This window comes from Rousettus aegyptiacus, unplaced genomic scaffold (assembly GCF_014176215.1).
Source record: "Rousettus aegyptiacus isolate mRouAeg1 unplaced genomic scaffold, mRouAeg1.p scaffold_m13_p_3, whole genome shotgun sequence".
In the NCBI taxonomy this organism is placed as follows: domain Eukaryota; kingdom Metazoa; phylum Chordata; class Mammalia; order Chiroptera; family Pteropodidae; genus Rousettus; species Rousettus aegyptiacus.
Genome location: NW_023416306.1, coordinates 135,788,581 through 135,860,669, shown reverse-complemented (window position 1 = coordinate 135,860,669; position 72,089 = coordinate 135,788,581). Strand labels below are relative to the sequence as shown.

The 72,089-nt window shown below is 42.4% G+C and overlaps 1 long non-coding RNA gene and 1 pseudogene across 5 annotated transcripts; one reads left to right on the top strand and one right to left on the bottom strand.

Annotated features, from left to right (window-relative positions):
* Window positions 1-38,147: 38,147 nt before the first annotated feature.
* On the bottom strand, window positions 38,148-71,694 carry LOC107511432. Of its 5 annotated transcripts, none has more exons than XR_004949948.1 (5): window positions 66,089-71,694; window positions 63,507-63,794; window positions 63,186-63,264; window positions 39,471-59,444; window positions 38,148-39,148 (listed from the first exon to the last, which is right to left on the bottom strand). It is a non-coding gene; the product is annotated as an uncharacterized LOC107511432 (long non-coding RNA). The 5 variants fall into 5 exon arrangements; XR_004949951.1 differs by lacking the exon at window positions 38,148-39,148 and having other exon boundaries at window positions 42,632-55,637; window positions 57,467-59,444; XR_004949949.1 differs by lacking the exon at window positions 38,148-39,148 and having other exon boundaries at window positions 42,632-59,444; window positions 66,124-67,906.
* LOC118600553 lies at window positions 56,866-56,983 on the top strand (annotated as a pseudogene).
* Window positions 71,695-72,089: the final 395 nt, after the last annotated feature.

The window sequence follows — 72,089 nt, the reverse complement described above, 5'->3', positions numbered from 1 at the left end:
GACCCCTCAAATTGTCTCAAGAAAATAGAGATTTATTGTAAGAGTCTATGTGGTGAGCACTGGACTTGAGATGGCTCTGAGGGCTGGTGAGCCTTCTCTATCTTTCTCCTAACCTCAACTTACGGAGGGCATCCATCTGCTCTGACTCTACCTCGAAGCATCTTTTCAAACTTAATGACTACCCCAAGTGGTATATTTTTTCTGTGTTTGGTAGTTATTTGGTAGTTCTTTTCATATTTGCTTGGTCTAGTTCCTAGGCCTCTGTGAGCTTCTATTCTGGCCATCCTGGGTCACTTGCCATCCCTGGATGTCCAGTCAGCTGTGGCCAAGAGTAGTGGATCACAGGACCACCTTAAGGGCTATGGGCAAACACCCAAAATTAATCTTGTAGTGAGGGCTATTGATTATAAAGTCGACTAAAGGTGATAAAAAAGAGAAATCACTCTGAACTAAAGAGAGTAGGCTTCATAAAACAATGAGATGGCTGGGGTTTCAATACATGTCATTTGAGTCATGAGAGAGAAGAGGAAAGCTGAAATACTGTGGCAGATTGTAGTAGTACTCACAATTATTGGTTTCCCCTCCCTATGGAAGGATACACCCCTACTCAGATGACCTGTGACATTTTGTCAATAAAATGTGAGTAAAAAGAATGTATGACATTCCTAGGCAAAAGCTTTTATAACTGTAGCATGGTTCAGCATGCTCTCCCTTCCCTGTGTATTGAGAACAACACTGTCTCAAATAGGGAATGCTCCGCCAGCTTGGGTCCCAGAATGAAAACAACTTGGAGCAGAGTCAGAGCCAGGCCATGATAGATATGTAACATAAGTAAGAAGTAATCCTTGGTTATGTTAAGCCACTGAGATTTCGGAGTCATTTGTTATTGCAGCCTAGCCTCTCCTGACTGTTACAAAGATCAAGTTGTGTTTGGATAAATGGGAGAGAGAGAGTTGGAGGTAAAGAGGTGATGAGAAGTAGGGGCATAAATCCAGATGTCAGAGAAAGGAGACTTGAATCAGGATAGCATGAAAATACCTAAAAATGAGGGGATTTCAAGAGCCATTTTGAAGGGAGATGTACAAGGTTTTGGTAACAGGTCAGAATAGGAAATGTAAGAGAGTAAATAACAACATAAAGAAATAAAAACTGGTTGCCTTATTTACTAGGTTACCATAGCTGGGAGTTAGTACCATTTTAAGAGGAAGGTGTCCTTTTTAAAAAATTGAATTTAAAGTAGGGTAGACATCTAGCTAGTTATTACCAGTAGGCACTTGGGATTGGGGAGAGGGTTAGAGACAGAGGTTTGAGAGTCATCGGAAGAGGGGTGAGTGTTGGATCAGTGAGTTCTTGGAAACTAGCCTTTTGATCTTTAAATGTAACAGGTTGTGAGAAATAGAACACAGACTTGGACCTGTAACACCACATTTGGAGAGAGAAAGCAATATTAGATGAACAGAATGAAGAGGGACTAAAACAAAGATCTTCCAACAATATCATTCCCCTGCCTTGGTGAGGCCCCAGGACAAACAAGTCTGCCCGCCCAAGATTTCTCATCATCTGGTAGAGCAAGGCTCTCAGGCAGGCCCAGGATGAGGTCTCACATGGTATATGGCACATGGCAAGGCCTCCTCTACTAATCCTGGGTCATTGGAGTATTAACGTGGTAGACCTGACACAATTAAATGGATCCCAGAGATTATTTTTTAGTTTCAAGCCTCATTCATATATATTGTCTCATTAACGTCTCTCTCACACACAAAATATAAAGTGTGTATTAATGCCATTGTAAAGCAGATGAAAGAGGCTGAGAGAAGCTAAGAAATTTTCTTGATGTCAGCAGCTACCAAGTGTCTGAGGCGGCACTCAAGTTGCATGTTCTTATTAGCATGCCACACTGCCTCTGTGATTCTCTACCTCAACCTTAGCTCCGAGAAGTCTCAGAATCACAAAACATACACAAGACACCCTAATTGGAGACTTCGCGGGGTTTAGCTTGAGTAAAGATCAGCGCAAGGGCAGGAAACCATGTATAGTGATAATATTTCGGCTCTAAGGGTCTCTTTCTTTCCTCTGAGTTTGGTAACAGTTTAGCTTCTGTTCCTGGAAGCTTTCCAAAAGCAAGACCAGGACTACCTTCATATTAAGGGGAAAGTATATCTTTTGCATTAAGAAAGATTTTCATTGATTTTGAGGAAACCTAAAGCACATATTTGCATTTTCTCTCACTTGGAGAAGTCACCTAAGAATTGGCCACTCCCTGAGTTTTCTATAGAATCTGTCTTTTACTGGAATGGTCTTCCCAGATCCCAAAGATTCCAAAAGACCACATTCAGAAGTTCCCATGGTGAGGTTCTCATGATGGTAACATCATGTGCATAATTTTATTTAATGCTCCTTGAGAACAGTTGCCGCTATGTGAGAAGCACAATTACACCCATTGTTCCCGTGGGTGGAAACTGACTTCTGACTCCAACTTTATTTTCTTCTACTTCCTGGTCCCCTTTAGGAGAGAAGGGACAGCTGGAGAGATGAGGTTGTTGGCTTACATACAATAGGTCCTGAAAGTGCCTGCAGCCCTCCCCCAGCCAAATGAACTTGGCATTATTTTGTATAGTTGGACACCATGACATTGCAGAGCCCACCAGCTCTCACTGTCTCTAACTGACTCGGGAGAGCCAGGCAGGCTCACCTCGCTGGCTTGTCTGCTTTGAGGGTGTTCAACTGAAATTTCTCCCCAAAGGAAGATAACAGCTGTATTCTTGTTGGATCTTTAAAATAAGAAGCTAAGAAGTTTCCCAGAGGCTCTGAATCTACACTGCAAGGACAAAAAAAAAGGGGGGGTTGGGGGAAGCATTAACCTAGTTTAGCTATATTTTAGGAGACAAATGCTGGGCACTGGAAAGCATGTTATGCTTCCAGCTATAGGTTTTCTGGAGAGAAAACAAAACAGAGCTTTAGGAGCGTAGAATAGAGCCTATCGCTTAAGGACGCTACAGTTTTGGACCTTACAATGAGTAGGTCTGTCAGAAAGCTCATTTGTGACCATATTCAGTTAAATGTATGCATTTGTAAAATGCTTTTTGCTCAGGCACCTTTCAAAGAGCTTCTTCTCTTGGAGGAGTGTGTATAGCAGATAGGCTTGGGCTGGTCTCATGGGAGTGAGTGAGGGTAGGCTCTATCTTGGCTGCAGCCTCTGAAAATATTACATGGAAACTTCAACTCAACTGGAAGCCAGAATCACAGGAGATCACCTCTAACTTTGTAAGGTTTATACATTATGCATGTTATTAGCAATTGCATGAGCCTCGTGCTCACAACTCCTATAAAGAGAGCTGGTGCATTCTAGCAGCCCACTAACTGGAATTCTCTCATTTAGGCCTGGAAAGATACCCAGTTCTGTGCTCATGAGGCACTTACCCCCAGGCCTCCAGCGAAGCTTCCTTTTTCCTGATTAGCCATAGTTTCATCTCTTCAAGTGGTATAGGACAAGGTCTTGTTGACTGGTAAACTGGGATTTGTCTTCATCTCTTTATCTTTTTTTTTTTTAAAGAAAAAAACACCAGTTTTTTAAATATATATATAATAATAACAAATGACTATTAAATTTAGCAATGTAAAACAACAAACATTTATCGTCTACCAGGTCCTGTGAGTTAGGAATCCAGGAATGGCTCAGATGACAGTTCTGACTCAGGGTCTCCCATGAGGTTGAAGTTAAGCTGTTGTCAGGGGTTACAGTCATCTGAAGGCCCAACTGGTAAAGGGGCTGCTTGCAAGTTTAGTCAACAGTAATTGTTAACAAGTCTTAGTTCCTCACTAGTTGTTGGCCAGAGACTTCAGTTCCTCACAATGTGAGCCTCTCATAGCCAATCTGAGTGTTTTTATGATGTGGCAGCTGGCTTTCCCCAGAGCAGATGAGCCAAGAGAAAGAGAGAGAGGAAGAGAGAGAAAGCCCAAAGCAGAAGCCACATTTCTTTATAACCTAATCTCAAGAGTGACATACCATCAAAATACCAGTGTTGGTACAATGAGAGAGAAGCTATGCACAGGTGTGAATACCAGGAGGCAGGGATCTTAGAAGCCACATCGAAGGCTGGCTACCACGCCCTGTTTGGGAAAGAGAGAAGTGGGGAAGAGGGTCATGCCCTGAAAAAGTTAATGGTATGAGCTGGCTAATGAGCAACTCATTTATGAACTAGTTGAAAGTTCTTCAAAAGTCAGCTTCTCTACTCCTCATCTCTGGGCCTTTCCTGTAAAGTTGGGCATTCGAACTAACATGATCTTTAAGTTCCTTAAGGTCTGTGATTCTAGTAATTTGAGGTTGGTGAGGAGAAGAGCGAAGAAGGGAAGGAGTATGGAGAGAGAGGAATGTGGATCTCATGAAGAAGCCCCAACACCAGAGCCCAGATCCCTGAGCTCTGAGCTAGCTCCAGACCCCAGGCCCAGAGTGTTCCACAGTTCCAGGTTCAGGCCAGATGGCCAAGTCTTACCACTTGCTGAGTGAGGAAATGGGAAGCTTGAGTTTGATAATTGATGACCTGAAATTTTTAGACCTATTTCTGTGCAGGAGCAAAACAGAGATGACTGGGGGCACTCTGAGCCTGGGGAGAGGGCTCCCCTGGTTTCCAGAGCTGGTGCTGGTTTGTATATAAATCAATGATGCTTCCTTTTGTCTAAATGTTTTTCAGAGAGTACAGCCATGTCAGCACCTTTCTCCAGGAGAGTGGCTCTTGAGATCATCATGTTTTTTTATTTCATATCCCGCCCAGCTATTCCAGGCCCTTCTACCCATGGGTGATGGATCTGCTGGATTTGCGGGGCATGTCACTCAGGGGGAACCTGGGAACCTTGATGCAAAAGTGTACTTGAAAGTCTCTGACGGGGCTAGTCCCACCTGGGCAGGCTGCCTGTGGAAAGAGCAGGGCCATGCTTCACTTGTGCAACTTGCCTTTCTTTCTTGGGTTCAGCCCAGGGAAACAGCAGCTCCTCAGAACCAGAGATGCATAGACTTTTGCAATTTTTGAGCTGAAAGACATGTTCTCAGAGATGAGTTATCTACTTCAGTGTCTGCCTTGGGCATTCTCTGGAAGTTCTCAGGCTTGATGATTACCCATGTAATTTCTTGGCGTGGCTGGTGAAGCCTGAGTCATCCCAGAAAACATCCCAGGTGTTCATTTCCAAATGCCGAGATTTATTCTCAAGTTTTGAGCTGTTCTTTCAGGAAAGCTTCCAGTTTTGTGGTTCTCATTATAAAACCAGAATTTTTAACTACTTCGGAAAGCCACCAGAGCTGAGGGGGAAGTACCCAAGATTCCCAAGATTCCCAGACCATCCAGCAAATCATCTGTACTTTTGCAGAGCTGGGGCAGCACAGCCAGGGGGAGGAGCAACTGGGTTCTGGTTGAGCCAGAGACTAAATGCTATATCTTCAGCAAGTTTTTCTTCTGAGAAAAATTAAAGAAGCCCATTTGGAAAGAAAGAGCATTATATAAACAGCTAGATGACATCAGTGGTTGAATTCTGCTACATTGAGAGCATTCTAACATTTCAGACACAGGTTTGGAATGTCTGCTGTCATTTGCATTGTCTTGGAATAAAACAAAAGTTGTATGTCCATATCATGAGTCATATGGCTCCATTTCTTGGACCAGAGCTACCCTAATGAAGACCATTTCTCAAACCTGAGTATATGCAGAAGACCTAGTTCTCCAGGACTAGGGTTTCTCACCTGGCCAAGTTTCTCCCATGATTTAACACTCACCTTCTTTCTTCCCTTATCCTCTCTTCTCTTCCTCTGCCTTCTTTAGCTCCTTAAGTATATTACGTGATCCCGGATTTGGGAGTTGAAACTTTCTTATATTCAGAATCTAAGTGATAGATGGGATCTTACAGGTTATCTGGTGCAACTTCTTCCCTAATTCAGAAATCTTCAAAGATGTGGCCTCTGATACTTCATGATAGGGACAACACTATGACACAAAGCAATTCATTTTCTTTGGATGGATCCATTACTGCAGAATCCTTGATTTCTGGATGGCATCCTGGTCTTTCTCTCACTGGGCTCCATTCACCAGCCCTGGGATGGACTGGGGTGGGTTCCCAGTGCTCTGACATGCAGAGGCTGAGGGACATCTGCCTTCTGTGTTCTGGGTCCTAGATAATCATTATAGTTGGAGAGGTGAGTCAGAGTTTCCTTCTGTGAACTCATTCTAAGCCTTTGCAGTCAACTTAAATCCCCAGGCTGTGAAACTAAGCTCTCTCATGCTGACATATTTTTTTAAAAATCTAAATACAAGGGTTTATAGTCATCACCATTAAACTTATCTTCTCATTTTCAACTTATTATTTTAGCTTTTCAAAATCTGGACTTCAATTTGATTTTAAATTTTGCAATGACTATAGCATTTCCTTACATGCACACATTCAGCCCTGCACCCAAATACACATATATCCAGACTCGTGCACATCCAAATACACACAAACACCCCTGTGCATAACAAAGGTACTTTTCATAGCAACTATGGTGTCTTCCCTATAGTCATGGCTCTTCACCATCAGCCTTCTGCCCTCCCTCTCAGTCTCATCTCATTGTTATTCCCTGTTTCAGTATCAGAAACCACAGCTCCAATTGTGACTTAACCAAGTAAAACTTATTTTTCTCAGAAAACAAGAGGCTCACAGGTAGGGAGTCCAGGACTAGAACAGAGGGGCCATGGTGCCATTGGAGACCAGGTTTCTTCTGTGTTTCTATTCTGGCATCCTTTGCAACATCCTCATGATTTCAAGGAGGCTGCTCTACCCCTAAGAGTTGCATATGTGATCCAGGCAGGAATCAGACAAGAAGAGAGAAGGGGAAAAGGCAAAAGGCAAGTGGCATGGAGCCGGTTCCTTTTTATCCAGAAAACAATAGTTCTCCTGGAGGCCCTGCCCAGGAGATTTATAGTTATTCACATGGTCACCCTAGCTATTAGGGCATCTGGGAAGGTGAATATTTGTAACTGGACACATTGCCACCCTGAAAAACAGAACCGAGGTTCTAAATAAGAAAGAAATGGAGAATGAGTGATGTGCAGGGAATTAGCAGGATTTGCCACATTTCGCACATTCTACCAGTAGTCATCTGTGTATCCCAGACACAGGCCGAGTTTATTGAGAAAAAGTTATAGAAAATAAGGAGAAGTGATAGATTACAAAAAAAAAAAAAAAATAGTCCCCAATTCCTCCCATTCCTGTATAATACTTTTTTTCCAATGTGACTTTGACATTCCTCCCATCAAAAGTCTCTCTCTCCACCATGAATTTCAATTTCAAGTGGTCTTTTGACTTGCTTTGACCAGGAAAATCTGGCAAAAGTGAAGTTATGCAACTGCCTCACTCACACCTCAGGAGGTCTTTCAGTTTCTTCTATTCTTGCCCTCTTAGAACTTAGTACTACACATGAAGAGCCTCAGAGCAGCTCTCCTAGGATGAGAGACCGTACCTAGGAAGTAGCCCAGCCAGTAGCCAGCACCGACTACCAGAAGTGTGAAGCCTTCTTAGACTGCTAACCAGTCCGATTAGAGCCAGTAACTGTATAAGTAGCCCCAGGAGCACACCTCAAATAGCTGATGCATAAAATCATGAGTAAATAAAATGGTTGCTGATTTTGGACACTAACTTTTGGGGTAAATAATGAAATAGATAACACCTTTGTGGAGTGCAAGCTGAGTGGATAGATGTGGTGGTGCTGGATGGACTCAGATCTGGTTTTCGAACTTTGTTCCTAGGAGCTCTGTGTGGAGAACAACACGGAGGCCTAACTAACTGCTTGACCAGCCTCTGCCCTCACCTTATTCGGGGTGTCTTGCCTTTACGTATTTTACAGTAAGATTCTACATAAGAATCTATATAACTGCATGAGGTCTGTGCCACTCTAAGAGGTACACACAAGATATGGTCAAAAGTGAGAAGAGAAGGTTCTGAATGACACTTGCCCATGAGGGCCAAAGTGAAAATTAGCTCTTTAATGGCTAACGTTTTCTAGAGCTTTCCATGTGCCGTGAGCCATGCTAAATGGTTGCTTATCTCACCAAATCCTAACAACCCCAAAAGAGAGGCCTTATTCCCCCAACCCCATCCCCCACCCTCGCACTTTACAGATGAAGGTAGGTACCTGTATAGGATCTCTAGACTAAAAGGTGGAGTTATAAGACGCTCAGAGTATATACATAGACAACAATTAAAGAGTTTTCTTATTAGTGAGCTTTTTTGTGTTACCAATGTTGAACTATGGCTGTTTATCTTATGTCATTTAGTTGATGGAATCTATAATTTTTTTCAGAGAACTTTAGCTAGACTATCCTTCCCAGAGGCCATTTTGGATCTCAGACATCCTTAGGGAGAAAGAAGACAAGTAGATGCTGTAGCCATAACTGACCTCGGATGCTCTTGAGATTGTCATACATTATCATCTGCCTGGGGAACCTCCTCCCCCCAGTAAATGTGGCACGAGGTGCTGTCTCTCACTGTACTGACTCCCAGCAAACACCGGATATGCGCGACCATCAGTCTCCCATCCACCCTGACAGCAGTGATTGGCCTAAGGACGGGGGCACATGCCAATCCCCCTCATGTCACCTGTGTAGGTCACGCTCCTAAATTCAGGTCTCCTAAGTTCAGGGTTTGCTCCTCTAGAGTTACACAGCAAACCTGCAAAATAATAGCATGGGGTAAAACCATGGCATGGGGTATAGCCATAGCATAGGGGTATCACCACAGCATGGGGGTACAGCCACAACATGGGGGTACAACCACAGTATAGGGTACAGCCACAACATGGGGTACAGCCACAGTATAGGGTACAGCCACAGCATAGGGGTACAGCCATAAAATGGGGATACAACCACAGCATGGGGTACAGCCAAAGCATGAGGGTACAGCCACAACATGGGGGTACGAATGGACTCTGGAGCCAGACTACCTGTCTCCAAATTCCAGTTCCACCAATTAATAGCTATGTAGCCTTGGGAATGCCACTCTCTTCATTTGCAATGGCAGGAGTAACGGGACCTAACTCGTGGCCTTTTTTAAAAAATAGGGATTAAATAAACTAATATTTATGACCTGCTTAGCACAATGACCAGCTACTTAAGTTCTGGATTTGAAAGAAAACATCCTGTAGCTCTAAGACGTACGACCTAAGTGAGGCCAGCATCCTTTCCTGGGATTGATTTTCAGAAGTAAAGAAAGGAAGCTCTTTTTTTTTCAACTGGGATTCTAAATTGGGACTTCTAGTGGCCATGATCCTCACCACATGACAAAGGCATCTCTGCTGAAAGAGAATGCAGGCAATGTGCGAAGATACGCAGAGCTGGAGAGAAACCTGGCAGGATTGAATGACCATTTTCTGTGAAACCTACGGTCCTTCATTTACTTCTGTAGCTATCCAATACCCTTCCCATGAGCCAGCCAACCCCTCTTTTTATTTCTGTTTGAATTAGGTGGGTTTATTTTCTGTCTTTTGCAATTGAGACGTTCTTGGCTAACTCAGGTTCTTAGTTCAGGGGTTGCAAATTCAAATGCCAATGGGAGCTGGGAAATCCAGTGTGGAAAAATCATTTTTAATGCTAAAGAGCATATAAGAGAAAGATGTCTTTATTTCTAAGAAAAACGGCAGTGCAAGTGCGAGGTCAATAGCACCTGGCCACCGTGTGAGGGATGTCACAGAATGTGGTGGAGAGTGTGGAGAACTGTAAGGCATGTGCTCTGTCTACCTGGCACAGACCAGTTTGCCAGGAGAACTCAGTTTAGCAATATCTTCTGATTTTTTTTTCTCCAAAAGGAACCATAAATCCATGACTCTCCCAGTCTATAAATGTTGGATCAAAATTTCTTACAATATAGTGCAATACATCTGTAGATGAATGCATCCCTAAGGTTGCCAGTTATCACCATAGCCAGTCCAGTTCCAGGGTTCCCTGTGTGGGGCCTAACTCAGGGGTCTAAACAGAATGGGAGTCCTGAGACTCTGGGTCTGGAGTTTGACCTCTATCAGAGGGTTTCTGGATTCCCCTGCTCCACCCCCTACATCAAAGCTGTCCTGTGTGTAAAAGGACTCCCTGTTGTCTGGTGGACCAGACCCCTCCTCACCAGTGTCCTAACACCTGTCTTTGGCTTCTTACCTCCAGGCTGTCTTTTTCCCTATGTTTGAGGTGGAGAGGAATGAGGTGCTGACAGAGGAGGCCTGTCAGCCAAAAGTGACCTCACGATATTGGATGCTCTAGTTTTGCTTGGGTTTTTATAGCTTATGTAGCTGGAACCTCGCTACTAGGGCCTGCAGCAAGAACACAATGGCCAGCCAGGCAAATAACAAGGAGGGAAGCTCTTCTAGAAGTCTCAAAGGGTACACCTGTGGTGGCAGCCTCCCAAGACCTATGCTTCTGTCAGCTGAATCTTCAGCTTGCTCTACTGAAGCATCCCTGCTTAGAACAGCAGAGTCAGGGCAAATGACTGTTTCAATGTGGGAACAGCAGGGAGGGATTTGGGGCTCTCTTTCTTTTGTCCTGTACTTCTGGAAATTAGGAGGAGAAGATTCTTGTGATGCTCCAGCTCTTGTTGGTGCAGATGGAAACAGCCCAGAAGTAACTCTCCAAGAAATATCCAAGGGTTTTGGGGGTAGAGGTTGTTTCTAAGTGAAAATGAAAAGAGATCCTCCGACTCCTGTCAGAGTAAAATGAGATGAGAGATGAAGCAAGAGGGATGAGCAGTAACCACCCTCCCCTGCCCCCAAATTTGGAAAACATGAAGAGAGAATTCATAGGTCCTCTCTTGGAGGCAGTCTCCAGGGCCTTCCCTTTAGGGCTCAGCAGCAGCTCTGTCCAAGGCATGTGCATTTCAACCTTATTCACCTGGTGCCTATTGGGGGCGAGGCCCAGGACCTAAGACAGGCAAAATATTCTTGAGTGGTCTCATCAAGACTATCTTCTTGTCATTTATCAAGCTAAAGAGTGTCTGAGATTCTAAAGGAGATTTGCAAGTGCTGAGCCCAGAAGAGAGAACTTAAGGTTACATCTGGAACCCTCTAAGGTTTTGCCTCAATTTAGAATCAGTTAGACTATTAGCACCTGGGCATCAAGCTGTTTCTCTACTCCCTTCTCTCATCTTGATCTGTCTCAATCCCTCACACAGAAGGGCTCAAATAATGTTGCTGAACTAAATTGGAATAATACTCAGAGGAAATTCATTCATTCATTCATCTGTCCATTTGATAAGTGCTTACGTTTGCTAAGCACTGTGCTATCAGTGCGGTTAGGGCCCCCATGGGCTATTCCATGTGAAGGGCACTCCTGGAGTTATGCTACTCAGTACAGCATCGGATTTGTGGTCCTGCTTAACTGGAATAAGAATGCTGAGCTCTGGACAAACTGGAAAATTGAAGATGTACCCAAGGGATACAAAATCTTGTTGCTGCAGAGGATGAAGCTTCACATGGGATTCAGGCGTGAGTCAGAAAAGTTAAACCTTCCTCCTGTCGTGATTGTAGGGGGTTTCAGAGTCTAGGTAGATGAACCTGCTAACAATATAGACTCAATTTCTTGTCATCTGCAATTCCAGCAATATTCACCTGCTCTTTATCATGGTTATCTTTTCTCAGCATCTTAGCCTGCTTTCTCCTTGAACTTCACCATCTCATTCCCTAAGGACTGCCTTTTGCCCTACCAGCTTTCTCTGTTTTTTTGAGAATGTACCAATCCTCATTCCTGGTCTTTTGTTTCTGCCCTTTAACTCTTCCCCATCCCTTTTAACTCCACCTGACATGGATGAGGACATTTGGATTATTGGAACTGTGTTCTCCATCACACTCAGTTCTTTGCACCCTGTATCTTACCCTCACACATACCAGGGAAATTTCACACAGATTCTTGGTTTCCAATTTCAGCTGAGTCCTGACTAATGACACATGGAAAAAGGGAACTAAGATGAGGATTAGAAGGATGAGAGGTGATGTGGTGCGAGTGGGTGAGCTCAGCCGGACACAAGAGGGAGAAGGTGCATGGTCAGCAATGTCAAATGCTGCAGAAGGGCAGGCAGAATGAGAATGAAGGGAAGACTATCAGGATTAACTATTAGGTCACCGATGACCTTTGAGGGAGATGTTTCTACAGAGAGCAGACAGCACAGACTGAGGAGAGAAGGAGAGGTGAGGAAGTAGGCACATGAAAAGACGTCTTTAAAGGAATTTGGCTGAGAACGAGAGGAGAGTGTTTAACAGCCCAAGTGCAAGTTCAGACTATTAGGGGTGGCTAGACCTGGAATTAACTCCTAAATTTCACTCCTTGGCAACTGTGACCTTGGGAATGTCACTGAACTCCTTCAAGTCTCAGTTTTCTTTGTGAACAGAGAGGATATTGCCTATTTCACTGAGTTGGTGTGAGGATTAATCAAGGTAAGGCAGATAAATCTCAATGCAGCTGGCACACGAGTACCCAAATTATCATCTTCCTCAATTTGTATGCAGGCTCATAGGAAGAACCAGGGGGTTAATTGATGGGGTTTGCCCTAGAGGAGATGAGAGAGGATGAGGTCAACCTCTAAAGGCAGGAGGAACAGTTTGTCCTCTGTGGCACGAGGAAATGAAAGGAGGGAGGAAGATGCAAATCACATTCTGAGGGAAGGGGCTGGACGTTGTGGAAGTCCACACCAGAAGGTCTCTACGATGAGCTGAGAAGATGAAGCCCTTCTCCACCTTCAGTTTTCCAGCCTCTCTCTTCCATCTGACCAATCAAATATTTGAAGAAAGATGTCATGTCCATAAATTGTTTTTTAAAGACTGAACATCAATGTTTTCTCGTGTTGAGTTGTATCTACACTAATACCAACTTGTAAGGGATCCTTCTGATATATTAAAGTGTCTCTTAAAATGTGGACCCAGAATTACGGCTAAATATTTCAAACATGGCCTTCCTTATAACAAGCCCAGGGGGCTCCTATCTCCTTTTCTAGACACTTATGACTCTGCCAGCACAGTCAAAGGTTGTCTGGGGTTCTAGCTGCCAGATCGGCCCTTGGTTCACAGTGAGCTTGCAGTCAACCAAAATCTCCAAGTCAGTTTCACGTACAACACCATCAAGATGAGATTCCTTCTTCTTTCGTCTTTTTTTTTTTTTTTTTTAGAATCACTAAATACAAAACTCTGCTTTTAATCCTTTAAATTTTATTTTCATTTTGACCTATCCTTCTAGTCTTTCAGATTCAGTTCCCCTGGCCCCAGAGGAGGATGTTACATTTCAGACCTGTCAGGTGACTCAGCCACGTTGACACAAAGAGTCTTTGTTAGTAACAGCCAGTCACCTCCGACTTCCCTGGGGACAACACGGACTGTGCAAACCTGCTTCTGGTTTTGAATGCCCATGAAGATGTGCGAGGAGATGGCTGCTCACCTGGGCCACAGTCTTATACGAGACTTCTTTGGAGAAGTGGACCCCTCCCAAAGAACTTGAGGTACAGCTTTCATAAAAAGGTTCTGAGTAACATCTACTTTCTAGTCCAAAACCGTGCTTGGGAAATGAAACTAACTGTACAGAAAGGTTGATGAACATACATACCCTCCCTGGGAGGCAAATGGAGGCAAGATTTCCAGCTGGCACCTATTGGTGCTCGATAAACACTGAATGAATACAGAATGAATAAATGAGTCACTGAGTGAATGAAAAAAAAGTGTGGATGATTTTGCAGTCCCCTTTAATCTAGGCCACAGCTTACTAGACACAACAAATTTGCTCTAGCCCTGGGTTAGAGATAGTGGCTGCCCAAGGCATGGACCTGGAGGACTTGGGTGCCCAAAGATTAAAGAACTGCCCTCACCTGTCTGGTGACAGAAGATCAGGCCCTGGAAATCTTTGCTCTTCCTCCAGGTCACTTGGCATCTTATGTTACTCTCCACTGGGCGTTTTATTCTGCCCTCATTCCCTCCTCCCTCATTTTCCTGGGAAGAGCTGGTGTGAAGATTAATTCAAAACAAAATAGCTATTTTGAAAAGCCAGCTGTTTCACTCCTACATTCCTAAGAAAGATTTAGTGTGAAACCAGTTCTCAGGAAGTTCCCCATAATTCATAGATACCATCGGTTCCATCATCACAGAGGACAAGGGAGGAAAAGAGCTAAGAAGAAACAAATGTAGTTGCTCTCACCTTGGAGAGAGGTAAACTGAGGCAAAGTCTCAGCTAGGGAGTGGAAAGTGACAAGAACATACAGAAGGCACTGCCACTGCTGTTTTCAAGGACAGGGCTCTGCCTGAGATTCCCCAAGCCCTGGCCATGGCAACTTTGTGACTCCTCTCCATCTCTTCCAGAAGACAGGCACAGGGACTGAGAAACCAGCCACTTCAAAGACACAATTACAATGCAGGAAGCAGGACCCCCAGCTTCTCCTCTTGATCATTTTTGTTTTGTTTTGGTAATTGACATGGATTCAACAGCTTTGTGAAACAATTTTTATTAGAATTGTAAACTTAAGGGCAAAGATAGTGGTTTTTTTCCATCTCTGTGACCCACCATGACACTTAGAGCAGTCCCTTATACATAGTGGACGTGTAATAAATATTTCACAAAATGATAATAATAATGAGTGCTTTTCTAACACAGGCTACTTAGGCCCATATTCCACTAATATTGACTGAGTCCCTAACAAGTGCCCACCAGCGTTTTAAGCACTTTGGAAATGTCAAGCAGTGAGTGGGGAGGTTGGGGTCCTTCCCTAGAGATAGTTCATTGCATGGTTGTGGATGACCTGCCAAGGTGGTTTCAGTCCTCCTGAGCTGCAGAAGGAGCTCTGGGATCAAACAACCTTATGTGGAATTCCGCAGTTCATTTATTTATAAACGAACCCTCAGTGTCAAATGGTAGTGAAGTATATCAAGAAACACACCCGACTTTATTTTTTCACTAAGAAAGCTGCTATTGTCTAATCTCTAGCTGAGAAGAGGTCAAGTAGGGACATGGCTCTTGTGCCTGCTCTCCGGCTCCCGGCAAGTTTCCTAAGATGTTCCTGCTGATCTAATGCCATTTTAAATCCAGCTGTCCTTGTGAAATTGAGATAGGATTTGAGGCCTTACTCCTTAAGGGCAGTGACCCTTGAATGATCAAAACAGATGATGATGGGGAAGGCTTCCGCAGGTGGTCCCGGGCCATTCTCTTAGCATTTGTAACAGGAGAGCATCTGTTACTGTTGTGTCCGAAGTTAATTATTCTTTTCCCCAACGGGCTCTTCAACAACACCAGCATCAGAGCTGTTTCTGTGAGGGGTTTTGCTGTGGCACATTATGCGGTAACCTATATGGTAGAGACTCCTAGTATCCCCCCCCCCATGCCAATTTTACCTTTCTTCCTTAGTAGTGGACCTCCCAATATTTAGCTGGCATACAGAGTAAAGGGTGCCTTTCCCAGCCTCCCTTGTTGATTGCGTCTATGCCTGTCCAATGATGTAAGTGAAAATGGTATGTGGGGGTGGGAGGAGAGAGAGAGTAGGGGAGGGAGGAACAGAATGTATATGCCAAATGCTGAGGATGGTGAGAAGGCAAGATAAAAAGATGCTGGCTTCTTAACTTCAGGAAACCTAAATGCAGACTTCATTTACATGAGAAGAAAATAGATTTCTGTCTTGCTTAAACTCTCTTGCGGGTGGAGGGTGAGGTCATTAAAACCTGAATCTAATTCTCACTGGCACCTGAATAGGGCGTGAGGCTGCGGTTTGAAGGTTTGAAGGTTTGAAAACCTCTGGAAGTGGAACAGTTAGTTACTCCAAGAACTTTTTCCAAGTCGTGGATGGGGCATCCAGATCGCTATTCTCCATGACAGCTTGGGGTAGGGGGTGGGGTTCAAAACAGTCTCTGGAAGGATTCTCAAGGAAAGGATACTCAAGGAGAAAACCTACTACGGTCTGAAAATTCTGCATGACCAGAGCAAGTCTCTCAGAGTTTCCTTTCCAGGGATGTGTCACTAAAAGCACAGCCGACACAGATTACATGGTTTGGAGGAAGGGAGGGGAATGGTTTTGATAAGCAGCAAGAGAATGCGAGGCAGCATTTTACCAACTCCGGCCTCTCTACCCAGGTTTCTCTGTTATCCTTTCCCTCTGCCTCTTTTTGTCTCCTTTACCTGAAGAAACACATCATCTTTGATTGCTAGAAATCAGTTTACAATCCAGCCAGCTAGCAGTCAGTTCTCTTTAAATGAAAAGTAATATATAGTCCAATTCAAAAGGGCAAAAAAATAATGCATCAGCTCAAATAACCAGGGGCTTCGCACACAGCTGGATTCAGGTGCTTAAGCAGTATCAAGATTTTCAGCTTTTCTTTCCTCTATATGCTTCTCTCTCCCCAAGTGGTGACAAGATGGCCATCAGGAGCCTTAGGATCACGTTGTCCCAGTTTAGTGAATTCTGTAGAAAGCCAGCTTCTCTTTCTCAATCGCTTCAACAAAAATTCTGGGACTAATTCTTTGAGTGACTTGGGCCTGGGCCTATCCCCAAATGCACTGTTGATTGGCCAGGTGGATAGTCTATGCTGAGACATGGTAAAGTCAACTCACCAGTGGGTGGGGGAGGAGCAATGTTCCAGGAAAAATCAGGACAATGCTAAGTAGCCAAAACAATGTTTTACAACTGTTACATCCAGGGGCACCCGGTTTTCATAAATCCTGCCTCAGAGGCAAACCTGGTTTACTAATTTCTGTGCTCTTCATTAGAGAGACACATACATGGGAGAGCCACAGAAAAGGACATTGTTAGGTCATTAGTCAGACATGAGAGAAAGGAGAACAATGGAATAGGGGCCCAGCCTAGAGACCGCCCAAAGAACTCCCAATGGTAATAGAATTTTGGGCACGCACATGCGCACTAGGCAAAGTGTTATATAGCAGCCAGATGTCAATCAAAATGACCTCATTTGCCAATCACCTAAGAATGCCTTTGGAACCACCCATCACGGCCCAGATATAATACAGACATACCTACTTCTGGGGTCTTTGTGATTGTTTCAGCTCTTAGGTAAAACCATGTGCCTCCTTAGGGTGTTTTTTGTCTTTCTAAAATACACTTTTAATAAATCTTTTCTAAACCACACTAACCTGTGATTCTTCACTGTGTCAATGAGGGAGAATCAAAGAAAAATGCTCACTTACTTCTGCACCGTTATTCCCACTCTCTGCCGTTATTCCCACTCTCTGCCTTTGGAGCGACACAGAAGTTCAAATCGAATCAGCCCCAACGGTAACAAAACAAGAAGGGAGGGCGGGGGTGAAACCTCTAAAGGGAGGAATTCATTTCTCCCAAGTCGAAAGCTAGAGCGGTCCAAATCAGGCGAGGGAGATGCTGAGGGTGTCGCTGCTTGCTGTACCGTGTGGCAGGGGCTGGGAACAGCGCATGAGTATGTCTTTTGAATCATAGTTTCTTATTTGAAATCATGGCTAGATTTCCCTTGACACAAGAATTGGGTGTAAAGAGCAGTTAGGCAGGGAATGAGGGGCCTATGCTGGGTACGCCTGAGGGAACCCCAGGTCCCTGCAAAACCGGCCCAGCAAGATATACAGGTAGATATCACTGCACTTAGCTGGGGAGGGGGGGTATAGTTATCAGCACCCCACCCACACCTCCACCCTGCCTGGGGATTGGAGGCCGCAGGGAAATGCCTAGATGCCCCGCCTCAAGGAAAAGGCCAGGAGAGCAAAACAGGCCTTTTGCGCGCACATGCACATCACTGTCACCTATGCAGCAGGTGTTCCTCTTGCCCATGTTTCACAGGTAGAAGCCAAGGCTTAGACCTGGAATTTAGGTGACTTGCACAAGCTACAGAGACTCTTCGTCACTGTGACAACACTCCCCTTCCCAAATAAAAATGACCAAATCTGCCATTATGTCACCAACACTGCTGTTGGTCTTTGTGGGAGAGCAGGAAAATGGCCAGGGTAGCAGTACCATCGCTTCTGCAGAGCGAGCTCTACGGCGTAGGGAACACAGTGGGGTTTATGTGTATACTTGCTCTCTGTTGGCCTGAGATGCCCAGCCTCAGGGCTGGGCCAAGCCTGAGATGCCCATTGCTAAAGAGGGCACCTCCTTTTCCTTCTCCCTGGCATCTTGGGTACTTGGATAACTACAGTTAGAAACTGGATTGGGAATTTAATTTTTTTTTTCTGTAGTCTGGTGCTAAGAACTGAGGATCAAGACTTGGGATTTACAGCACAGCCTTTTCTTACACCATTTCCTAAAACCAGTTTAGATTATAGTCATCGAAAATCAGGACTGTGGACTCTCTCAGGACCGACCTAGAGGAGAGAAGATAAATTCTCATGGAATAAACCAAAAATAATCTCTATTTTAAAAAATCAAGACCAGAAGTCTCTCACCATTTAAATTTTACAGACTAGTAAAATCTGAGCTGCAGGGTTAAACATAACAAACAACACGCAGTAACAAATATTAAAGATATTATAACACAAAAGCATTAGAAGCAGCACCAGAAATTTGCTGAGGCCACCTTTTAATTAATCTAAGTTGAACATATGGCTTTGGTTACATGTGTTTCCAGGCCAGAAGCATGAAAGCCAGCATTCCTGAGAGAGCCAGAAAGAAAAGCTTCCAATGCAGGCCATGGAGCAAGAGAGTGTCCTTCCCCACCTCCACCTCGACACCCCAGGTTCTGGTGCCCCCACCTCAGGATGCACACAGCACCTATCTTCTTCTTACTTCACTCCTGCAATCACCGCACTCTCTTAACCCTGGAACTTGCAAGATTGTGAGCTCTTTCAAAGGGTGAATGTTGCCTTATTCCTTTAGAATCCATGGTGTGCTTGTGGAGAGAATGAATGAATGATCAGAGATATACAAATGGAGGGAGACAGAGAGGAAGGGCAGTTTCCTCTAACTAAGAAAACTTGCTCTTTCCAAGAAAATCCTTGACCCTGGAGAGAGTCGACAGAACAAAAAGCAGTAAACTCTTGTATTAGTAATTAACTTATCATTAAAGGTGAGAGGGTAAGTCAAGGTCTTTCGATTAGAAGGTGTGGAGACCCACTAGCTTCCCTCCAGCACTGTGGGGTTTATTTTAAGGCTACACATAGATAATAAAATAAGGGCTGTAAACCAAATAGGTCTAATGGCAACAAAGGACAGGCCACATGGCTCAGCCCATTGGAAGGAATCAGAGCAGCTGAATGTGTGGAGCCTGACAGAACCCCAGACACAGTTCAGGAAGCAAGATGGTTTATGTAAGCAATGTCCAAAGCTATAGAGAACTGTTATAAGAGTTTATTAGAGCCAAAACTGACCACATTGCCATGAAGCAAGATCTCAAATGCTACAAAGAATAAGTTTTGCAGTTTCTTTTATGCATTTGGAATTAAGAAGGGGACAAGGAAGATTATAGGAAGATGGAAGAAAGCAAGGCAGGAATTAGATTACGGGATAGTTAAGATTAGGGTGGTTATGTTTATTTCAAAAGCGTGTTAACCTAGATGCACAAGAACAATGGACGGGGCTTTCTTAAGGCAAAGATAAACCTTTTACTAAAGAAGTCATGCCTGGGGCATGACTACCCACCATGACCTACCCACTTAGGAATCCACAATCAGCTCACCATGTGAGGTTACTTTCTGTATAAGTCCCCTTTTTTTCATCCCCGATATCAAACACAGCTCTAAAAAACAGACACTCTATCTCCTGACCAGCTCAGCAGCAGGCTCCATCAGTCCTTGACTTCTTGCTCTGCAACTAGGGCAACTCAGGTATTTCCTTTCTGCCTCTGCTCTTTCTGCTGCTTATTCAAACGTCTGCTGCTTCAGGACCTCAAATGTCTGCCTTGTCTCTGTCTCCTTTACTACCAAGTGTGCCTTCTAAGCCACCTTGTCAAGTTTGCCAACATAGAGGATCTCATTGGTGTAGTGGAGCTAAGCCTTTGCTGGCTGACCAACCAGTAAGTGGGCTGCTGCTGGGACCAGGTGCACAGCCCAGGGTGGTAGGGTCATAGGTGTGACTGTGTGTGAGCAGAGGTTCTTCACAGAGACCAAGAGCATAGCAGTTGTCCTGAGGGCCAGGGCCCCCAGCCCATGATCATAGATCTGGCATGATTAAAATGTGAGAGGGAGGGGTACAGATTACTTGGAGTGACATGTTAAGTTTGTACAGTTTTCACAGTACTCATGTACTTCTGAAAATCATAGAGATTTCTTTTACTCTGCAAAGTTAGGGAGCACATATCCCTAGGTCCCCCTGACACCACATATGTATGCTCCACTTGAGTCAGGGACTCAACAGTGGGTGTTTAGTGTGCATTTCAGTTGATAGGGAATTGGAGGGAGAGAGGGCTATAGAGGAAGAAGAGCATGAAGCCTTGACCAGAGATAGGATGTGCTGACCATCTAATTAATTCAATAAAAAGGAAACGCGCCGGGTGACAAAGCTGGTTTAACGGAGGCTATGAAAACAAAGATGTTGTGCACTCTGAGAACAAGAAAGAATGCTGAAGTAAGACTGCGAGGTTAGATACGAAATTGGCTAATGTCCTACAGGGTAGCACAACTATAACCTTGAGGTTATTTTTTTCTGCCAGATAGAGACCATTTGCATCTCTACTGAACAGAAAAGTCATTTACATTTTAACAGTTTCTACACGATATTGTCTAATTTTACAGAAGCATGCATCTCTGGACTCTAACGAATAATAAACAGTAATTCAAAAGCTGCCTTCCCCTAAGAGCCAGATGACCCCTGATGGGCTCGTTAGACATTGTTTTAATTTAAAGGTGAAAGGCCTTTTTGCACCCTTCCCACTCCCAAGTTTTAATAATTCTTCTTAACAGAGAAAAATCAACATTTCGCTTAACGGTATCAAAGAAAGGAAACAATAGTGAATGTGGGCGGCATACGCCCAAGGGGTGGGGCCCCCAGGGTTCTCTACCTGGCATGGAGCTCACGTGACCTTAAATCTGATCTCAGCGGAACTCAGTGTCCTTATCTATAAAATGGGGCTATTGGACTGCACACTTGGTAAGACATTGCCCTAAAGGTCATTTTCGGGAGAAAAAAAAATGCACCACACCCTTTTACACCCATAAATCCGGAGAGAGAAAGAGGAAGCGGGGAACAGCCACAGAAGCAATTTCTGTGAAACGTTCTGGGTTGGGAGAGGATCACCGCAAGCTGCCAGGCGTTGCTTCTCTAGTCGAGTGTGGTACAGAAGGCTGGTGACGATCACACTTCTCGGTCATAAGTCAGATTGCTCACTTCCACCCGCGCTGGAGTGGCGGCTGCGGCCGGGTGGCGGGGCGGCTCCGCGCCCTCCGCGGGAACCGCCCGCGGCTGTCTGGGCGGCGCAGCCCAGCGGCTCCTCCCTGCGGGCGCTGGCGCGGGACACGCAGCCGGCTCATCCGAGATCAGCCCGCCGCCCCCAAGGGGCCCTGCTGCCGCGTGGTCGCGGGGCCGGAATCTCCTTGGGGTGACTGTGTCAATGGGCAACCCTTGTTTTGTTAAAAACACACTGCAGTTTCAGACAACATTTGCCAGTCGCCAAGGGCGTCTTCTGTTTTGACAGAAACGGGGACGTAACAAATCGCTGACTTTGCCTTGCAGGCTGTCGACGTTGGTGTCTCCGCTGTTTTACCCCGGAAGGATGGAGATCTGCACCCGCCATTCTCACTTTCCTTTTTAACTCACTTGACTTTGGCTAAGCGTCAGATGTTTTTGCTTACACTTGAGCCACAGGACCAGGTGAAGTGAAAGGAACACCCTCTTTTCATCTCCGTAGTAGATGGAACCGTGGGTCCCTGCCTTCTGATTACTCGTCAACTCCACCTCACACCAGACCCACAAAAGGCCCAGAATGAACTCTCTCCAGTAATGTCATACAGGCATGCCACCAAGAGAAAGCAAGGAATGGGCCAGGCGAGGGGAGAAAACAGCAACAGGCGTTTGAGCTTGCAGAGGGGGCGTTAAAACACAGTACTGAGCACTTGTCCATCGCTGCTGCTCAGTGGGGGAGGGGAGCGCCGTGGGCATTTGAGGCAAGACACGTCTTGGCTTAGGATGGGGCTGCGCTGCATAAAGTTTAGCGTCACTAGCTTCCCCTTGCATTAAATGCCAGGAGCACATCCCCATCTTTGTGACAACCTAAAGTGCCACCCCTATGTCCACTGTTAGTTAAATCACTTCCTAAACTACATTCCAAATGACATTAATTAATTAGTTCCTTGAGATGTAAGTAGGTATGCTATAAAAAGAGTCCATGATCAACATGCTGGGTTTGGGAATGGTGGGTTAAAAAAAAAAAGAAAGAAGTTCTTTACTACAGGATTTCTCAGAACCTTTAATATGTAAACATAAGCTTTGAATCATTAAGATTCCCCAATCTAATTGAAATGGAATTCTTTCTCTCTGGCACTCCAACTGGGTTGACCTATTTTGGATAACTCCTGACTACTCTGCTCCCCCAGAGCTCCCTTTGGGGACTTTTGTGTCTTCCACCATGTGAAGCACCGGACTGAGCACTCAGAAGGCCCTTATGTTTTTACTGAATTGAAACAACTTCAGAACTCTGGCAAACCAGAACGTGTGAAGCTACCAGGAAGAAGGCCAGAGAGCTCAGAAACCAGTGCAAAGATGACCTCACAAAGAAACCAGTGTGCTGAGGCCCCTTGAGCCCTCAAGGGGCTGCATCCTGCCTCTGAGAAAGAGCTAGCCGACAGGCCTCTTTAGCTTGTGTGTTTCAGGAAAACTAAAACAGATCTGGTGTTTGGAAGAGGAGTATGTGTGGATGAAATTTTTCAAATGCTGACAGATGGATTGAAGGTCTCCTCTCCTGCTGGCCTGGCAGCCTCGGAGTGGAAAGCCTTGCCTGGGAGATGGGTCCCGGCTGCTCTGTGAGATGCAGGAAATATAAGTCTAGGCAGTTATAATGGCAGTGAGTCACAGTAAACCGACAGCCATCAAGTGCTCAGGAGGGAAGCTGCAGCCAAAACTTTCACCGAGCTGAGGAGCAGGACCATCCCGTTGTGCAAAACACAAAGCAGAGCGTTCAGGTCCAAGGATCAGATTTCTCAAAATGGAAGCCTGAGCTGTGCCTGCCGAGTTTCAGGCTTTGCTCCAAGGTCAGGTGGACAAAAACCTGCCTATTCCCATGCAGGAAGGTACTATGCGAACACACCCATTCCTCCCAGGGCATGGGCAGCGGGCCAGGGCTGACAGGGATCTGCTGATTCCCATGAAAAACTGGGTGAGCAGCCAGTGTCAGGGTCCCAACACCTCACCCACACCCTCTGTGGCTTGTAAATCTGGGTTCTGCTTTCCTGGGGTACTCTGAGCTGGTGAAGCTTCTCTCTGAGCAGTTTATGTTGTTGGCTCCTAAATTTTTCCAGTTTAACCAGACTGGCCTGTGCCTGGGGCCCTGTGTTCAAGATTACAGCAGGAGGAGAGGAGAGGAGAAGGGAGGGGAGGAGAGGAGAGGAGAGGAATCCCCACTTCTACAGGGCTGGTGGGCTCTGAGGGCCCTACCTCAGCCTGCCAGACAGTCCAGAGTAGTTTTTATTTTTTCTTTGCCTGGGCAACGTTTTTGCTCACAGGTCACAGTCATGCTTATTAGACTTGGATGACAGTAAACCAATGACTAACTGGGTAATTAAAGCCACAAGTCAGGAGGCCTGGGCGGGCCCCTCCTCTGGAATCTCTAGCATGCTGTTGCATAGGCAAATGTCCCTTGTTCTCCCCACAGCAGAAATCCTTCTGTGAATAGAAAACCTTCTGCGGCGACTTCCACCATCTCCCAAAGTCACTTCTCCACTTGTCCACTGCTCCATCTCCTCCCCACCGACCCTGTCCACTGCAAAGAAGGAAGAAATCTAGCCGCACTCCTCACCGCTGCCGCAACAGGAACATGACAGGTTTCCAACTAAAACCAAAGTTACTCATCAGAGCTTCCTGCCCGGCTGCTGCGCTGGAGGGCATAGCATGCCTCCCTCAGCTCTTTCTGTTCTATACAACTTCTCTGCTTCAGTCACTGGAGAGGCTCCCCACTTCCTGGGGTGAGTGGATGAGAAATTCAAAGCAGACAAGGCTACAACTGAGAAGACCCCGGCTTGCTTCAAAGACTGCATCTCCTCTCAGTCTGAAACTCTCAGTATGTCTCCCCACTCTTCCAAAACAAGATGAAGAGCTGCTGAAGCTTTCAGTGACCCTAAAGGCATTCCTGTATTTCTCTATCTCACTGGGCCCGAGGCCCTCTACAGGAATGCCCCTAACCTCTCCTCGCCGGGATGCTTTCTGGGGTTCACACCTCTTTGGTGCCCTCTCTCCACTGCCGCTCTGGCGGGCCCAGTTTCTTCCCTCTTCTCCACTGCCCCCTCTGGCCCTCTGTTCTTCCTTCATTCTTTGTCTTAAGCAGCAGCCCCTTTTCCACCAAGGAGACATCGTGGAGGAAGGGCTGCAGCTGGGGGGGGGGGAGGGGCTGGGGGCGTAGGGTGGGCTATATGATTTTTGTATGCTATTCTAGAATGAGTTTATGGTTATTTTAATTAAAAAATAATTAACGTTCCCTCCAATTTTTTTGAGGACCTTTGATTCCAGGAAGGTGTAGACCATGTTTAGCCGCTGGCTCCATGCTCTTACCTTAACCCTTGGATATAAAGACCTAACATGAGAAGCAAGAGTAATTGGATTTTACTTTTTAGCAAGAATATCTTTCTACTAGACTGTGAAACTCTAGAGGACAGGGGCTCTCTGATGTTGAATTTCATGGTCTTACAATAAGGCCTGGAAAAGAGTAAGTGTTCTCAGGTGATTTGTGTTTGTTGGATTACTATCATTCTCTAAAAAAATAAATAAGGAAGTCACTCTGTTCTCAAGATGCTGCATGTGAAAATGTTTAGGCCAAATGCATGTTGATAAATTGTACATATATCATCTACCCTCCATATCACCAGGAAATAATGTTACCAAACCTCTTGTCTCATCCACAATTTTATTATCTGTATTTGGCAATCTAAGACATAGCAAACCAGAGGAGCCTTATGAGACCAGTAGACAGACGAGGGCGTTTGAGACAAAGAAATTCAGTGGAGTTCTAAACCAAAATGTAAAGTAGAAATGTGGTCATGCTGTAAAGTGGCCCGAAACCTCGAACCTGCCCTAGGTGTCACCATCTGCCTCTGGCCTTCGGGGCCACTGAAGATGCTCAGCTACAGCCTCTCCGCTGTGGCTGGACTTCCTGGCGGGCCGGGCCCGAGGGAGGCGGTGGAGGAAGTACTGTGGGTGAGCTCAGTGAGACAGATGAAACACAGTGCACGCCCATGGGTGACACAGGGAGGTGGCTTAGGACAGAGGAAGCTGTAATGTGGACCGCCCTCTCTGCAGAAGTTGCTTCTTGTCCCCTTGTCCCCAAACATACACTCTTACTAAAAAATAATAATCGTGTATAACTCTGAAGGAAGGTCCACACCTGTGTGCACATCCAAACCTGTGTGTATATGCTGCCAAATTTCTTTGTTCCTGAGGAGAAATATAAGCTACAAAAATCACATTCCTTTTCTGCATTGTATTGCTACTGCTTAAAAAGTCAAAGAAAAAAAAAAGTGCCATCGAACCATCTATTAACAGATAAATTTAAGCAAGAACGGTGCAAGTCCCCGCCAGTTGCTGATGACTGGTTTTCCAGAACAGAAAGAATTATTTGTCTGTGAGGCAGTTATTTAGGGTAATGAGAACTACCAATTTAGTGAGGGGTCAGTGGTTTGCTTATTTATTTATTTTTAAATAGTAAAATCCTCTGAGTTGCACTCAGATCACTTACTTGAAATAATACCAAACAGCAGAATTATGGTGATAATTCAACCACTTCCTGGCAAGTAACAGGTATTTGATTTTATTCTACCTTTCTAAAGTTTAGAAGTCACTTTGAAATTAACTCTAAGGAAATCTTCTCTGGTTTCCCTTGAGTTTGCTGATCCCACCAAGGAGACAATGGGCAGGATCCCCTGGGAGATGCTCTGAGCAATGGGTTCAAGTCCCTGCCCCCCCACCCCCATGCTATCTGTTGCTAAAAAGCTGTGGCACCAGGGCCGGAAGACTGTGTACTGGTCACAATGAAACAACTGGCAGCCTGGCAGAAGTTGCTCATGAGAGCAGGTATCTGGGTTGTTACTGACATTACCACTAACCTTTTGCCAAGGAGTGGATTTGGTTTTATCCAGAATGGCTCAGTCTGAATGCATCCTCTTGGTCTAGGGCACCTTCGGGGACTAGGTTAAAAATTCTTAACCTCCACATTGAATAGATTCTCGAGCAGTGGGGCCTGTGTTGCATCTGGGTTGTTCTGGGACCTCCTCCTGCCCAGCCCCTTCCCCATCTAGAACAAGAGGTGGGGGTGGGAAGGTCTCTACCTATTTTGTTGTCCTTGCATGTGTCCTGACCAATCACAATGGCACGGCCAAGCCTTGGCTCCTGGAGTTTGTCTTTGTTTTTTTAAATAAATGTGCATTTTTAAGTAAAAAGAGTATTTAATATGCAATGAAGCATTTGGAGAAGTGTTTCAGCTATTCTTTGCTTTCAAACAAAATGTCACTCCCAAGATTTTCCTATTTAGAAATTCTGGAGCCACCACTCATCCACTATAATGTGTGTCATGAGTAAATGGTTTCTGGTAGGATACCGAAGTACATAAATGATTTACCTTTAAAAAGTAAATGGTAGTTCAAGGTTGTCCATGCCATAAGATGACTTGGGTCTGAATGTTTTTCTAGTGTGGGTAAAGATATGGTGTTACAGCCTGTATATGGGGTGTCATACTTGAGGCAGTCCCAGGAGTGAGCTATCCATTATTAGGGGTTATTGGGAGCAAGGAGCAGTCAGAGGGAGAGAGAAAGCGAGGATCCAGGGCACTGCAGTGGGTTTTACATGGCAGCCAATAAAGGGGATTTCTAGGGCCTTAGAAAGCCAGAGCCTTCCTTACCCCTCCAACAAAGGAAATCGCCAAGAAGGAGGTAGGTTTAGCTCTTACAACTTAAGAACCTCCTTTGGAGGCTCTGCTTATTTGGGAGCAGAAGAGAGCAGACCCAGACCTGTCCTTGAGGCCAGGCTGTCTGCTCAGAGACTCTGTAGCTAAAGATGTGATTTGCTTGGTCTGGGGAATTTTCTAAAATAAATGTACCATTATTCTAAAATTGAAAAAATTCAAGTAAATTTGTGAATTCTGGCTTCTTTCAAAGAACCAGATTGTTGGCAACACGAAACTCTCACTGGTACACGGCAACTACAGGCAAAAGCAGGTGATGGGCAGCCCGGACAGCCAAGCCCCACCCTCTCGCCATCTCTCACCGTCTGCTTGGCGGTAAGGGGCCACCACTCCCCTGTTCTCTTTGCCACTCAGAAGGAATCTAGACACACATTTCCAGATCAAAGTCAGCCCAGAAAGCCACTGCGTGTTCCTGCCTCGGCCCCCATACAAACACAAAAGACTCCTCCCCATTTGCTAAAGCCAAAGAATGTCAGGATTAACGCATAATTGAAACTTTTGAAAGAAGAGCTAAAGGAAGCTTTAGCCTTAGCATTCCAAAGATCCTCATTAAAACGGTGACTTTTTGTAACTCTGGGACAGTTGGAGACACTTGACTGAATTCAAAAGCTCACGTGAAGGAGGCCGGCCTCAAGGAGACAAGGCCGAATTGTCGGGATTCTTGACATGCTCTTTGGACCTGGGGCTGGCTCTGTGTTCCAGACCACAGCACAATGGTAACAAAGCCCAGGCCCTTGGGAGCAAGGCAGTGGGTGGTCACAGTCAGTGCCCCCAGAGAGCCCATTTCTCAGGCTCCAAAACTGAACCAGCCAAGAAATGGCAAGTTCCAGAGCTCGAGCACACGTGGCAGCCCTAAAGCAGGTGCTACGGCTCGTCGGCTGCTCCCCGGGATCACACACCACTCTCTCATGGGGATTCACTCGGGGGGCTGCCATCTCCTCTGGCCCGATTGTGTGGAATTGTGTGGACTGTACTAAGAGGGGTTTTGAGGTCAGAAAACACTGAAGCCATGTGAGGATAGCATCTGCTCCAGGGGTGCCAACTTGACTGCTCTTCAGAATCACCTAGAATACATTCAAAACACCGGTTCCCAGCCTCCAGCTCTCTCACCATCTTCTTCCAAAACGTACACAGTGACTCTCCTGAGCAGTCAGTTTTGGGAACTACTGGTGTCGTCCAAACCTTCTATTTCTGAAGGTATCAGCCTAGATTGTGTAACTTTCCCCAGCTCACTCAACTGGTTTGACAGGACTGGGGTTAGAGTACAGGTCTCTTGACTATAATCCAAGGCTTTTTTTTTTTTTTTTTTTTTTTTACAACAAACCACCTCCTGGTTATACCCACAAAGGGGCCGCCAGACTATCCCAGAGATTTTAGAAGTGGAAGAGGGTCAGAAGCATAGTCTTCGTGCATGTAAAGTAACCCCAGATAATTTCCCCACTATTGGCTTCTGTTGTGGTTTATGGCCCAGATGCCTCAGTCTCAAGTCATCTGGGCGGGAGATTCTGCTTTCAGCTCTATAATTAACACAGTTTCACTTGTCCTTTGAGAGGTAGGGGAAAGAACTGTGCATGTGTGTGTAGACTTCCCTGTGCCTCAGTTTGCCTCTATATAGAATGGAGAGACTGACTGGCACCCTTATGTCTGGGTCTTTGGAGATCTGCAGATCAATTGACACTGGCCACACTGTGATCTCCCCTAGGCAGAGAAAGAAGCTTTCTCTGCCCACACAGAGCTATTCCTAAACTCAAGGCTGCTCTTGCCCCATTTTATTAATTTGGATGTCAACATGCCATGGCAGTTCTCTGGCTACCCTGTGTGCCCTCCAGGAAGGTCACCTGTCTCCTCTTGGTTTCTGGAGGGCTGTTGAAATATTTACTGTGGGTGGTCTTGGAAGGAGCCCCAAGATAAAGAAGATAAAAAATTAAATACTACTAATAATCATAATAAACAGCTAGCATTGAGTTGTTATTAAGTGCCGGGCATTCTGACAAACATTTTACATGCATTATTACATTTAATCCTCACTACCATAAATGAAGTGTTGTGAATATTTCCATTTTATGGATGTGGAAAATGAGACTCAGAAAATGTAAAGAGCTTGCCCAAGATCACATAGGTGTTAAATGACAGAGCCATGATTCAAACCCACATACTTCAGTATTTAGGGGCAAAGACCTGATAAAGGGATTTGATGACAGCCTACTGTAGTCATGAGCTTGACCTTTCACATAGCACTGCCTGATACTTCGTAGTGGGATTTTACACCCTGATGCAGCTTAGGACAAGGGCAACTTGGGCACTGCAGCTGTGACGGTCTGCTTGGGAGGTTAACAGCTCCATCAGTTCAGGGACTGCCTGACCCAGCCTAACCAAATTAGAGCAAGTAATGCGTGTGACATAATTTGACATGTACATTGTTAATTGAATCCCATAAGAGATGATTTTAAATAGACACAAATGCCATGCTGTGTGAACTATTTGGGTTATGAAGCCCTGATTCTCTGACTCTTGTAGGAAAAAAGAATTGTGTCATGATAAACTAAAAACCCCAAGAAGCTGCTCCAGGGCCAGGAGAGCAGTAGTCTAACTGGATTGGGGAAGATTCTCCCTGAGGTCACTCTCACTTGCTCACATTTTACCCCCAAAGCCCAAATTAAGAACCCCTAACTCTACCACCCATCCTCAAAGACTTCTTAACCCCTGGGGGACTCAGACAGCAAAACAGGCACAGCTTGAAGCCCCCAAATTCACAGTCTCCCATTTGAACTCTTCTTGAGGTCACAGAACCAACAACCTACCCAGGGGCCTTGGTGAGGGACCCACACAGGTGCACTGGCTGTGGCAGTCCCAATTCCCAACTCCTAGTCCCATTCCCTCATCACTAGCAAGACTGACCTGTCCTGTTTCTCATGCCTTCATACTTGCTTCCTGACCTTCATAAAGAATCTGCATGCCCCTATGTGCTAGCCACTGATCCTAATATCTTAATATATGCCCATCCTCTCAGACAAGACCTGCTGACTCTATGACATATAATCAGCACCTAAGAAACATTTACTGTTGAATCAACAAATGAAAGTAAGTGTAGCAAAGTTTCTCTGGAAATCCCATGCCTTTCCTCAAACAAGTATTCACTTTCTGGCTAGTAAAAATGGATTTGGGAGCAAAAGACCCTTGCTCTTTTAATAACGGAAGCCCTTTAAATAACACCAGCTGATGAGGTTGGCCAAGAGAGGTGCAGGACACATGGCGACCTCCTCCCACACACTCACTTTTCTCCCCTCCCTAGCAGGGTCCCATTCTTTCCAGCCATGCAACTGAGAGGAATTGACTCAGTCACAAGTCTCTCGGTGGGCTTTGGTAGGCTTAAGCCACCCAGGGGGCTCCATTGTCCTAGCCACCCCAGCCATAGTGATTGGTCTGGAGATGGCTGCCTGGCCCAGATGCAAGGAGACTTTGCCAAGGGCTTCATCAGCTGAGAGAGTCTAAGAATAAAGTCAGTACCATGGGAGACTAAGAAGAGATGGAAAATCACTGGGTCTTCATTGAGTTGTTTAGCTACTGCATAAGACATTACCTGCAGCCCACCTGATTTCTGAACTTTTCAGTGACATAAATGAATAAAGCCTCTTTTTTGTTTAAGCCAAATAAATACAGAACACAACAATAAAACCCCTTGATTCCTTTTTATAACTGATCTCAGAGACCACGTTTTGTCATTATAAATTACTTTTATCTTATAGCTTACTTAAACAAATAAACATACCAAAAAACAAAAACCCTAATTTTTCACACTTCAGCCAAAGCCTTCCCAAGATCCCTAGGCTTGTGACGTCTTCTTATTTCCACAAGATAGAAACGTATCATATAAAAGAAGGCTGGAATCTGGCTGGTATGAGAGCTGCCATGTCGTCAAGTTTCCAGGTTTCCTCTATCTTTTTGTTCTGCCATCCTTAACCACAGCTTCCATCTTCAAGTTCACTTCATGGCCCAGTGTGGTAGCTAGAGCTCCAGCCATCGTGTTGTTCCAGGAAGACACAGAAGGGAAGAAGGAGAAAGAATGAGTGTGTCAGTAGTCTAGCCCCTCTTAAGTTACCTCCTCCGAAGACCTACCTGACAACTTCTGTTTTATATCAACGGCTATTCCAGTTATAAATGTGACTGACAAATATAGTCTTTTAGTTGGGCACTCTGCCACCCATATTAATATCTGGGTTGTTACTAAGGAAAAAGGGAAGAGTAGATACTGGGTAAGCAATTAGTTTTTGCCCCACCCTACTTATCCAACAAGGTCAGCTTCTGTGTTCAGTTCTGCTGCTCGGAGCCTGTTCCTCTGAGGAGAACTCCTGGTTCGAGCTGAAATTACTCTCGCCATAGACCCTTAACATCCCAAGTTGGTTCCCTACTGCACCCCCACCCAGGATCCTCTGACCAGCATCTTCTGATTTATCCAGTTAAAAAGCATATTTTGAGCACCTACTGTCTTTTATTAGACCACATCAATCTTTCATTAGAATCTTGGCTTCCATTTAACTCATAACACACTTGAACTTCTCTGTCATGCTCTAGTCAGACCTCACATATACTTACCTTTTTTTCCCTGGAACTGTGTTCTTTCCAACACAGGTTACTCTTCCGGAGTCAGTTTCTAACTTTTTTTCTAGCAGTAGCATTCTCCAACCCACAGGTATGGCCCCGGGGGCCTAGAGCAACAAGGACTAAGGCCACAGCATGGGCAGCTGTGTCAGGGCCCAGCTTCTCCAAATCTTCATGAGTGACCAGAAATGATCCTGCCTGGGGACAGATGACTAAGTGAGGCCAGGACTATAATTTTTTTTTTTTTTCAGTTCTCCCAAGGCCTTCTGCCCCTTGATTGTGGGGCTCAGTTAGCAATGAAGAGTACACACAAGGCAAAGTCAAACAATAATAATGAAGCGAATTATTGTCTCGATAGAGACAAAGTATCATCTCCTCCCTACTTCACCTTCACAAAAGAAAAAAATAAGAAAAAAAATCAACATCTGATATTGCTAACATAATGCATTACCTTGAGTCTTCATATAAAGAATCCCTTTCAGAAGTATCCATTTTTTTCATGTGAATTTTCCCATTTTGATTTTAATTGTAAACTGAAAGCTATTGTAACAAAATTTTACATTCTATTATGTCTTTTCAAATAGAAACATCATTAGGCAGATGTGAACAATTATCTCCAACTGGATTTTTTTTTTAAGTTAGTTTTCAGAAGAACAGCTAAATTGTGCTTTAAATCATTGGTTTAAAACTAAACCTATGTGACTGACATTATAGGTTTAACTAAGGAGGGCTCGATTTTGGTTTAGAAAGTTTGTTAATTGGTCTAGTCATCACTTTTATTAGAGCTATAGGTATATTTTTAACGAACAGATTATAATACTGCACATTTTAGGGCCAGAGTGTTCATCATTTCGATGACCAAATGATAAATGGTGAAAGATTTAAGAGGCTCTGTTGCTATATTGAGAGGGCAGATAAAGAAACTCCAAAAGAAGGTATTGGCATATGTCCTCTCTGCTTTTCAATTTCCAACAACAGATGGTGACATCACAGTTCCAAACATTTCTCATATATTACTTGGATTAAACAGAGCTTTAGTCTCCAGGGACAATGGCAGCATGAACTAAAAAGAGGTGCATTTTGCTGATCAGCCAATCTGTACTCAGGTATCACAATACTGTCAGAATGACAGGATCCCTGTGGAAAAGCAATACTGGGAATGACTCCACCTTCCTAGGAGCACACACAAGCACCCAGGGATGTTGCGGACTGGTTGGATATCAGAGAATGTGTCTTTTTGGTGCTGGAGAAGATCTACTAAGGAAGGCAGACGGTGAAACAGACAGGACTTATCTCAGAAAGGTCGTTTGAAGGAGAATTGACCGAGGAATGACGTTTTCTTCTGCCGTTGAGTAGAAAACCAGCCAAGTCCTGGCAGCCCTACAGGCTGGGCTCCTTTCCAGGGCTACAGCACCCCTACAGGCAGTGGAGCAACGTGACCCTGGCAGCAAAGAAACCCTGGACAGGCCTCTCAGGCCGTGGAGCCTGACCACAACCTCGCTGATTAGAAGTTGCACTGTCCTTGGAGACGCTGTTCTTGCCTTGACTTTCAGGGCCTCCCTTTGTTCTTCCCCCTGCCCCCTCCAATGTACCACAGCCTGATTTCCTCTCCCTTTCCTGCTGTAACATTTTGCTCAGAGGACCCTGAGCCCTGGGGGAGGGCAGCTGTGGTCTGTATCATTTTACACAAGGAACACAGGTTCTGTACAACTAGCTGTGTGATGTTGGGCAAGTCATTTAACTTCTCTGTGCCTCAGTGGCCACAACTGTACAGTGGGGATTATGATCATGTTCACCTGATAGGGCTGTTTGCGAGCCTTCAATGGAATCCTGTAAGGCACTGAAGAACAGTGCCTGGCTCATACTCAGAACTCCACGAAGGCGAGCTATCGCCAGAAGTAACAGGTGAGCCGTTTCTTCTATTGCACTTTCTCCCTGGATTTCCACTTTGCTAACATACACATTGGCCTCTCCCACACAGGACAAAGATGGTAAGAATGTCTCATTCAGTCTCACAGTCCTTTAATTCTATCAGTCATTCTCGACATATCGAAAGATATCTGTGTGCACGTGTGCAGGTAGGTTCATGTAATTATAGTCTATGCTGATTTGGTTAAGTTTTAATCTGATGGTGAAAGGCTAAATTGCATTCATTCAACTTAGTGCACAGGAACATGTGAATAAAATGTAACTAATGTTATCTTGGTTCAAATTCCTTTTTCCAAACCGATGGTTCTCTCAATGAACCTTTGCAGGGCGTTTGTTTTTTTCTTAGTTACAGCGGAGAGTAAAATAAGCGCATCCAGATCTTCTCACATGGCCATAGACTGATGCCAAATTAGGTCTGTGGAGGCCTCATTTTGGCTTCTCTGGTCGCCATACAAAACATATTTTTCATGCACATTGAAGACAGTCCGTTAGTTCTTGGCAAGGAGAATTAAGTTTTCAGAGCTGCTCTCTCTAACAAGCCTCCCCGCTCTCGCACATGAAATCTCACTGAAGGGGAGAGGCTCTCCCCATTAATGGAGAAGAGGGGTGACCTCCATCTGAGATCATCCAGCTACCGCCCTCCATAACACCCCTGGATCCCATTTTGGATCAATCATTAAGTTCCCAAGGCACTGCCCAGATTAAAATCTCTCCCTCCCTTTCAAGAGAGAAACATTTTTATTTCAAAATCATACAGTAAGGGCTTTGAAACTTCGTTCGTAAACCTGTCTTTGGGGAAGGCATGTCCATTCACCTTGGAAATTTTTCCTCCATGCCTTAGGTGATACATTGACTGAGCTTCTGAGCTCTCACAATGCAGCTGAAAAGGCAACAAAGAAAGTTTTGCACCTGTCTGTTACAGTGGAAATGTAAGTCATCATGATGTGGGTCTAGCCAAGATTCTCAATGGAATCTTTCGATTGGTTCCTGGGAGGAAAATTCAGTAGATTTCTATTCTAATACCTGACCTCTACTGGGTGTGGGCTCCTTGACCTAAATGTACTCTGAGTAAAGGCTCCTTCAAGAAAGGAAGATCAGCATTGTAGTGAAAGGTGCTGGGGTGCTAAGAATCAATAGTTACGGGCAACCAGGATTTTGGAGCATAGTTACCATAGTAACATTGTCAGGCCCAAATGACTGTCATGAGGTGAAGAAATCCTCTTAAAATAAATGAAAGCAGAAAAGGTATATTTATAAACCTCTTACAAAACACCTATATGTTCACAAAGTAGAGTGTGTTCTTTAGGGTACAGGTACTCAAAGATGGGAAATTTCATGACATTTTCTTAAATTAAAAGAAGTTATTCTCACTCCCCCCCCCAAAAAAATAGTGTGTAAAAATAACTAATACATTTTTTAATGGAGAGAGTTCTAAGAAATCATAGGCTTGTACACTTAGATTTTATGCAGTTGTGACATTAAAATTTTGCACTAAGCTACCAACAGCTTATTTGAAATTTGTAAGATGGTACTTGACTGGAAGAATTTTTATGTCTAAGTTGTACAAATTATTTCTGACAGGATTAATAAATAAAGTGTCATAAAATTTGTTATGCAATGGGAAAAGATATGTGTGATTAATGATAACACAGATGAAAACACTCGAGCACAGCTTTTTCCTTGCTCGTGAAGCTCTCTTTATCCCTCACTTGCATTTCCTTACTAAGAGAATCACAATTTTATTTAGAGCAGCAATGTGCTCAGCCAAAAATACTCAATTTCATAGCTTCTCATGCAGTTAGAGGTGGCCATATGTAATAGTTCTGGCCAGTAAAATATAAGCAGAGATCCCTGAGAAGGATATTGTTGGGAGACAATTCTCCACAGACTCTTTTATATCACGTGCCATGTATATCTTGCAAACAGAGGCACCGTTTTACACTACTTTCCCAAGGATGTTTGAATGGCACACAACCTTGGAAGATATGCTGCCTCTCCAGAGCACAAGGGAAGCTTACTTAGAACCTTGGGAAACAGAGATATTGTTTCTCTCCAGAGCAACAGGGAGGCCTATCTACTGACCATTTTGTAAGATCTGAGGTCCCTGAGTTCAGCTTTCCTGTGGGCATTCTGTGGGCCATTCTGTATTGCCCCCTTGGGACCTGAGGGCCAGGAAAACTGACACAAATATGCTGATGCTCATGCTACTTTCTGTGTTGCGAATAATAAAGTCTATTATCTCTAATCCAGGAGTCTCATGACTTCTACCGGTGTCCATGATGGAAACCGTGGCAGGTAACTTTTAGCTTGTAAATAAGGTGAAATAGACACTTCGTAGTTCTTGGCAGGATATTCCTTTCAGAATTAAAAAAACAAGGTAGAAGAAAGCTCTTGCCAGTTGGCCCTTCTCTTTTCTTCCTGACTTGAGGTACAGCAACCATTTTGTAGTGACAGTATGAGGACAGCATGAGGACAAAAATCTGCATCACGGATGGCACGGCAGAGCAAAAAGATGAAGAACCTGGGTCCCAGATCGAGAGTTACTGTAGTACTAGCCGTGGATTAAATAATTTCAGACTTTTGGTTATACGAGATAAATGAGCCTCTACTTGTTTAAGTCTACATCATTTGTGTGTTTTTGTTTCAAGCAAATGCATCCCTAGAGTTTGTGTTAAACACAGTAACATAGTAATTATATAATAGTAATTGTTATAAATAATATGCAACTTAGGTCTAGTATGTTGTTAATTTCCCTTCTTGATCTTGATTCTACCTTTCTGTATATTAACATTATTGTATGTATCTCTTATTATCTAACTCAAATCCTTTTGGGGAAGACATATGTAAAAATCAAATCAGTAAGTACAATTTGGTCCTGGGCCAAATGTATCCCTGAACTTTTGTGAGTTATCTCTTGAGTTTTTAGTCAAGAAGGAAAAGCAATAGGACTATCCTTTTCTGAAAATTTATACCATGTGCCATGAGGCCTGGTTAGTCACCAATGTGTATCTAGCTCCTAGCACAATGGCTGGCTGATAGTAGGCCTTCAAATATTTACTGACCAGGTGTTCATAAAAGTTCTCTCTTTAACATATGTGTCGGTTATGATAAAAGAAAAGTAACATTTAACGGAGAGTATTTCAGTACATTAGGTTTGTTACTTGACTACAATAAGTGTTTTAAGAAAAGAGCACAGCTCAACTTCAAAAAGTCAACTTTTAATCTTTGTTCCTAAGAACTACAAAATGCCGCATAACTTAACAATGGAAACAAAAGAATCTACTCAACCCCAAAGGCTGATTCAATAGGATACCAGAAGTAATAACAATTGTGATCAGATATTAAAACATCTTTGAATGTCATGTACAAAAGTAATTTTTAGGACATTGGATAAAATTGAAAACATATCAATTAAAAAATTGACTAATACTCAAGATGAGCATAAAAAAGGGCAATTTAGAACTTTACACCAAAAATAGAATAAACAAAAAGATACTGTACACAATAAAACGAGTTACAAACTTCTTTAGTGTTATTTTCGGTATGTTATGATTTCTAGTTTCTGTTCAAAACTTGAACTATGTGAAGTAGCCTATAATATGCGTCCTCGGTATGATTTCTGTTAACAAAAAAATCTATCTGAACCGCAAGGAGATATTATTTCGTACCCATTAAGATGGTTGTTATTGAAAAAAAAAAGGAAAAGGAAAATAACAAGTATTGGCAAGAATATGCGCTGCTGTAAAAACTGTAAAATGGTGCAGCCACTAGGAAAAACAGTTTATGGTTCCTCAGAAGTTAAACATAAAATTACCATACAATTCAGCAATCCCACTCCTTGCTATAAACTCAGAAGAACTGAAAATAGGGCCTGAAGCAGATACTAAAACATCATTGTTGATAGCAGCATTATTCACAATAGCGAAAGGTAGAAACAACCCAACTGAACATCAGCCTACAAAGGGATAAACAAAATGTGGTATGTTATTATATGATATACCACGGATTATTTTAATGGCAGAATCAGAAGTCTCTACCTACATTATCAAATATGCAGGAAGGAATGTGATAGGAATGGAAGAAATCCTAAAATAATATTTTCACACATGAATTCCGGCCCAACATATGGGCCTGAGGGGTAGCATCGGGGAGCTCCAATGATACATACTCTTGAGAGTTGAAGAATTAGGATAAAATGTGGCACATAAACAATGGAATATTATTCGGTCATAAAGAGAAATGAAATTCTGCTATACATGCTACGACATGGACAGACCTTGAGAACATTATGCTAAGTATAATAAGCAGACACAAAAGAACAAGTGTTGAATGATTACATTTATAGGAAGTACCTAGAACAAGCAAATTCATAGAGACAGAAAGAAAGAATGATGGTTCAGGAACTGGGGGTGGGGGATGGGAAGTTATTGCTTACAGGGCGTAGAGTTTCTATTTAGAATAATAAAAGATGTCCTGGAAATAGATAGTGGTGATGGTTGCACAACATTGCACGTGTACTCAATGGTCACTGAATTTTACATTTAAACATGGTTAAAACAGTAATTTTTATGTTCTATATATTTTGCTACAATAAAAAAATTCTCTGAAACAAACCAAAAAAGAAAAAAAAAAGGGTCTTGTTTGTTCTAAGAAGAGAAAATAGACCAGATTTCTAAGTTTTGTTTGTGGGTTTTGCTTTTTCTTGTCTTTGGTTTCTTCAAGCCCCGCCTGCATGTGCTATGAAGCAGAGTGACTAAAATGCCCGCATGACGTTGCCAAAGCCTGTCAGGCTATGGGTTTGAGTGGTCATGTGCCTCAGGAAGTCCTGCGTCCCGCGGAAAGACTTCTTGTTCAGCAGTTTTATTTTGTGTATCATTGGAGCTCCCACCAGCCTATGTTGAGCCAGAATTGTTTGTGAAAATATTATTTTAGGATCCCTTCCACTCCTATCATCTGCTTATTTTCCTTCCTGCATATTTCATCATGTAGATAGAGATTTCTGATTCCGCAGTTAAAATAGTCTGTGCATTAGTTATCACTTCCTTGTGACCCACTTTATACACAATTTCTCATTCTGGCATTGAAAGCTCAGGTTTCAAGAAAAAAATTCTGCAACTAAAGTATGCGTCCAGGGACAAAAAAAGGGAGGGAGGCATTGACTGAATATCTATGGGTAACACTCAAAGGACCCCAATAGCGGGCACCCAAAATCAACCCTGAGAATCCCCACATCATCCACTCTCCTTCAAAAGCCCTCAAATGACAACCTCTCCAGTCATCCCATGCCCATAATCCCACTTTTCCTACTCCCCCCATTCTCATTTCCTTTCTAAGAAATACATCTCCGCATTGAACTCATCAAACGCTTATGTCTGTGGCACGTCATGGTGGTAAGTGCGTTGGGGGACACAAAGGGCATTGCAACATATCGCCTGCTCTGAAGAGGCATGTGCGCCAGTGCAGCCTCTCTTCCACGTGCTATGAGCACCGCTAAAGGTTTGTGAGATGCGGGTTCCAGCGCCCCACTGCCAGAAGATCCGATTCAGCCGCTCTGCACTTTTAACAGCTCCCGGGAGAATTCTGATTGGGATCCTAAGAACACATTTTGAGAAATGCTGTTGATGAGCTGGAAGGCAGTAGAATATGTTCTGTGTAATAGAGACGTAGCTCCAAAACACCGAGAGAACAGGGAAGGGAGAGACAAAATCGCCCTGAGAGATTGACGGAAGGCTTCTCAGAAAAGAGCTTTTACAGGAGTTGAATCTAGACAGGTGGGCGGCACTGCGGGCATCGTCACCTGCCGCCGCCCCACCCCCGAAGGTGAGGGCAAGACTTTGGGCCACATTCCTCCTTTCCAGAGTCTTTGGAGCATTTGGGGAAGAAAAGAGATTCTGAGACAAGAAGGTACACTCACCTCTGAGGGGATCCAGATGAGTGATACCTTTTCCTGGGGTACTCTCCGGACGGGAGCCCCAGCTCCAGACCGACCTGTTAACAGAGGGCCTGGACAAGGTCTTTCACTTTTCCAGCCTTGCGTGAGGGCTGATGTTATCTGTTCTGTAGACCTAAGTGATCCAATGTGTGAAGAATCCCTGATATACAATTAAAATTTGACACACGATAGCTAATGTTATTATTCTAGATTTTTCTTTAGGATAAATTCCCAGAAGTGGGATTACTAGAATAAGAAGTGTTACTCAATGGTATACAGAGAAACTGTGTGAGCAACTTCTGAGTTACATAAAAGTGTCTCGATTTGCCTTCTCAAGGTAAAAATGTCCATTCATATCATTATCAAGGTATTAGCAGTAGTCATCCCTAGATGTGAAAAGCGTGGATCCATTTACTTCCTCCTCCTTCTCTTTCAATGCCTGGAAACCCCTTTAAATGAGCACTCTTTCACCCTAGGAGACCCCTATTAAAATGCAAATATGCTAGCCTGAGAAAAGTACCACATTCAACTCCAGGACCTCCCTAGCACACCCTTTCCCCAAGTGATCGATTCCACTGCTGGCTGTTTAACGCCCAGCCCAGAATAAGGACAGATGGAAGGTCTGGAGCAGCACTACCATCCCAGAAGGGCAAGCCCAGAATCAGAGGCGGCAGTGGCGGTCCTAAGAGCTAGAGGGACAGCAAAACACATCAGATAGATGCTCAAGGTGACAAAACCAAAAACCAAAGTAGTGAGCCGGTTTCCACGGGGGTCCTTGAGAGGAAATGACCGCCCTGCAGTCTGAGATGGCTTATGTTCAGAGTCTGGGGGCAGAGGAAGGAAGTGATGGACTTTTTGATATCTCCTGCATTGTTCTGTGAAAGTCCAAGGTTTGGGTGAAAAAGAAGATCATGAGCTTATCTGCATGTACCTATTATAATTAGTATAGTAGACCAGAAGGTTACAGTTTATATGAGCTCCAAAGTAAGAAAGTCACTCTGAAAGTAATGCTAAGATCTCAGAGTACATGCCATGACAGTTTGAAATGATTCATTAAAATGTTTTTTATATGAAAACTTTCCTTTCTTGATTATCTTATTTTATAGTTGTATTACTTTTGATTATAGTGTTGGTTTAGGAAACCAAAACCCCCTAACTTTTCTACCAATACATTTTCATACCATAATTTAGGTCTACTTTTTTATTTTTTTAGAAATGTATTGTGAGATTGATGTTTTTGAAATGCAACTTTGTTGTTTTGGCTCTTCCCAAATTGTCTTGATTTCAGTTTGGAACAGAAACAAGTTTTCCCTAGAGCTCAAAGCAGTCTCTGCTCAACTTGGAGTCTAAATTTCTAAACTCAGCATTAGAGTTCAAATTTTAAGAAACAAAGAGATTTCCAGGGTCTGTGCAGAAGAAAGGGTGCCCAGCTTGTCCATAGGAACAAACAAAGGCTGACACTGTTTTGCATTTATCATATCGAACAAAAAAAGGGAGATGGGAGGCCGAAGGGAAGGGGCCGGCCAGGCTGTCATCCTCGAATATACATTCCCTCCAACCTTGCCATCGACCAGACCTGCTTGACTGGCCTCTCTATGTTCCTGCTATTGTCAACGAACTCATCTTAAAGGTAATAATGTTATATTCCTTCTTCAAAAGAAGAAGGGTACCAGGGGAGAGAAATACCAATCAAGTATCAGCTACTTGTGTCTATGAGGTTTCCACAGAGCCCAGTGTTTAGAAATTCAAATTGAAGGCTGTGCAATAGTTCTTCAAGGATATCTAAAGCGTATCTGGCGGTGATAGGAATGGGGGAGATCAGCTAGGAAAGGCCTGGCACACACAGTGAGGTGGGCACCCAGCAGCAGGAAGCAGGCAGAAACCAAACGCAGCCAGCGCAATTTTTCTAACGAGCAAATCTGACTCCTGTTTCAAGCCTCTTTCTAGGTCCCCGCTTCCATACAATATGTTCAAGACCTAAACTTGGCATTGGGGACTCACAATTCTATTCAGAAATGCAGCTTTTTAAAAAGTTGCATTATGAACTATTTAAAATGCACAAAAAGCCAAAAAGAATATAACCACACACATACCCATTCTCTGACTTTAGAGATAAAACCTTATCTCTAAAACCAGCTGAAGCTCCCTTACGAACTCCCACAATCCCCTCCTCCCTCACAGAGGTGACTGCTATCCTCCATGTATCATTATTCCTATTATTTCTTTGTAAATTTACTTAACATGACTCCTTTATTTTGTTATGACTCATCATTCTTCCATAGAGCCTCTCTTGCTGGGTAATTTTAGTGAAGTCCAAGAAGTGCTATGGAGAGATAATTTAAGCACAGTCGTCCCTTCAGGCATATTCTCAGGCTTTTAGACTGTCTCTCCTTTCCCTTGCTACTGTCCAAAATGGTGTCTGGGTAACTCATTGGGTGGGAGGGTATTGTCTTCATAACCTATGGATGAGGGTTGGGAGGCAGAAGACAAGGTGCCAGAAGCCACCCCATGTCCCCTACATCCTCGCCAGCTTCCACTGCAGGGCGCCTCCTTCTCTGTGCTTCTGGCTTAGCTAGAACCTCAGTCCTTCTCCCAGGTAGACTCAGCTTGCTCAGCTTCCCCTGCCTCTTTGACTCCAGAAGTTCTTGCCAGTGTCCTCTCCAGCCCTTGGCCTGAGAGGCCCACCCAGCCTCTGTTGTGGTCTAACCTTGCCTTTCACCACTGAGGACCCATAGGGTCTCTGACTCTCAACTCAGCCATCTCCTATAACATATGGGAAACTCTGAGTCCAGCCCACTTTACATGGAAGCTGGAGAGAGTTCAGGAAGGCCAGACTCCAACCCTTCCTCTTACTATTCGCACTACTCAGTCTGTGTTACTCTAATGGGCCAGGGCAGTCTGAGAGGCATTCTCCTTTCAGATCAAATATGAAGCAGGGACAATCCCCCAGGTTTGGTGTTCACATCAAACTACCTGACAAGCAGACAAGCTTGTCCTTTATCTGTACCCTCCTTACCTCCGTGGTAGGTAGTCTGCAAAGATAACCACTGTTAATTCATCTCTCCCTACATGTGCACACTGCTCCTCCCATTGAGAAGTAGAAGCTACTTCCTCTCCCCGACTCAGGGCTGGCTTTGTGACTCTTTTTTTTTTTTTTTTTTTAACAGAGTGCAGTGGAAGTGATATTCTGGTACTTCGGGGTCCAGATATTAAATGCACTGGCAGCTTCCTCTTCCTCTCAATTAGAAGCCAGGCACCAAGTAAGAAGTCCAACTACCCTGAGATCACTGTGCTGTGAGGAAGCCTTAGCTATCCACATGGAGAGGTGAGGGAAGGAGGGAGAGAGGGAGGGAGGGGAAGGGAGAGAGAGAGGTAGAGAGAGAGGTACACAGCCAGCCCTGGCTATTGCATTTATCCCAAACATGGGAGTAAAGAAGTTTTCTTGGATGTTCCAATTCCAACAGATACTCCATGAACAGAAGAACCACCCATATGAATTCAGCTCAGATTGAGGAATGACGAGAATGCTAAAATGTAGTTCTAAGCCACTAAGTTATAGGGGTAGCTTATTATGCAACAATAGCTAAATGGCACACCTCTCCAGCTGCATTTTTCACCACCGTCTGCCTTATACTTTATTCTCCAGCTCCTACCATCTTATGGCTTTCTGCATATGTGATGCTGTGTCTCACTTCTATACCTTTATTCAAGCTATAATCCCTTTGCCCACTTCTCTCCTCTGCTCTTTTGCCTGGTTACCTTCTGTTCCACTTTTGTCTTATTTCCTTTTTTTCCCTGCCTAGGCACCCGTGAAAGCCTATGCAAATCGTTCTCATTGCACTGATGACAGGGGTTGTTGTAGTCAGTTGTCCAGAACAGAAACCCTCACGGGATTAAACAAATATGGTTTGGTTTGCTTTTCACATAAGAAATTTATTTAATTATATATTTATTTACTTGCTTGTATAATGACATTGGTTAACAAAATCCTCACATAAGGAATTTAAAAGTGGCCCTTCCGGGGCAGAACCACTGGCTTTACAGTGTCAGCAATATCCCAGTTTCCTTTGGCTTCCTGCTCCACCACCCTTAGAATAAGGCTGTCCTCCATGGCCTCACAACATGGCTACTCTGCCAATAGCCTCGTACTTACCTTCCAGGCAGGGAGAAGGGAGGAACAAGGAGGAAGAGGCAATGCCCATACCAGGAAAGCCCCTGAGTTATGGGGGTGGCTTTCCCAGAAACCTCCCAGAAGACTTCCACTCAAGTCCCACTGGCCAGAGCAGAATCTCATGGCCATCAGTAGCTGCAGGAGAGGCCACAGGAATTGCTCGGGGAGCCTAAACTTTGAACTAGAGGCAGTAACTGCTTAGGGTTGTCTCTGCAGGGAACAAGGAGAAAATGGATGTTGCATAGCAACTGGTAGTTGCCTCATTCTTTACCTGAAAAACAGGATTGGGATTAGGGCCTACCTTGCAGAGTTGATGAAATGAAAAGAATGTGGGCATCATGTTGTTCTTAGTACCAAGGAAACGTGAGCACTCAGTAATGGCAATTATCTTCCCACATTTTCAGATATAGCATTTAATTCAAACATCCAAGAGTTTTCCCTAAAGGGGCAGAAAATTAGTTGGCTCAAGGCAGTTGTCCCATTCTCTGTTTGCAATTTTTCTGCAGTGAATTTGCTTCTCGTAATTAATGAGTCTTTTCTCAATCATCTATTCAACTGTTAATAAATCCAAACTGGATTATCATTATGACTCTTCACTTACAACGTGTGACCCAGAAAAAACAAAGCTTGGAGAGACACAAAAGGCAAATGAGCTGTTTTCATTGCTTTGTGGCTACAGCACTGCATATTTCATTTCTGATTCATGGAAAAATATCCAGCACACAGGAGTCAGTCAGCTAGACTGGTGAGAGGCCTCAGACCAGGGGTTTTAAGAATAAAGTCTTCAATGTCTAAGTCATTGGGGCCTAGGAAGCTGACCTGGAAAATGTTAGCAACAGGAAGACTTTTTTTTTTTTTTTTTTTTAACCAGAAACCTGTCTGTGAATCTGCTAACTCCTTAACCTCACGGTATTTTTGTTTTGTTTTGTTTATTTGTCTGTTGGTTTGTTTTTGGTTGTTGTTTTTGCTTATTTTAAGATTATTCAAAATTTCTATATTAGCTAGGACTTTTTTTGTTCACCAAGGGAAGGCACAAAATGGCTTGTTAAAAAGTGAATTTATTGGCTTGAGTGACTTAAAAAGACCAAGAGTAGTTTCAGGCATGACCAGATCCAGGTGCTCGGGAATCTTTTCATCTCTTAGGTTCTCCCTCTGTTGGAACAAAACAGGATGCTTGCTGCTCCTAAATTACAACCCACCAGCTCGGCAACCCCTGCAGAAAGAGGCTGTCTTTGACCCAGTGGTTCTAGAAAAAGGTTCAGGACTGGCCCAGTTTGGATCACATGCCCACCCTTGAACCAATCACTGTGTAAGGGAATATGATTCTTTTACTGGCTAGTCTGAGTCACACGCCTAAGCCTGGGGCTAGGACAGGGTCAGCCCCATTTAAACCACTTAGGTCAAGAGTGGAAAAAAGATGATCCTACAAAGAATAATTGGGGTGCTCCTGCCAGCAGAGCAGTGTGCTGAGGCTCCAAGTGTCCTGCACAGATTCAGATTCATTAAGATATTATTGAACATTAGTACCATAATAATACCAGTGACACTCTTTTCCATCTGTCAAAATCCTCATTTTTCAGGCTCATTTCAAATGTACCACAAACAAATCTCCCTAATGAGATTAGTTTTCCATCAGCTCTGTTTATTTTCCTCTCATGGCATGTATTATTTCTTGCCATGGATTATGGTCTCCACTTTGGTTTGGAAGAAAGTTAAGACAGAGCCAGAGCAGGGCATGCCTCCCATTCACCGAAAGCCTGATGTGACCAGTCCTCGGTATGAAAAGAATGCAGCGTGGTGAGGAGGGAGAAATCACATGGCTCCCTCCAGGAAGTAAACGCGTCCATGGCACAAAATTGCATTTTAGCAGTCAGGCTGGCTTTTTTTATTTCTTTCTTTATTTTTTTTTTTTAAAGTCATGCTGGAACCTCTTCTTTTACTACGTGTGGTGAAACCCGGAGTGAAGCTGAAAACAAATTCAAACCTTGAGATAGCAGTAATCTTGGAAATTTAATGTCCTGAATGAATTAAAGAGAGAGAGAAAGTTGTGAGAAGCCTTTCTTCCTTCAATAAACAAAAATGCAACTACTCCAGATGTCTTTTACACTCTCCCCAGGGCTAGCAGCTTATTAATAAGTTCAGAACCTTTGCGCACTGCTCATAGTTTTTACAAGCCATCTGTTTCCTCTCCTGTCGTTAGTGGCTTCATTCCAGGGACACACCCAGGGGGAGAGGGAGCGGACATACCAAGATCCTTCTACTGTCACCCTTGCTTGTAGGCACCTGCAGATTTCCCTTGAATGTTTCCTGTTCAGCTCAACAAGTTTTAATTATGTGAACTAATATTTGCTCACTATTAAACCATGTTACCCTCATAAAGGGCAAACTCCAAAGGACTGGGATTAGGCAAACCCAGAAAAATCTCTATGCTTATGCAAATATGCTCATGTTTCCTGCTACCTAGCATTTCCTTACTGCACTATCATTCTGTATTCTGCTTTTTGGACTTCTAACTCCTTGGTCTCCTCATTTAAAGCAAATGACCACAGGTTCTCTCTTTTCAATTTCCACCTAGCCCTGATGGAAGCAGAACTAAATTCTCCTCCTATAGACACCTTATCTTTCTGTGTAAAAATGTTCTCCATTGGCTCTTTAGTAAAGACTGGTAATGACCCTACTGGAGCTATAAGGGTGCTTCCCTTTCTGTGGCTTCAGGATCATATTTCAGAACCAAAAATTGAACACTGTCTCCGAAAATCTTTGATATATTGTTTCTCAATTCTTGTCAAGCATATAACATAGTTTGCTCCAAGGCCAAGTTTATCCCTTATAATTCTGACATGTTTGTCCCAAAACGCTCATTTCCCAAAACCAAAAGAGCCTAATAAGGTTGAGGGGACAGACTTTAGAACTCAAGAGACATAAAAATGGAAGCTAGTTACATGAGATTTCATCGATTATATTAGCAAACACAAGAGTTTCTAGTGTATTGTTTTGAGGGGTTGTTAGAGTCCGGTGTCTTTATTTTGAGCTCAGACATTATGACAGGTCCTTCCCCTTCCCCGCAACGTACATATGAAGCTGATTACATGGTGGGGAGCATCTTGGGAAAGAAAGCAAGAATCAAGTCACACATCAATCAACCAATCGGAAGTGAGCCATTTTATCCACAAAGTAAGCTGATAGAAGACTGTGTAAGCACTCTTTTGTTGACAATGGAGCTGGGTACAGATGTCAGAAATGTGAACCACACCAGAAGCTCTTGGTGTGGTAGATATTTAATAAGGCAAAATGCGTGCCCTTCCTCTTCTCTAAACTAGTTCTGTGACGGTGGTAAAGTGAAAGTTCTCAGCTTTCAATATCGTTCTGATATAAATAACTGCCTTTGATGGCCTCAAACTTGACTTCCTCAAAGCCCAGGTCTTTACTTCCCCCAGTGTGTGGTCAAATACACCTGTTCCTCCAACAAATGGCACAGTGAAATCTCCCAAGCAAATTATCTGCAGATACTTTAGAAGCAAAATCCTGTTCCCAGTGGATCAGTTGCACTTATATGCAAGATTCTCCATTGCATTTCTCCAAAGACATTAACCTATAAATCCAGATGTACTACTCTTGAAATCAAAGAAAATCACTGTGTTCTTTAATCATGGCCTCCCTGTAGGTATAAACAGTTCAGCTGTGAAACATGCCTGTGCAGACAAGCCCAAGCCCGTGTACCCTGCACACGTGCGTGTTTGCTGTGTGTACACATGCACACACACACACACTCAATGCCATGTGCTACAAACAGTAGAAAATTCCATACTTTCAGGACAGGCACCAGCCAAATCCTTAAATTGTGAAACTAAGAACACGAGCAGTAAAACTTGTGATTTCAGGCCACTTTTTGGATTATATTTCTGGAGCTTGGCCAGCAGAGCAATTTCCAAGAAAATCAGCTCAGACAGTGCACAGTTGCGCACAAACTCGTCAGCCTTAAACCAAGCCCTTCGTCAAGCTAAGGAGGATGTGTCTTCTCCTCACCCCAGCTGAAGCTCCTATAACCTGTTAACTAAATCTCAAGTAATCGGCCTTCCCAAAACTGTGTATGGAGAAAAGAAAGAGGAAGGGCGAGCAAAACAAAACTGCTGCACACCATGAGCAACTGGAGAGTCTGCGGACAACCAAACGGTTCCACTCTGAGTGCTGCTAATTACAGGCAGGACAAGCCGGTGCTCCATTTCAGACAAAGGGGGATAATGGACTGAATTCAAACACATTTCTCCCTGATGTGACCCTACGCCCATCACCCAGCCAGTCAAGGAAATAGTTTCCCTCAAATGGGCGGGGAAGTCCTGCCCAAAGAAGTCGTGTCTGTAACCAAAAGCTGACCCTGGAGGTTTGCTGTAAAGTTCAAACTGGATCTTTGTCTGTACCGGGGATGAGCCCAGAGCACACAATCCATTTCTGGGTGTCTACTGGGATTGGGAGGAACTGGGGCCTTAGGAGGAAAGAAGCAGCAGTGGTTTTCCTGCTATAGATACGGGGTTCAGTTACGTTGCCTTCAGAATGCCAGAATGGCATTAGACACACGTGCCCATGAGAACTGCACTTTAAAGTTCATAGAAACATAGTCAATGAATAAGCAGTCACTGGTCATTTATATGCATGGCGTTTTGGGTGGCAACGACCATTTTAGAACACTCGCCTTATTTATTTATTTATTTATTTATTTATTTATTTATTTATTTTTCTATCTATCTATCTATCTATCATTTATTCACATGTGCCCTATTTAGACTGTAACTCAGGCTCAATCTAGGGAAAAAAACTCAGGCTCAATCTAGGGAAAAAAAATTTTTTTAAATATCTGACAGTTTCTTAGCTCTTTCATGTTATCATCTGTCTTGAGATTTTGAAAAATAAATTTTAAAAGATCTAAGCAGCAAATGATAAAATGTTATTCATCTCCTAAGTGTTAGATAATACATTAGCTTCTGTTTCTTACCCTGACAAAATAAATTACAGACTGATCAAAAAGCCTAATGTGAAAATCACAATAAACTAAGTATTAGAAGGAAACATAAGATGATATTTACAATGTTGAGATAGGGATGCACTTTCTAAGCAACATATAAAACCTGGAAACCACAAAGAAAGAGATTTACAGATTTGATCACATAAAAATTTTAATTTTTATGAAATAAAAGGCAATATAAATAAACACTAGGAAAAATATTTACAACAGATATCACACAGACTAAACATAGCACATACAAATCAATAATAAAAACAAAAAAACGCCTAATATTTAATGTGCAAGGACTACTTATAGGAAATTCACATATACAGTTGGCCTGGTTGATAGAGCATTGCTCATAACTCCAAAATTTTATTCTTAGGTATATACCTAACAGAAATGTATGCCTATATAATAAAATAAATAAGAATGTTTATAGCAACATTATTTGCTAAGAGGTATAAATTGGAAACAACCCAAATGTCCACTGAAAAATAAATTGTGGTATATGCATATAATGGAACATAATAAGCAATGTAAATGAATATATTACAGCTACAGGCAAGAACATGAATGACTCATAAACTTAATGTTGAATGAGGGAAGCCAGACACAACAGTGCCTGAATATGATTCCATTTGTATGAAATTCAAAAACAGGCACACTAGTTTATAGGGGTTAGATGTCAGGATAGTGATTACTTTGGGGGATGTAGGAGGAGGTCTGATAATATTCTATTTCCTGACCTGCATGGTGATTATAAGAATTCACCTAGTATTAATTCATTAAGCAGTGCATTTATGACTTGTGTACCTTTTCTGTATTTGTATAATTCAAGATAAAAGTTCAAAAAAATCCAAATGGTCAGTAGGCATGTGAAAAGACCCACAAGGCAACTGGTAAATCAGAGAGATGAAATTTAAAATGACATCTTTTGCTGCATATGATGCTGTCAATTTTTTTTAATTGATAAATTAAAACAGAATTTTAGGAGAGAACCTCGGTATAATTTAGCAAAAATTGAAATGTGCATGTCTTTGGGTCTAGAAATTCCATTTCTAGGACTACATCCTTCAGAAACACTTACACATACGCACACAAATATATGTACAAGAATATTTGCTAAAATGTTTGTAATGATGAAAAATGGCAACCCACTTGTGTGTCCTTCACTAAAAAAGTAGATAAAGAAACTGTAATACCGCTGTACAATTGGGAAAACCTACGCATACTAACACAGAGTGCCAGGGGACATCGTTAAGTAAAAAAATAAGTCATAGACTATAACATGTTGAATACTCTTGTTTATGTGTAAATGATCTGAATGTAAACTTTAAAATCCACAGAAAAAATGTTTTAAACAAGAAAAAAAAAAAAAACCCTAAAATCTGGCATGGCTTATTTATCTAAATATCTTACAAATCCTATCACAAAATAAACTCAGTTTCACTCTTGGGATAGAATGCTCCGTAAAAGAATTCTCTGAGACTGCCTCTCTGCATCAAACGCTGAAAGGACTGCACCACAATAGGAAAGAACTGTTCCTTGTCCATAGCCTCTCAGAAGAGCCTCAGGGGCTCAGAAATGCCAGCTCCCACACAGGCCTGAGCAACAGCACAGGGAATGTCTCCAGACCTTTGTGCTGCTGAAGCACTTTTCAATAATTAACTAATCCGCCCAAAGGGCAGGTTAGGCGGGGCTCCCACAGAGGCACTCCCTCCCTTCTGCCCCCCTGCCCTCTTCTGGAATGCAGAGACATCCCCTAGAAAAGGCCGTTCCTCTGCCCTGCCCTTCCTCAGTCCCCAAACTGACAAGGTGAGGAAGGCCTTCAAGGCACCGCCTCTGACAATACAACTTCCTTTCTGTCTGTTCTCCAGGCTCCACCTTCACCTCGCTCTGCGTAGCCAAACCTTCCTCTCCTTCTGAGGAAAAACGTTGCAACAGATAGCAAGAGAAAGAACATCTTAATACCGTTTATTTCAATTCTGCCATTTTTTGCTCAAGGATATTACAAACGACAGAAAAATGTATAGGTCCTTTCCATTCCTTATTGTGCAAATAAAAGAACAACAGAAACAGTCTCTAGTACAATATTTTCAAATGGTTGGTGTATGGAGCAAAGTTTCTCAGACTTTGGTATTTAACAAACCATTAAAATTTCAAAAATTTAAGATTGCTCATTTTTATTTTGCCAAGTGCAGACATTTAAAAAACAAGCTGAACTATTGTCACCATCACTTAAATGAGTGGGCACCTTAACACCAAAACAATGTGGTGATGACAATCTCAGATTTCAAAACAGCACTTTAAATTTAATACACTTAGATCTACTAAAAGTATGTCAACCAATCGGCCTCTTCAAGACTGGGACCCTGGTATGTGTATTTAAAAATTTGTATTTTTTACTGTGGTAAAATAAAAATAATATAAAATTTACCATCTTAACCATTTTTAAATGTACAATTCAATGTCGTTAAATACTTTCACAATTTTGTGCCACCATCACCACTATCCAGATCCAAACAGAAATTCTGCATCTATTAAATAACTCCCCATTACCTCCTTCCCAAGCTCCTGGTAACATCTATTCTACTTTCTAAGTATCCCATATAAACGGAATCATAAACTATTTGCACTTTTCTGTTTGGCTTATTTCACATAGCATGTTTCAAGGTTTATCTATGTCATATCCTGTATTAGAATTTATTCTTTTTTAGGATGAAATAATATTCCATTATATGTATATACCACATTTTGTTTATGCTTTCTTCTATTGGTGGATGATTGGGTTGTTTACACCTTTTGGCAATTGTGAATAATGCCAAGATGAACATTGGTGTATAAGTATCTATTTCAGTCCCAGCTTTTAACTCTGTTGGGAGAAATTACTGGATCATATGGTAATTCTGTTTAACTTTTTGAGGAACCTCAACAGTTGCATCATTTGACATTCCCACCAGCAATGCACTACAGTTCCAATTTCTCCACATCTTTGCCAACACTTGCTGTTTTCTCTTGTTGTTGTCGTGATTTTTTTGTTTGTTTGTTTTTGTAATAGCCATTTTAAGGGATAAGAAGCGATATCTCAATTATGGTTTTGAGTTGTATTTCCCTAATGATTAATAATGCTGAGCATCTTTTCATATGTTTATTGGCCATTTGTATATCTTCTTTGGAGAAATGTCTATTTAAGTCCTTTGTCCATTTTTAAATTAGGTTGTTTTGATTTTCTGTTGTTGGGTTATAGGAGCTTTCAGTATATTCTGAATATTAGTTTTAATCAAATATATGATTTGCAAATATTTTTTTACCATTCCGTGGGTTGTTTCTTTATTCTCTAGATAGTGACCGTTGAAGCACTAAAGTTTTTTATTTCGTTCAAACTCAGTTTGTTTATTTTTTGCTTCTCTTGCATGTGATTTGATGTCGTATTCAAGAAATACCGAATTCAATGTCATGAAAATTTTCTCCTATGTTTATTTTTAAGAGTTTTATAGTTGACCTCTTAAGTTTAAGTCTTTGTTCCATTTTGAGTTGATTTTTGTATATGGTATAAAGTAAGGGTCCAATTTCATTCTATATTTCCGGTTTTTCCAGTCTTGGTAAGATTTATTTGACTGTATATGCAAGAGTTTTCTTCCAGACTCTATTATATTCCTTTGGTTTATATGTCTATCCATAATGCCAGTACCATGCTGCTTTGATTACTGCAGCTTTGTAGAAAGTTTTAAAATCAGGAAGTGTGAGACCAACTTTGTCCTTCTTTAGCAAGATTGTTTTTGACATTTAGAGTCCTTCGAGATTCCCTATGAATTTTAGAATGAGTTTTCTATTCTGCTAAAATAGCACTACTGTGATTTTGATAGAGGTTACATCGAATATATAGAGCAACTTGGATAGTAGTTTCATCTTATATTAAGTCTTTCAATATGTGAACACAGGGTATCTATTTATTTATGTTTTCTTTAATTTTTTCAGCAATGTTTTGTAATTATTAGTGTATAAGTCCTGAGTCTCCTTAGTTAAAAATTTATCCTTAAGTATTTATTCCACGGTAGGTGGAATTATTTTCTTAATTTCAATTTCAGATTTTTCATTGCTAATATATAGAAATGTAACTAAATTTGTATTCTGCTACTACTGAAATAGTTTATTAGCACTAGCTGATGTGTTTGTATAATCCTTAAGATTTTCTACATATAAGATTATGTCATCTGTGATCAGAGATAATTTTACTCCTCCCTTTCCAATTTGGATGCCTGTTGCTTAATCACACTGGCTAGAACTTCCAATATTATGCTGAATAGAAGTGGACATCCTTTTTCTTTCTTGATCTTAGGTGAAAAGCTTTCAGTCTTTCACCACTGAGTATTATCATGCTGAGGAAGTTTTATCCCTCGTTTACTGAGTGTTGAATTTTGTCAAATGCTTTTTCTGTAACAACTGAGATGATCACGTGTGTGTGTGTTTTTCCATTCATTCTATTAATGTGGTGTATTACACTGATGGATTTTCACATGTTGAACCATCCTTTCAATCCAGGAACAAACCCCATTTGGTCATGGTATATAATCCTTTTAATACGTTGCTCAATTCGATTTACTGGCATTTTGTTGAGGATTTTAAAATCTATATTCATAACAAACCTTGGTGTGTAGTTTTCTTTTCATGTAGTATCTTTTCCTGGCTTTGGTATCAGGGTAATGTTGGCCTTGTAGAATTAGGTTAGGAAGTATTCCCTCCTCTTCAATTTTTAGGAAGACTTGAGAAGAATTGGTGTTAATTCTTAAATTTTTGGTAGAATGCACCAATAAAGTTATCTGGTCCTGGAATGTGGATTTCTAAGCCCATTTCTTCCTCTTTCCCTGCTGCCGTGATTCTGATGTACAATTGGTTTTGGGACCAACTACCCAAAATACCCGATTTGAATGCCCTTGAGTATAACTCTTGATAAACTAGCAACATTAAGTTTTTAAAAAGATTTAAAAAGCTTTGGGTAAGAAATGTAGCCTAGCTATGCAGCTCTAGAAGTGCCTACGTGAGAGAAACAGAAGAACACAGGGGTGAGCAAGCCTCTGAGAACGAGGAGAGTGTTGCCAGCCTTGGGGGTGTCGATGTAAGAGTGTCCAAACCTGTAGAGAATTTTTATAAAAATTTATTTGAGCCAAACAGAGGATATGCCTGGAAGCAAGATCTCAATAGAGAGCAAAATGCTTCTCAGAATGGCAGTTTGCAGCTTCTCTTATGCATTTGGAATCAAGGAGGGAACGTAAGAAAGACTACATGGAGGTGGGAAGAAGCAAGATGGATAATGGATTACAGGATAATTAACAAGATTATGTGCTCTCTTGAGAATGATTACTCTAAAAAAGAAGCATGTGTGTTAACCTAGATGCCCAGAAACAATGGACGTGGCTTGCTTACGGCATAGATAAGCCTTTTACTAAAGAAGTCATATGCTTGGGGCATGACTACTCACTGTGACCTGCCCAGTAGGAATACATGATCAGATCACTCTGTGAGGTTACCTTCTGTAGAACCCCCCTTTCCATCCACAGGAGGAACTGGGATGCCCTGGTGTACAGCTGCCTCCCTTCGCCTGCCTGTAGCAGCTTCCATTCAACTAGTTCCTTCCCATAGTTGTACTAAGTTCGTAGCCACTAGAGTTCTGCACGAGTCCTTAGTCTTAAAGAAGGGGGAGCGAGGAGATATTATGAGCAAAATGCAACTCAGCAGAGTCAGATGGCCAGGGATTAGGTTCTTCTCTGAGCTCTAGTGGGCCAAGTGGATGGTGCTGCAACAGGAAAGAGGAAGCTTCTCGGCACGGATTAATGTAAGGTCATGCTCCCCAAATATGTTCTCAGTCTACCTATGCGCAAAAATCACAATGAAAAAGTGTCATAAAACTTGTAATTACACAGAAAAGCGATTTCCCGCAAGTTCTTTACCTTTTAAACTCAGTCTCTCTTCTCTCCACCCCCATCTTTCCTCAGGCACTAGTCTGTGCTTCCAGTAAAAAACTTGTTTGGCCACTTGTGCAGAAAGAGGAATTAATTTAATATTTGAATACTCAACTGACTGGTTCTCCTTGGGAGAATGTAACCAAGTAAATATCCAAGAAAGAACAAAAGGAGGAACAAAATGGCACCGAGCCTGAATGAGAAGTTCCTCAATCATCCTGCAATACCCTGGATGTGCGCACAGAACAATATCCTCTCTCCTGGTGAGTCACGCCTCCCACACCCAGCAGGGTGTAGAAACACGGAGTGAAACCTGAATAAAATAGTAAGAACAAGTCAGGCAGGTAAACATTTCCCTGCTGTCAGTTTGATAAAATGCTCAACCCTGCCTCAAGATGGAAGGAAGACAGAGGAGGGTTTTCACCCATAGAAGGTTTTATAAAATCCCATAGAAACTAGGAATCTGCAGTAAGGCTTGCAGATTGTTTAGTCCCATAGATATTTCCATCTATAAACACAAAAGTGCATGGAAGCTCTGAAAACAGAGTTTGTGTTTATTTCGTGTTAAGGAAAGGGCATCTCTATGGAGCTCTAGACCTTGAATAGATGATAAAAAACAATTTGAAGATCTGAGTTTCTTTTTCAAAATACAAAACGTAAATAGATCAACAAACACTTATACTGTTCCTATTTCTACTTCTCCCTGCCTTCCACCTCATACCCATGAAAAGGAGAAGAGGCAATGATAACAGCATCACAGCCATTCGAAACTGGCTCAGAGACCAAAGGCCTAAAAGAGATTATAACATTAGCAAGAAAGGCTGTGATTAAAAATCCAAAACTTAAGACCCAACACTCAAATAGTCTCAGCTACTATTACAGCAGAAACATTATTTCTCCAGATAGAGAAGGGCTACTGAAAAACCTCATTGGCCTGCAAAGGTGTACACTTACCTTTAAGAATGCTCTAGCCCAAGCTCTGATCTTGATGAACACAGAAGTTCCTCTGCCTCTTCCTATAAATAGAAAATGTCCCAAATAACCATGCGCTAGGTTGTTTCATCATTATCATGATGGTTATTGTCAATAAATATTTATTAGGCATCCACTTGGCCAGCAACCATCACTTGGATGGCGCACACATCCAAGAGCATTGATTCATCGCTGTTCTGGAATTATACACTTTGAAATTTCCATATAGGTATGTGCTACTTTTGACACAAGCTTTTATTGTAAGTAGGCACTACTTACAAAATAGAGGCTTGTAATTAGCTCTCTGGGGAAGCAAATGTGTGCTAGGGCAGAGCTCAGCAGGAGAAAAGTCAAGGCAGGCGTTGAAGAAACACTGCGTGGAAGATGCATAGTAGAAAGGTTATTTGAAGTGTTGGCAATACTACCCTAAAGCAGAAGTAAAGGGAGTCCTATCACTGCGGACCTTTCTAGTTATAATTGCCATAAATATTAGCACATGGTTCTGGAAGAGTGCTTGCAATTTATCCAACACCATTTGGTCTTGGAAACCTGTAGTGAGCTGGGCAGATCATAGCTCTGTGAGAACTAATGTCTGATTGTGTCTGTGTCTCCAGCCCCACGGTCAGCACCCGGCCCCAGGATGGACTGTAGATTCGTGTTTCTTGAATCACATCTTTCCAGACCTCCCCATTTGCTACTTTCGTAATCTTTTGACATCTAAATCTAAGTCTTGACATCAACTTTAAACCCTCATGTCTCTAAATTTAAGCACCCTGTCATGCACGCAGAACTGGCCTTGATACGGGAGGAATAGAAGGATGCTTGCTGACTTCTGCCATGCCTTGGTCTGAGCCTGGCTTGCCTCAGATAAAGTTCTGGCTGCCTTATTTTCAAAACGTTCCTGCCTTCCCTGAGAACTCAAAGAAGCACCATACAGCACCAGAACTTCAGCACTGGGCCCTGCCACTGACTACCCTTTGCAACTTTTTTACTCACTTTGCTCTAATTCTTCTTGCTACATGCCTTCACACTACGCTCCAGACCATCTCTCACCAGCTTATCTTAGTGACCTACTAAACTATTTTCTCTGCTCGGATTATTAATATTAAAATTGAAGTTGCAATGGATTTGAGTGTTGGTTAAGCTTTAATATTTTTGCCACCCCATTATAGTCTATGAGGGTCTAGGCGGCCAGTAGAGATGGGCTCAGGAGTAGCTAACAGCTGTAGTATTTTATTCCCTGTAGAAGCCAGGCACGTAAGAAAACAGTGAGTCTACAGCCATGCTCCCTGAACACACCCAATCTAGTCTGATCTCAGAAGTTAAGCAGGGTCAGGCCTGGTTAGTACATGGATGGGAGACCACCAAGGAAGACCAGGTGCTGTAGGTGGGAAAAAAGAAAGGAAGAAAGAAAACAGCAATATGATTCCCGAATTTCAAGCAGGTGACAGTTTGCCTGGCTCTATTCTGTAAAGGCTTTTTTGTAAAATGAGTAAATAAACTAGGAAGTATATAATACACCAGAATAAAATTCTAGAGAAGCCAAAACCTGCTCAGAGGATTTTAATATACAAACAAGCAAGTCAAAGTGATTTGTATATTCTTCGAACAGCCCAGGAGTGGATTGGCAAGAAGGGTGTAGGACCCCTTGGAAATGGCAGTGCTTGGCAGGAGGAGCCCTCTGGGTATCAGCCGCTGCGAATGTTCTCTGGTGCTATACATTTCCTTTATTTTGTCAGCAGGACTCCCATTCTGAGATCTCTCAAAGAGTTTTATGTAACGCACCCTGAAGAAATCGCTACATTCATCATTGATTCCATCTCTAAAACAGCCACATTTCTAGTAGTTCAGTAGCAGGAGAGAAAATACTCACCCTTTCCTGTCATTCCCAGAGTAGTGCTGGAGATAATATAACCAACCTGGAGTGACATTACCACACTGGGGCGGGCACACTCACAGGTGAGGATGATCTCACAGTGGGGTGGGTGTGGAAAGTGAAACAAGGGTTTGTAAGGAAGCGTAAGTCTCAGAACTGTTGTACCTACAGAAACTACCACATTGTAGCTAAAGAGCTGACAATTATGTCAATGAACATTCTACCTTCTCTTTGCTACCGTGGACTGTTCACTTATAAAACTAGACCTTCTAGTTTTTCTTCCCAAGGGCTATCTATATAGTTCCAAAAACTACAAAGTTTCACTAAAAAGAAAACACTGGATTGAAGAAAGCATTTTATTTTCATTATGGTTTTATTAATGTGTTCATTCATCATTTTATATGAGATATTCAGGTAATTATTTTTATGAAACTAAAATACAATGTGTAAGAGGGAAGTTGCAGTAAAGAAAGCAAAACTAGCAATTGTGGTAATAGTAGCTGGTGGTGATGGTAAATTTCAGCCCACTAGAAAAGTCACTTTCGGGTCCCTTTCAGCCGACCTTTATCAAGAACCCCACGTGACAAACACCATGCTACATGCTTTGGGAGTACAAGAAGGCAGTATATAATCAATGATCTATGCCCTCCAGGCATTTTTAGTTTAATTGGAAATAGCTGTGATATGTAGATAGATTTAAAAAATCAACGAATCTAAGACACGAGTAGTGCGATGGTCAGGAGCACAGACTTGGAGGCAGATTGCCTTGGTTTCGATCCCAGCTCCATTACTCAAGGCCGGGACAGAGTGAGGCACTCACCAGCACAGAATTTAAGGGGGTGCCAAAAACAACCTACTGATCAAGATAAACAATATTCTAATGCAATATTTTTAAAAATTGAATTAATGCAAACTCTATGATGCACAAAATAGCAAAAGTTTAAATAAAGACAGGCTCCAATAATGCTGTGCCAAGACTTACTGGAATCCAAGGCCAAAGGAAAAATGTGCATCCCTACACACACGGTTCAGTCAGTGTATGTTTTAATGGTTAATCTTCTTCCAGGACATTAACGCGGTTGATAAAATATTGAAAATTGAAAATTAAGTGTATTAAAACATTATTTTAAATTTAAATATTTCTTATAATTTTAGTTTTCTGGCTTTCGTGGGAGGAAGCTCATCACTTACTAGCTTTGTAATTGTAGGTAAGTTTCTTAACCTCTTTTTAGTTTCCACTTCTGTACAAAAGGTAAGGGAAGCAGTGCTATCTCACAGGGCCGTTGTGAAGATTAAATGAGTCATTGTGCGTTAAGTACTTACAACAGCTCTTTCTCACATAGACAATGAAAGTTTTAGAAGATCGGAGATAAGTTTTAGCTGAGATGATGGAGATGATTTGTCACTCATTATCTAATAGATCACCCCACAGGAACAACATGTGCTATGTGAGTCCTAGAACTCCGACCACCTGCTTACCACTCTCTACTCTGGTCTATAATGGGTCAAGTCCCATAACAAGCACTTGATACATGTGCCTATTATGGGACTTGACCTATTATAGAGAAGATGGGATTTGAATGGGTTGGTCTTGAATAAATATTAGGAATAGAATTGGAGATGATGAAGGAGGGTATGATGATTTTACGTATACTGAGTTTGAATTATTATCAATATGCCCGATTGGAAATATCCATCAGTCACATGAAAATGTGAGATTAGTGTTTGGAAGTGAGACAGAACCAAAGTACGAATGTGGACGTAATTCACGTGCTTGCGATAGAAGCATTGCACAGCAGATGCCCTCTCCCGGGGAGAGGGTGTATATAGGGAGTAGCAAAGAGCAAAGGATCAACATGGGGAGACAATGACTGGATGAGTCTGAAGAGGCGCTAGGAAAGCCATCTGGGAGTCCAGGACGGGAAGAAGTAGAGCCTCCAAATCATATAACGTCTCCCCGACTCCTGAGACAACTCTACAAAATAAATGACAATGATCTTGTGTAAGGGAGATCCCAATCACTAAAGAGCTCCTTCTGAAATATTTTGTTTCTTCTGAAACTTGATGGAAGTTCAAAAGAAATGTTCAGCAGTTAGTAGAATCTATTTTAACATCATATATATACTTCTAATCAAATTCCAGAAAAGAGATGTTTCCAGTAAGATTACTGAAGGACAAAGTCACCAACTGCTTTGAAAAGCTGCAGAATCTAAATCTTGCTCCCCCCACCCCGCCACCCCCATCTCGATGCTTTCCTTTTAATATGGAACACTTTATATGGCCCCTAATTTGTAAATTGACTATTCTTCGAAAATTTATTTTCAAGCCAATAATTCAGAAACTTCAGCGATGTGGCTTGGCTCCTAGTCCACTCGGCAAATACTTACGTTTCCTCTGAATCACAGACATGGCATCTCTTATGAAACTTTAAGGAACCAAGAGTTCACTGACTCCCTACTTATAATGTGCTTTCTATAACAACCATCGCAGTGGATGGTTTGCCTGTTTACAAGTTCCTTTAGGGCAGAAGCTATGTTTTAATTACCTTTGTATCTTCAGCACCTAGCACCATGCCAAGCTGACAGATGGTTGACATTCAATCAATATATACATTAAGTGAATGAATGAATGAAAGAACAGAATTCTGAGCTCTCTTCCAGTTTTGTCAGTGGAAGAAGAAATTCTCTCCACTTTCTTAAATAGGTAATTAGAAGGCTGCTTGGGACATGTAGTAGGGGTATGCGGCGGTGTGTAGGTTGGAGAGATAAGACACCTGAGGCTGTTATGGGAGACATGATGGCAGTTGGGATAAGCCCGAGCCCAGGGGATGTGGAGAAGGATGCAAGACACATAAGAACAGAAATGTATAAAGGAATTTATAAGCTCATGGGGTATAAATTGGCATGATAAACACTGCTGGTTGTCTGCCTAAATCCCTTCCTTCCTCGGGAAAGCACAGATTTGGTCCCCATGGCCATGTGCTGTAGAAAGGGCACCCTGGGTTAAGCCCTGAGGGAGTGGTCTTGATTCAATTCTAGCCAATGAGACATGAGAAGTAATTTGCTGGGATTGAGGGAGGGGAGCATAGTTCTAGGAGAAATTCTTTTGTTATTAAGGGGAAATAAGCAAGAAGGAACCATCCTTCTCCTCTCGCTCTGGAAATCTTGATGCTTAGAAGTGCCTGGGCAGTCTTGGGACCATAAAGGGAGGAGCTAACACATAGAGGATTGCAGAAGAGAATGCAGGACAGAATCTGGGTCTTCTACGATGTCACTGAGCCCCTGGATTAACCCCACCTCTGGTCTTGTTAAATGGAAACATAAATCTCGCTTTGTTTTAGCTCCTTGGATTAGAGTTTCTGTGACTCGAAGTCAGTAGTGGTTATGGTTATGCAAAGATCTAACCTTCCCTCTTCTAGTCATTCATCAAATTTATGAAGATCCAGGCTTCATATATGTAGAACAAACTAGACCTGTAAATTCCCCAAATGTGGATTATTTGCTTCTTGGAATGAGCGTCTATAATAAATAAAAATTTTTAGCATATGCTCATTACAAGTATACCAGTAAATTGTATGGTTCACATACTGGCAGACATCTCACCTAAGCCACCGTGCTATCCAAGCTTGGAAAGTCTATATCGTACGCGGATTCTACTCAAAGAGGTAGCTGGAACATGGGACTCAGTGTGAAGCTTGACTTTGGATTACAAGCTATTTCATTTGTAACACAAATATTTGTTTCTAGCTAGAGTAGAAGTCCCATGTTAATTAGATAGAAATGCTGACTTGGTTTACAGAATGTAGACAAGAAACACTCCTCATTCCTGACTGTAAACAGGGTGAGAAAGGCGGGAGTGACAGGATCCATACCCAAGTAGCCTGCTTCTCTTATGCAACCTTAAGGAATCACAGAAGATAGTGACACCAAATACACTTCACCCTTCTATTTGGCAGCTGATAGCCTTTCACCACTGCTGTTTTCCCCTCATTAATTTTAACTGTTATTTACAAGACTTAAAAATTGATTAACTTGTTTTTATTCCCTTTCCGCCCGTTGTTGTGGCCACTCTCCCTTCTCCCATTAGAGTAGAAAATAGGTTTTGTGCTTCCTTGTCTCCAAGGAGGTTTGTGGCAGAGCAGAAAGCACAGGTTGCCTGTGAGATCTTTTCCTACTTGATTTTTGTTTTCAGGAGCGGAAGCCATTAATTTATTGGGGAGGGGTGGACAGGGATTGTAAGGGAAAAAAGAAGGTTCATCAGACTAAAAGATTCCTGGAGATAGGAGGAAGGGATAGTGGTCTATGGGTTCTTCAAGCATTAGGGACCAGAGCCATCTCCATTACAGTGCCTTCAAGAGGTGACCAAATCTTCAAAGGTTTATTTTTGTGGTATACTTAGTGAGATAAGACTCAATGCAGCAGCCTTGTCAAAGATCCCCATGTGTAAAGTGCCAAAGGGAAAAAACAGAGCCAACGGGTTTGAAGGGTCTGTGCTGGGCAGGACGATGGGTGTCCAATGACTGGTGACCAGAGGACCTCCCCCATATCTTGGTGTTATGAGACCCTGAGCTTCCAAATGACTTTTGGGGTGAAGGGCTTTGAGGCCAGTCAGGTATGCCTGAGAATACATTTCTTTCTTGTTATGTAGGAAAAGATGAAGCTGAAATTAAGTAGATATAAGTATATTTTTTTTAAAAAACAAACAAACTCAGTATCTCTTGCCATCTAGACCTGTTGCCCGGGATTTATACCTGCAAATATTGACTAATTAGAGCTCATACTCAATGAAATTCCTCTACATTGTTGGTTGTGTCCACTTTGAGAACATGCCAGAAACCCTTGACTCTAGATTTGTCTTAAACTCTCTGAGTATAGCTGCCCTCCTGTGGAGGGGCACCCCGAGCTTGCTTCCAGACCTTTCTAAATAGAGACCAACCAGCAAACACCTCTTTAGGTTAGAGAATAGGAACGTCAGGTGGCCCAATCTAATTCTGGGTTGCAAGCAACAAAAGCCAACCCCAACTAATTTTTATCTAAGCTGGAATGTATTGGAAGGATATTGAACGGTTCGCAGGGATGGATGGGAGAGCTGGAGAACAAAGCTCGGGAAATGGGCCGGAAATCAAGAGAGAATGAGCAGTAAGGATCACAGTCAAGGTCATGCCACAGGACAACCTGCCCCTGCTAGTAGCCCACTGTTGCCCAGAGAATGACACCACCAACACAAGTGGCTTCTGAACTAGCCTTGAAACTTTGCTTCATTCCCTTGATATTCGAAGTCCTAGGGAAGAGAGAAGGAGCCTGGGTCCTGCGCCTTTCGCTGGATGTCTGGGGTAGGAAGAGGGGAACCACCCTTCATACAGCGTAGAGCGCTGCGCCTCCCCAATACCGCAGATGAAACGGGATGCTGAACAGAACACAAGCAGACTAGACAAATGTCCTCTGCACCTCCAAACACTTAGAGAGAATAAAGGGGTGTTAAAATTCTGAAAACTCCAGCTTTAAATTAACTACCTTGGAAATGTATTCATTCACTTTATCTTCTGGCAGCAAGCCCTGTAAAAGCTTTATGCAGGCTCATAATTTCACTCCCAGATCAATTTGTAAGCCATGACCCTGATTCCTACTGTGTACTTTGCCCTGCTCGTTGGCCCTGGAATTCTGTTGATTTTAGATAACTGCGGCGATTTCCTGGGCTCAGGGACTGAAACACTTACTGGGCACCTAAGTACAGGACGACCTCTTCATTTCTCGCCTCTCACTGCTACTCTGAAGCACGTGGGTTCTGTTGACTTCCTGGTAAAGTGAAGAGGGAAGATAAACTAAGGACCATAGATTTAGAAGGCTATTTTTGTCTCCTCGTTTATAGGCAGAACTAAATTCTTAGAAAAATTGGAATATGGCTTGTTTTTTAAGCTCTTCAGAAGCTAGAAAACACTATCCTTGATATATCCAACAGTAAATAAGACACAAGGTGTGTTTGAAAATTCAGTAGAAAACAAAGAACGCTTGATAAAAAGAGGAAAAAAGATACTCACAGACTGTCTCCAAGCCCAGTCATGTGCACAGGAGGAAGACATCCAAGGGATCATGACAACAGCCAGGGACAAATCATTCCCACATCTGTGATTGTTCCTTGCTCCTTCTCCAGCACTGAGCGATGGACGTGGTGATCAGACAGATCACCAGCCTTCTGAGGGAGGAAAGGAGTCTTCTCTTTCATCTGGCAGCACTGGAGGAAAAAGCTTCAGGATATGTATCTGACTAAAGAATCTCCTTTTTTCCAGAGGTTCATCAGGATCCAGCGCATGACAGAGATATAAGCTCTGGAAAGGGAAAAACTAGGTGAAGTCTAAGGTCGCTGACAGCTGCGCAACAGTGAGAGCTCCCAAGTCTTAGAAAATATTTATAAATTACCGATGCTTAATAAATGCTTACTGATTTTCTTTTAAGGTTGAGAAGTTTTACATAAAGGCGAATCTTTACAATCCTTCTTGTTCTATTTTTCCTTAACTTTTTCCCTTTGCTCACTCTATGTTTAAGGGTTTTGTGTTGCTAGTTTGTCTAAAGGAAGAGCAAAGTCTCCCCAAGGCCGTCCACTGTCCCCAACCTGTGTGTAACTGAATGTGCCAATTAGCAGGACCTTGAAAGCCTCAGGACCAGTGGCCTCAAAACTGGCCATCAGCCAAGAATGAACAGGTTCCGGCTGGCCATGCCTGAGGTTTGAAAGCTACTTTGTACCCAGCCCTGAGGTGCAGTGTGAAGACGGGACAAGAACGGGCAAGCTTCTGCTGAGTTCTGTGGTGCCTGGGGCAAGCCTGCTCTGTGCCTACTCCAAAGAAGTCCCAAAGCAAATTTGAAAAGTCTAAGGGTTCCACTGAAATGCAGAAGTCTTTATCTCCGCCTCTTGATCCTCCTCTCATGGCTGATCACTCTACTAAAGAAAGAGTTTCTGCTTCATGTAGCAGCAAGAATGTTAAAAACAGAGGAGGAAACTGAAACTTCATATTTGTCTCATTTTTCACCAGAAGTGAAGCTAAAGTATATAGTATTTATAAGTATTATATGAAATATAAATAAACTATGTAATATTGAAGTTCCTCACATTTTCCTAACTGTGATTGACAAGAACTGAAGGTCATGGAATGACCCACCTTTGTTTGTTTCTGTTTCTTAGCTATCACATGCATCCCATAATAAAAGCCTTTCTAGCCTATTATTACTTCAGGAACACTAACATTTCTAAAGAAACCTCCCAACCCCAAGGAGTTTTTCCTCTATCTCCAAAGAAGATATAATATTCTCAAAGAGTGAGTCAATTTATCAGGTTAGTTAAGGCATAAATTACTCAGCTATCAATCTTTCCCATCTATCAGCTCTGCGTAGATTTGCTACACTAGATCAAGTTGCACATCTGAAGGCAAGTCTTTAGCTGGTCAGAAATTCCCAGGGTGAGTTTTATAAGCAGTGGTGGAGACCCTCATACTTCCATGGTTTTTGGCATAAGTTGTTGGCTCGTGACCATGATGTTTTAGAGTTCAGAAGGAAGTGAAAAATGACTTAGGTTCCAAAATGAAAACGTAATCTACGAGTTTCACAAAGTCCAGGTGTATCGTATATTTTAATTTATAAAGATGCTCCCCGACTCTACCAGTGCTCCTTTGGTGTCCAGCAGATGATGCAGCCTCTTGTTTCATTGGGAAGGAAAAGGGCACCAGGACTGACAGTTCTCTCAGTTTCTTTCCTTTCTAACCCTATAGTTTCACTCAACTCCATTCTTCCAGCTGAAGGAATATGTACCCTCCTCCAAGACTCACCATGGTGCTTCTGATATTGTCCTCTTCATCTTGAAACCTCAAGCCATCAGCAGGCCCCATTCCCTTCTTTCCTCAATTTCTCCCTAGCCGCCAATGCCCCCTTTTCCTCTTCTGCTTAAGAAACATAGTCAACACTCTCCATCCTAAAAGAAACTCTCAGTTCTACATTTTACCTTCTCACTTACCAATCTCCTAGAATGCACTGTCCTCCTCTCTCTGCCCTAGTCATTCATATTTCACCTGGCTACCCTTAATGTTAACCTTTTTTTCACCTTATGCTTTCTACTTGGGGTGTTTACATCTATTCTTATGGTTTCACATTTTACTTATGACCTGATAATTATAAAGATCTATCTTTAGCCCCAAATTTTCTTCGGCATTCCAAATCATTTCTAAGTACATATTGGCCACATCCACCGAGGTGTACCAGAGTTACCTAAATAAACAAGTCTAAATCCAAACTCAACCACTGGCTCTTCCCTTCTCAAACCCCCAGAAAATGTCTGTATTTTATCAACCTAAGAGTTATTTTCAAGGATCAGAAATTGTATATACAAGAAAAGATCATATTTACTTTAAATAACCCCAAGGATAAAGAGAAATATGGGGAAATTCCATGATATCCAAAAAACAAACAAGCAAAAATACCAAAGAATAATCTAAAAGATTATTAAGTAGAGAAACCCCAAAGGAGTGTAGAAAAATATATTAAAATAGTAAATTAAAGTAGTATCTTAGAGACAACTGGTGAAGATCAGACACGTCTAATAATTAAGAAGTCATTGTTATTTGCTTAGTCCTACCATTTCCAATTGAAAAGATCGAAGGACACCATCACCTGGAATACTGTGTTACTGTTGGCAAAGTGGATTTGCCTGTTGGATCTGCCCAATAGAGCAGGAGTGTTTGCTTCTAGAAGAAGAGCAAATGTGATTTGCAGCTTTCCACGCTCACTTATGGTAAGAGCAGACACCGCAGTAAGCACACCCTAGAAGTACAAAAGGAAAAAGCCAGGAGAAGATGAATGTCAAAAATCTTCACTTACTCCATGTGCTAAACAAAATGATACACTTCACAAATTAAAGTCACTTTCTATAAGTGACTCCCAAGATATAAGAGAAATGGATTTAATCAATGTTCATCTGTTTCCAGTTCTAATGTGTATATTATTCACTGACCTTTGGCAAATGACTTAAATTTTCTGAGATGGTTTCCAGATCTAAAAAAAAGACTGTCTCACAGTTAAAAATCACTTGACAAAATCAAATTCAAGCTCAAGAGAGATAGTTAAGTGTTGGAAATTCCCAGTCCTGCCAATTGATTTGTAGAACGTTCAAATATAACTTTCCAGTTGCCAAAAAATGGAATAATGTTAGCTTACATTTCTAGGAAATGTCAGATGAGGCAATTTGGAAAATCCACCTGCTGTGCCTGAGCCTGAATCTAAAACAGCAAACGGTCCATTTTTCTCTAGAAGTTGAGTTCTACTGAATTAATCCTGTTACAAGACGAAAGCCTGAAAGTAAACATGATGAATCACTCCTCCTGCCACGCCTGCCCGCCACGGTGCTAGCAGCAGTTCCCTGCTTTCTTTCCAGCACAGCTCTAGTGAGGAGCCAAGCAACTGAAGCAAAGTGTGATCAGCAGATGCTCGTTTCCATAACTGGCATTTTTCCAGTAGCCAACCCCAAATTTAATTAGCCACTTATCTGAAGCTGAAAAGGATTTCTAAAACATTCTAGTAATCCGTGCTCATTCTTTCCACTGGTCCATGTCCCAGACCCACGTGCCTCCTTACACGGAAGTCTTTGATGTGTGCATATCAAGCACAGGATGTGTGCTAACTCTTACTGTAAATAAACAATTTTCTAAAAATATTCATGAGATTTTTCTACTAGGGATAAAGAGTAATATTCCATTGAACTGGAGACTGCATATGGTACATGAGAACACTGGGCAAGAAGCTGCACGTGTAACTCGGCACTAGCAGGTCTGTGTTTTCCCTGGGTTCCCTCACAACGTTTCTGCTGTGAACTACCCAGCACTGGGCTCCAACCTGCAGCCCGATCCCGGGTCCCAGCGGCTGCATTCATTTAATACTGCTTGAGCACACCCTCACTCCACTCTTTGCTCTACCACTTTGTATTCAATGAATTCTGTTGTAGCTCCAAATTCCTTGAAACAAAGGAATTGCCTACACTCAGTCTTCCTGAGGACTATCTGCTATAAGATGAGGTTTTCAGAAACTCATGTGATCACATGACTCCACAATCACTTCAGGGGGCTCTGCTTGGCTCAGGGGGCTGGTGTCAAGCTGAAAGTATGCCCATGGAGTATTGGCAGATGGTGTGGGAGGTTAGGCAGAGCACAACCTTCTGTGGCTATGCTCCTCTTGCCTGCCCAGCATCCTTTACCATGTCTGCCGGGAACAAAACTCCACTTGGTGGTGGTGAACCCACCCACGTGGTTCAGTCAGCTGACCCTCCCCCAGCACACCCCAATTCTTCCAAGGTCACAGTGACTGGGAGAAAGTTAGACCTAAGATCCAGGTCAGGCCAGAGACCTCCTTGAAATCTGGTTGCTCAGAAAAGGTTTTTTCCCTGGTCACTGAACTTAAAAAAAAAAAAAAAAAAAAAAAAAAAGTAAGTCTTGCTCACCACTTGGAAAGAATCTGTTTACCAGGTGGAGGTGGGGGCCTTCGCAGGCCACGCCATTTGAGCCCTGGATCTAGCCCTGCCTGGAGCCAAGATTCGCATGGACTTCACCTCCATGAATTAATCAAGTACCACTTTTATTTAAGCTACATAGGCTGTAATTCTTTGAAAGTTTCTCTACTGATAAACACCTAACCTCATCCTCTCTCTAATTTCTGCTTAACTTATTTAGATGATTATCTTCCTTCTTTTTGTGGTCTGTCTAAAATTCTCCATATCATCCTTCCAGCCCTTTAAACTCGGGTCAAAATCTGACTCTTGCAGGGACCCTTCCTATATTAACCCATGCCTTCCAAAGCCTTAGAGTCTTCAATGTATACATACACTGGTACATTCCATCCCATAATCATATTCTAAGTGCTATTCCATAAGACTCATCCTTGCTATAACACTGTTCTTTAACCAAGCGGTTTTAATTGCTGAAAAGAAGAAGATTCTCATTTTAAAGTGTCCTACCTATTAAAAATGGACTCCCGTGATGAAATATAGTAAAGATGCAAGGTGTGTGTTTGTGTTTTTAAATAAATGCTAATATTTGAAAGCTCATTGTATGTCAGACAGTATGCTGACACACTACATGCATTTTTTTTCCCATTAATCTTTACAACAACCTAGGTGGTAGGTACTTTTATCTTCCATTTTAAAGAGGAAGTATTAAGATTTCGAGAGGTGAAATAAACTGCTCAGGGTCACAAAATTGGTAAGCTGAAGTTGATGGACTGATACTCACACTCACCCCACACTAGGCATTTGCCTTCTTGGAATGCCCCAATGAAACTTCTTTTGGAATTACACTGTACAAGTAACTCAGTACTAGCGGGTCAGCATTTTACCTGGGTTAACTCACAACTATTCTACTGTGACCTATCCAGCAATGAGCTCCCTCTAGCCTGCAGATGGATTCCAGGTGGTCCCAGTGGTTGCATTCATGTAATATTGCCTAAGCAGCATTTAACTATTCATTTTATTAATAGTGTTATATCCATTTTTAGACTTAAATGAACTATGTTTGTGTCAACAGAAGAACATCCAAACCTGTAGAAAATTTTTATAAAAATTTATTTGAGTCAAACAGAAGATTTGCCTGGAAGCAACAGACTTACGAGAAAAGCAAAGATAAACCTTTTACTAAAGAAGTTATATAGCTGGGGAGTGACTACCCAACATGACCTGCCCAGTTAGGAATTTATGATCAGATCACCCTGTGAGATTACTTTCTGTAGAACCCCCTTTTCATCCACATTTGGTTATTTCTTTTCCTGGTCTACAGCAATTCTAAAGGAATAAAAACTTAGAAGTGACCGTGAGGTACAAGTTGATTTCAGATAACATTGATAGATGACTGGTAGAGTTAGAAAAAGCTTGAAAAACTATTAAAGAAAAACAGAAACTCTAAATGTGCCTAGGGTCCACCCTTCCCATGGCTCTTCATTGCCCGATTCAGACAGCCCTCAGAACTAGGAGCCTTCTTTTTGTGAAGGACAGCATCATCACCTGAAGTGGGTCCTCCAGGGTACTGGGGACAGCATGTAGCCCTGTAGAGTTTGCAAACAGGTAAATCTACTAAAAAGCTTACATGGAGATTAAGTAGGTATTATTTTTATGAATATACAATCATCGAATTGTCTTGACAAATATCTAAATTCATCTTAGTACTTCCCTAGATGGTAGTTTTGAGGCCAGAAATCACATCTAATAAATCTAACTTCATAATGTGTCACATTAGCACTTGATGCTCAAATGTCTTTATTACACAGATAATTCTAAACATTGTCAATTTGTAAATGTTTTTAGATACCATTCCAGAGAAATAATTTCCTGAAACTTCAATGTTTTACTCGGAGAAGGACACCTCAATTTCTTTATCAGCACCCCATACTTTTATTTACCCACAAATCCAAGTAGACTAGAATGTGAATATGAAGAGTGAGGAAAGCATTTTGGAAGCAGACACACTAACAGGGGCAAATGATGAGAAAAAGTGCAGGAGAGAGAAAATTTATATCAAAAGTAAGTATAACAACAACAAAAAAAAACAGCTAAAAGTTGAAAATGGGTATCTCAGGAGAGAAGAAATCTCCTCACATACACCTTCACCCCCATTTCTATTCCACAACGTGAAAGAGTGATTTATTTATTTATTTATTTATTTTATTATTTTATATCAAACTTTGTAGAATTCTGGTAGTCAGCCTCCGAGGTGACCTTGATGATTCTTGGCTGGTGGTACTCACACTTGAAGTCCCACAATGAAGAGGTCTGACTTGTGTAACCGATGGGATATTGTGGAAATGATGGAACGTGACTTCTTGGGTTAGGTCATAAAAGACATTGCAGCTCGTTTCTGTCTCTTGGAACAGTTGATCTGAGGGAGACCAGTCATCATGCTGTGAAGACACACAAGCACCCCTAAGGAGAGGCTCACATAGTGACAAACTGAGGCCTCCTGCCAACTCCAGCACCAACTTGCCAACCATGAGAATGATGCATTTTGAAAGTGGATCCTTCAGCTCCACTCAAGCCTGCAGATATCCGTAGCCCCAGCCAACATCTCGATTGCAGCCTCATAAAAGACCCTGAAAGACCCCAGAACCACTCAGCTAAGCTTGTCCCAAATTCTTGGCTCACAGACTATAAGATAATAAATGTTTATTATTGTTTTAAGCCATTAAATTTGTTATGGGCAATTATGCAGAAATAGATAACTAACACAAAAACTATTTTAACTCTGTACTATGTGCTCATGTAACTTCGATTTAAAAAATTCAAATCTGTTGTATGACAATATTTTCACATATTTTCTGGGATCCCTAACCAATATAAAAATCGAGATTATGGACAAAATGATGGGCTGTCAGGCCAGCTTCTATACACAAGAACCAAACCTCTTTAGACCTTGTTCTGACACATCAATACTTAAATCTCAAGAGAGCAATGAAATGAGGACCCTTTCATTCAGTCCTTCAGTTCTATATGTAATATTTTCGTTTAGCTTCAGTCTAGCCGAGAATGCATCTGCAAAAGAGTGTGAGTGTGTGTTGGGGCGGGGGGGATGGGGGAGACACATACATCCATGATGAGAGGGAAAAGATCTGAGTTTAAAAAATAAAGTAATAAGTTAATTAAAGAAAGCTAAAACATAGGTAAAAAAAAAATAGAAGGGCAGTTCACATTATTGCTTACTTCCTTCACATCTTTTCGCCTACCCAGCCTTGCTCATTTTATACAGCACTAGGAGTTGTTGACAGTGGCAAAGGATGAATCAGTGTTCAAGCCTAGCTTTGCTTGATACTCCTAGCAAAAGCTTTCCTCGACTACAATTTTTCTTTTAAGATTCATTCTTGAAGGTACAAAAATGAGTAATAAAAATGAATGTGTTTATAAATACGTGTAAAGTGCACTTAACTAAAATACTTAACAGGCATTTTTTCAGTACTTCCTGTGTACGCCACAGCAGAGCAGCTGTTTCCGGGAATCCTGAAGAAGATAGTTTCTACCCTTAGAGTCTAAATCTTACTTTACACCACTACTCAGCTAACATCAAAACTCATTTGTCTTTTAGTGAGCAAGTGGTTATGTTGATTTTATCATTTGATATAATAGATTTTCTAAAAATTTAGTCTTCATTATCCTGTAATTCAGAGACCTTGAATAGAATCTATCATCTATCTATCTATCATCTGTCTGTCTGTCTGTCTTTCTATCCTCTCTTTCATATATATATATATATATATATATATATATATATATATATATATATATATATAAATTCTTGTTTTCACCTTATTGCTGGAGACAGGAAATACCAAGCTGGCTTAAAACAGAATCAGGTCAGATGTTTCCATCGTTGGTTAATAGTGAGAAAAAACACTATTAGTTGAGGGCTTTTTTGTACCTCGCATTTTACATAGATTATCTTTAATCCTTACAGCCACCTCAGAAGGTAATATTAAGCCCATTTTCCAGATAGGAAAAATGTGGTTCGAAGGGGTTAAGTAACTTGCCTAAAATTACTCCCCTCGTTGGTCCTGAAGCCTAGATTGGAAGCTCCATCTGTAACTCCACAGCCTTTGTCCTTTTCATAGCAACA